The sequence below is a fragment of the Diceros bicornis genome, chromosome 8 (assembly GCF_020826845.1).
Source record: "Diceros bicornis minor isolate mBicDic1 chromosome 8, mDicBic1.mat.cur, whole genome shotgun sequence".
NCBI lineage: Eukaryota > Metazoa > Chordata > Mammalia > Perissodactyla > Rhinocerotidae > Diceros > Diceros bicornis.
In genome coordinates, this window is record NC_080747.1 from 56,318,773 (window position 1) to 56,390,861 (window position 72,089).

Consider the following 72,089-nt stretch of genomic DNA (forward strand, 5'->3'; position numbering starts at 1 on the left):
AGAGTGCCTGAACATGGGCTATTGTGATTCTCTCTCTTAAGTTTATATTAAATTGTTAAGCTTTAGTTTCCAGGGCTTCAGGAAAACAACTGGTTTCAGTTCTCAATGATTCCAAATGAAAAGGATGGAATAAAATTGAAAATGTTAATTTGGAGTTTTGTGTAGACAGATATTTGAGAAAGCCAGAAGAATTCAGGATTCAGTCAAGCTTATAGGTAGGAAACAAAAACGTCCAAGAGAACAGAACTTGAATCTAAAATCCACAAGTGTGTATTATAGTTTCTACTGAAACAGTTTTACTCTCTAAAATCACCCTCATTTTTACCAAAGATAGCCAAATTAAGACTAACTGGTTTGCAAATAAGTCTATTTTCAGTAAACTTGACCCATTTATTTACATAAGTACAGCAAGAAGAGCAACTGATCATATAGGCTCTTTTAAATCTGCCTTGCTGGAACTTTTCATAAAGAATGAAAGATTGAACTTTAAAGCCCTCTTGAGGCCAGTAAAGCCAAACCAAGGACTTGCCACCAGACTCTATCTGCAGTACATATACTTTGGGGTGAATTACTCTCGTCTTGAGGTTCCCCAAAATATCTTGAGGTTCTTGTACCTGCCAGGAAGTGATCTTCTTTACTCAGCTGGTAAAATTGCTGGGAACTCTTGAGCAAGTTACCAGGCCCATATTTCCATGGGCTTTATTTGTTCCATAAAGTCAACCTTTGTTCTTTAAAGCTGTCTGATCATATCTGAGTCTATGTATGTCTCACTCAAATATGACATTCAAGTCAAAGCCTTGGTAATATAACCAGTGTTTCCAACTCTGTCCTGTTATAAGTAGAACAAATTCTTATTGAATTTATGCCAATTAATATGTTGTTATGAAAATAAGAATACTCACTCATCTTTTTTAAATAAATACTAATTGTGAAACATTAATTCATTAAAAAAACATGTATTTATTGGTCACAGTCAGTCTAAATAGACTAATCTGACTTACTAGAATTGTTTTAATTTAAAATATTTGGATTTCAAATGTATTAAGCCTTTTTTGTTGGTTGTTAAAATATGTTAAATATTCTCACTAACGAACAATTAACAATAAATGATATCACATGACTCTTCGTTTAATATCAATTTTTGCGCTGATGTGGAGTTCTTAGAATATTGCTTTGTATTAAACAAAAGGTAAAAGGCAAAGGGAGGTATAAGAGACCTTATTGAAGTGGTTATGTGTTAGAGTGACAATAGGAGTGTGCATGTGTAAAAAGTAAAATAGCTTAAATCTTGTTTCAAAACCCTTTAGGAAGTAATACATTTCCAGAAATTTGAAGATCACATTACTGTAATGGTTCTCTGATTTAATGATAGAAAAGATTGCACATGTATTGTGGTGAAAAATATGCCATGTACTAGTCAAAATATTTTTGAAAAAGGAAATAAAGCAGTCCTCAATGGAAAATGCATTCATATAGCCTCTATACAATACATTGTCTTTGACAATCTCAAGAAGTATACAAAATTAGACTTGTGAAAACTGTATCTTTGCCTAGATCTGATTTTCATATTCCCCCACACAGATTTTTTTAAGAACTCAAACTAGCAGTGGACCATGCAAGAATATTCCTGGGAAATAAATAGAAATACCGAGAAAGTGAAAGACTAATAGCCTTTAAAATTATTTTTAGCCTTATAAACCTAAAATTGGTATAGCAGACTACCTCAACACAATTTTAAATGTGAAAAATAATCCTGCGAATTCATGATAGGAAATTTGGACCTAAGAATTCCCCAATATTTCCTCTTTTATGGCAAAAACATCCATACTAGAATTTTCCATTTCCCATTCTTTAATTTTTCAATTGTTGCATTTAGTTTTATACAAGATATGGGCACTTTAAACACAAAGTTGATAAATCACTTACCAGGTGCTGGTCTTGAGGAACTGGAGGTCTAGATTTTGTTTCCACAGTAATTGATTAGTGGAAGTCCCACTCTCTATGTTGTTTCAGTCAGCCAAGATAAAGTGTCTTAATGTTAGGAAGGCAAAAATGAAGTCTATAGAGCTGTATGAGGGTGATGATTTAGCCAGACAAAGTCTGTTGCTGTTTTAAGCATTAACGGCTTAAGAGAAGACTTTTTGTTGTCACTTTTGGTGGTAGACAAATAAAAAAAAAGGCCCGTGAAATCTACTGCCATTGAACACAAACACAGGTTCATTCACTTGCCCCACAATAGGGGGCCAGAAAAATAACTAGAATGCCAAGTTCGTTGCAAGCAAAGGGGTTTTATTTCAGGTGACATCAGCCAGGAAAGAAGAGTCACTAACATTCATCTCTCCAAAAGACAGGAAGCAAGGGGTTTTAAAGGTTGTGACTACACGTAGAGAGAGGAGTGATGATGGTGCGATAAGGAAATCTGCAGGTGAGCGTCCTTGGTTGTCTGCTTCCTTGATGAATGGTGGATTCTAGTGTTAGGAAGACAGAGTTGGGGTCTGGGAAACTTCAATTTCTTGATATTCTCTAGACATCAGTTTTCCTGCAATAAACTTCAAGGACCCGTAGTTAGCCAAGACTTCAAGATGAGGCCACCTGAGCTGTAACAATTTGTAACTGCCTTTTGTGTTGTGCAAGGGGGAGGTCAGTGTTCTAATCTCAACATTAGTTTCTTGCACATGTGAAGCTCAGGGATACAAAGATTAAAGAAACTGACATTTACATGTAAATGTAACTGAAGAAGCAGGGGAAGGGGATGAGTGCTTTTGGTTTTAACCCCATATATGCTGGGTTTAGTGTACAGGACACAACATCAGGGCTGGTATCAAAAAAAAAACATCTTCAAGGGGAACCGATTTGGAAACAACTTATATAAGGCAAAAGAGGTTGGGGAAGGGAGTGCCAAGTGTTGGATGATCGCAGATCGCTGGGTGTCTCTCCATAGATAAAAGTTTCAGATCTGCTGAATGCAACATTCCTGAGGAATCAAAAGAACATTAGTTTTTTTCTTATCAGGGAGAGAAGAAATAGTTGGGGCAGAGGGCTTAAATCTTCTGTTAACAAGTCATTCTCTCTACTGGTTACTGTCTACTGATCAGCTTGCCTACATGCAGATCTAAGCATTTCTCCAAGCACACTGTGAGAGTAAGATGGGGGCAGATTAGACATGGAGTCTCTCATGCTAACTCCATCTTATGACTAAACGTAGCATCTGGAATTAGTACCAACAAATTATCACCTATAGTAAATGAAGGCCCTTTACTAATGCTTCTGATTTCCACTGTAAAAGCTAAGCATAACACAGATGCTGTTTCAAGGCTCCTATTAGAAACCCTCACTAACAGATGATTTATCTGCACCTCTAGAACTGCATGAGTAAGGTAGACAGGCAAGAATATGTTCCCTGTGTAGGAGCAAAAGGAAAAGGAAATGCAGCCAAAAGAAGTTGGAGTCTATTCCGCATCTTAAATCATGCCTGTACCATCCAGAGGCAGGTCTGTATACCACCTTTCTTAGTCACCTGGTAATAGTAGTGACTGTAGCAAAAACATCTCTTTCAAAATAGAAAATACTTGTTTGAGATCTTCTCATTTTTTTTGTGACTGTAGTAAAAACATCTCTTTCAAAATAGAAAATACTTGTTTGGGATCTTCTCATTTTTCCATATGGTCAAAATATTTTCTATGATGTGGTCCCTTTTTGTCTCTAGGTCCTGAAATTATGATGCTGGCTAAGTGCAAAGTTTTTTAAATAAGGGAGTTTATGTATTTGTACAATAATGGAATTCAAAGTGAAAATCTCTCATTCAACAAATAGGAGATGTAAATATTTTATCTTATTATCCTGTGTAAACTCCCCAAACAAATATTCTCTTTGAATGCAATGGGAAAATCTAGATTAAGATTTTTTCTTGAAGTCTGCTTCAGGGAAGAAACCGAGAAACAACCTGAACGTCACGCTGCTATAGAGTTACAGGAAGGCAAAACAATTGGAGGCAGCTAGATACTTTTACAGATTATTCTGAAAAACAAGGGAAAACTATTCCTAGTTTTTTCCCCAGATGCCTTGCAGCCAGGATATGATCCTCAGGCTCTTAGCATGCCTCTATCTTACCCTTGCAGGAGACTGAGATTTATGTCCTGGAAAAATTGCAATATAGGGATTCAGGCTTTGGGGTCTCTAGATATTGCCAAGGAATATGTGTCATAATGAAAACAAGGAAATTAAGTGATAAGATCCTACCAGTTAATTTGATTGAAGGATGTAGCCCACTTAACGCTGACCACATGGGAAAGAGCCAGGGAAATAATCAACTTGACTTCACTCTCCTCCCTCCCTCAGATCTCCTCCCAAATAGAAACTGGAGGGCCCAGAATCCTATTGATATAATCCATACACATCAGCCTCCCCAGGTACAGAACAGGATGGAAAAACGTGGAGAGTAAATCTGGAGGGCAAACTAAAGATATCTAGCACAGTAAACTTGTCCCGTTTCTTAGAGGGCACACACTAACCAAACCCTGATTATTATTTTCCTAAAAAGCATTGCCAATTTGGTTATTGAAAGAATATTTTAAATATTTTTCATAGGGATACATTTTATTTTTTTATTTTATTTTATTATTTTATTTTTTTGTGAGGAAGATCAGCCCTGCTCTAACATCCGTGCTAATCCTCCTCTTTTTGCTAAGGAAGACCGGCTCTGAGCTAACATCTATTGCCAATCCTCCTCCTTTTTTTTTCCCCAAAGCCTCAGTAGATAGTTGTATGTCATAGTTGCACATCCTTCTAGTTGCTGTATGTGGGACATGGCCTCAGCATGGCCGGAGAAGGTGTGCGTCGGTGCGCGCCCAGGATCCGAATCCGGGCCGCCAGTAGCTGAGCGCGCGCACTTAACCACTAAGCCACGGGGCCATCCAGGGATATGTTTTAAAAATAAATATTCTCTAGAAATAAATTTTACAAATTTGCAGAAACTATGTGTGTGTATGCATATACTTATATATTCATCAGTGTGACCATCCACACAGCAAAAATAGATGTAAATCAAGATTGAAATAAATGGAAAGTCATGCTTTAGTCTAAAGATGGATTATACATAGCATAAGACTACGAGTTTTTGAGGGAAATCCACATCAGTGGATTTCATCAACACTACTCTGACTCTGACAAGACAGAACCTAAGGGCAAGTTGTCTCAAAGGACAGATCTCTAGTTTCTCATAACTACACTAGCTTTGGCATATGGATGGTGGGTAATCTTTAAGGCGTGAATCAATTTGATGTTTTTTCCGTAGTCCGGGAATCTTAAATGATTCTGACACTTTGGGCCAAACCTTAGGAATCTTAGAGGCCTTAATGTGAGTACTATGTGATGACTTCAACATTTTCATAACAAAAGAATGAATAACTGACTGAGTTTTAGGGGTGGCAAGGGGTTAAGAGTGAAACTGGGAAGCGCTTGAACCCTTGATAATGCAATTCTTCCTGCAGGAGATCAGATAGAGGCTAACAGTTCTGATTAGGAAAGTCTATAAAAAGGTGATAGAAGACAGCGGGAGTTAACATTAATGTTGGCAAATATTCACTGACTTTTGCCAGTGAAAGGAGTATGCTTTCCTGCCCAATGAACTTGGACTTGGTTATGATATCTTTGGCCGACTAAATGTGAGCAGAAGCGAGAACACACCCATGATGCTGTAAGAGACACTACATTTTACAATGGATTTATTGTTCTTTTTGTGTATACCTTGAAAATGAACATGTCCCACAAAGGGGCTACTCCTTCAGCCTGGGTCCCAGAATGAAAAACACATCTATCAGAGTCTCAGCCTGTCCAAAGCCTGGAACTGCATGGCAGTCTAAAAGTAACACAAACAAAGAATAACCCTTTGTTGTTGTAGGTAATAAGAGATTTCAGATTGTTTTGTTTTTTAGTAAAGCTGATTAACATGATTGCTTTTCACAGAACTTCCTTAAGATAGCCACTAAATTGGAGACTGGTTTAATGTTTTTCCTATAAGTAGCTGTTATAAAACATGTACAATAAGTCTGTTGCTACACACAACTTTAGTCTTGATATTCAGAGATTTGGTCAAAAATAGTGGATAATTCATTAAAATTAATGTTCAGCGGTTTTAAGAGTTGATATAAATGAAAGAAACAACATTTTTTTGGTAAATGAGTAAGGCATATTTTTTAAACTCTTGCTAATAACAGAGAAGTACATATGTACCTGAGAAGACATTCATTCATTCGTTTATCAAATATTCATGAGTACTTACTCGTACAAAATCTCTCTACTATGCTTTTTGTATTGATCAGTGAATGAAATGAATTCCCTGCCTTCATGCGTTTAATTTTATTTGGATTGGAGAGAGACAAATTAAATGTTACCCTTGGTTGGTTGGTCAAGCTGGAGTCTGATACGTTTGTACATCTTAATGTCACCAGTTTTCTCTTTGTAATTGACTCGTACTCTCTGTAAAGATACACTTAGTATCCGCAATATCCAGTTCCAAATTGGATTAATTATATAATATAAAGTAACAAATTACACTAAAATGTAGTAGCTTAAAGCAACAAATATTTATATTCTCACGCAGTTTCTGAAGGTTAGGAATGTGGGAATGACTTAGCAGTGTAGTTCTGGCTTAGCATCTCTCACAAGGTTACAGTCAAATTGCTCACTGAGGTTTCAATCATCTGACGGTTTGAATTAGGAGTGGAGAAGTAAATTCCAAGATCTTTGATTTGCATGGCTGTTGGCAGGCAGTCTTAGTTTCATTCTAGCCATTGACAGATGACTTCATTTCTTTGCCATAAAGATATGTCCAGAGGGCTGCTGAGTGTACTCATGACATGGCAGCTTTGTTTCCTCCTTTACTATCTCTGTGCCTTTTGTTTCTTTTCCTTACTTTATTGCGGTGGCCAGAATTTCTACTACGAGATTTAGTAAGTGTGATAAGAACAGGCATTCTTGACTTGTTCCTGGTTTTAAGGTGAAAGGATTCAGTCTTTCACGTTTAGGATGCTAGTATAGACTTTTTACAGATGTTCTGTGTCAAGTTGATGTAGTAACCCTCTATTCCCAAATTGCTGAGAGCTTTTATCTTCAGTGGGTGTTGAATTGTACCAAATGATTTTCCTGCATCGATTGATAGGATCATATGATAATTCTTCTTTAGCTTATTAATATGGTGAACTATACTGATTGATTTTCAAATGTTGAAACAGACTTACACAACTGAAATAATTTCCAATTGGTCATAGTGTTTAATTCTTTTCACATATTGTTGGATTCAGTTTGATAATACTTTAGTTGAGTGTTTTTGTGTCTAAGTTCATGAGAGATATTGGTTTATGGTTTTCTTTTTTTTGTATTATCTTTGTCTGGTTTTAGTATCAGGGTAATTTTGATTTTATAACATGAGTTGGAAAATATTCTCTCCTCTTTCATATCCTGAAAGAGACGGTGTAAAATTGGTCTTAACTCTTTTTTAAATGTTTGATAAAATTCAACAATGAAGCCATCTAGGAATGGGCATTTCTTTTTCAAGAGTATTTTAAGGAAAAATTCTATTTTTGGATAGTTACAGGACTGTTCAGGTTATCTATTTCATCTTCTATGAGTTTTGATTGTTTATGATTTTCAACTAATTGTTTTTTTTCTAATTTGTCAAATTTGTGAGCATGAAGTTGTGTATAGAATTTCCTTATTATCCTTTTATTGGCTATACGAACTGCAGTGATGTCTCCTGTTTTTATTCCTGATATTGGTGATTTATATCTTGTGTGTTTTCATCCTTGTCATTTTTGCTGGAGAATTATCAATTTTATTAATTTTATTGATTATTTTTAAGAACTAGCTTTTTGTTTCATTAATTTTCTCTCTTATTTTCATGTATTCAATTCATTTCTTTCTTTTTTTTTTTATTTTTGGAGAAAAGAATTTATTTTTTTAAATCCTATAAGTATCCAGGGGAAAATATGATGTTGGCTTCAGACTTGTACCCTACAATACTAAATGGCAGAAAACACTGTAGCATCATTTACCAAGCACTTAAGTGAAAAGTTGTGAACAAAGGATTCTGTATCCAGCCAAGTTGTCATTTGGGGAGAAATCTCCAGAAAGATTTTTTCCAAATGTGCAAAGACGTATCTTGAATAAAATACCTGAAAACCTGTGCCAGAAAAATGAAAGAACAATCAGAAGTAAATACTCAAGAATGATGAAATAGTAGTTAACAGGGATGTGTTTTATCCCCTGAATCCACTTAAACATAATAGAGATAATACTTCTAAAATATTGCTTTAGTATGGATACAGTATTGATTGTCCCCCAAGTTTTTTTTAAATTATTTTAGGGAGGTCACCTTTGTCTATAACATTAGGCAAGTTTCAGGTGTACATTATTATATTTCAGCTTCTGTACAGACTACATCGTGTCCACTACCAAAGTCTGGTTTCCCTCTGTCACCATATATCTGTGTTCCTTTACCCCTTTTCCACTGTCCCCACCCCCTTCCCCTCTGGTAGCCACCAATCCATTCTCCCTATCTATGTGTTTTTGTTTATCTTCCACATATGAGTGAAATCATAGGGTATTTGTCCTCTGTTTGACTTATTTTGCTTAGCATATTATCTTCAAGGTCCATCCATTTGTTGCAAATGGCACGATTTCATCTTTTTTATGGTTGAGTAGTATTCCAGTGTATACATATACCACATCTTCTTTATCCATTCATCTATTGATGGGCCCTTGGGTTGCTTCCAAGTCTTCGCTATTGTGAACAATGCTGCAATGAACACAAGGGTGTATATATCTTTTTGAATTGGTGTTTTCATGCTCTGTGGATAAAAACCCAGAAGTGGAATAGGTGGATCAGATGGTGCTTCTATTTTTAATTTTTGAGAAATCTCCATACTGTTTTCCATAGTGGCTGCACCAGTTTGCATTCCCACCAACAGTGTACAAGGGTTCCCTTTTCTCCATGTCCTTTCCAACACTTGTTATTTCTTGTCTTTTTAATAATAGCTATTCTGAGAGGCATGATGTGATATCTCATTGTAGTTTTGAATTGCACTTCCCTAATAATTAGTGATGTTGAACATCTTTTCATGCGCCTATTGGCCATCTGTATATCTTCTTCGGAAAAATACTTGTCGATATCCTCTGCCCATTTTTAGATCAGGTTCCCTTTTTTTGTTGTTGAGTTGTATGAGTTCTTTATATATTTTGGAAATTAATCCCTTATTGGATATATGATTTGTAAATATTTTCTCCAAGTTGGTGTGTTGTCTTTTCATTTTGTTGATGGTTTCCTTTTCTGTGTAGAAGCTTTTTAGTTTTAAGTGGTACCATGTTTTTATTTTTTTTTTTATTTCCCTTGCCTGAGGAGACATGATATTCAAAAAGATACTGCTAAGACCTTTGTCAAAAAGTGTACTGCTTGTGTTTTCTTCTAGGAGTTTTATGGTTTCAGGTCATACATTCAAGTTTTTAATCCGTTTTGAGTTGATTTTTGTGTATGGTGTAAGATAGGGTCTACTTTCATTCTTTTGCATGTAGCTGTCCAGTTTTCTCAGCACCATTTATTGAAGAGACTTTCCTTTCTCCATTGTATGTTCTTGGCTCCTTTTAAGGATTAGCTGTCCATAGATGTGTGGTTTTATTTCTGGACTTTCAATTCTGTTCCATTGATCTGTTTGTTATTCTGTCCAGCCTGTGCCATTTTGATTACTATAGCTTTGTAGTATATTTTGAAATCAGGGAATGTGATACCTCCAGCTTTTTTCTTTTTTCTCAGGATTGCTTTGGCTATTCAAGATCTTCTCTTCCGTGTAAATTTTAGGATTCCTTGTTCTATTTCTGTGAAAAATGTCATTGGCATTCTGAATGGGATTGCATTGAATCTGTAAATTGCTTTAGGTAATTTGGACATTTTAATTATGTTTATTCTTCTGATTCACGAGCACAGAATATCTATTTCTTTATATCTTCTTCAATTTCTTTCAATAATGTCCTGTAGTTTTCAGTGTATGCATCCTTCACCTCTTTGGTTAAATTTATTCCTGGTTATTTTATTCTTTTCATTGCGATTGTAAATGGGATTGTATTCTTGATTTCTCTTTCTGTTAATTCATTATTAGTGTATAGAAATGCAACTGATTTTTGTATGTTGAGTTTGTGCCCTGAAAATTCGCATATTTTAAAATTATTTCTAATAGATATTTTGTGGATTCTTTAGGGTTTTCTATATATAGAATCATGTCATCCACAAATAGTGACAGTTTTACTTCTTCCTTTCCAATTTGGGTGACATTTATTTATTTATTATTTTTGCCTAGTTTCTCTGGCTAGGACTTCAAATACTATGTTGAATAAGAGTGGCAAGAGTGGGCATCCTTGTCTTGCTCCTATTCTTAGAGGAATAGCTTTCAGTTTTTCACCGTGGACTATGACATTGGCTGTCAGTTTCTCCCACATTGCCTTTATTATATTGGGGTACTTCCTTCTATACCCATTTTATTGGGAGTTTCTATTATAAATGGGTGTTAGATCTTGTCAAATGCTTTCTGTGTGTCTATTGAGATGATCATGTGATTTTTATTCTTCGTTTTGTTAACGTGGTGTATTACATTGATTGAATTGTAGATGTTGAACCATCCTTGCATCCCTGGAATAAAGCCCACTTGGTCATGGTGTATGATCCTTTTAATGTATTGTTGTATTTGATTTGCTAATATTTTGTTGAGGATATTTGCATCTCTGTTCATCACAATATTGGCTTGTAATTTTCCTTTTTTGTGTTGTCCTTGTCTGATTTTGTCTGAGGTAATGTTAGGAAGCATCAGTCCTCTCAAATTTTTTGGAAGAATTTGAGAAGGATTGGTATTAAACCTTCTTTGAATGTTTAGTAGAATTCACTAGAGAAGCCGTCTGGTCATGGACTTTTGTTTTTGGGAGGTTTTGATTACTATTTCAATCTCTTTACTTGTGAGTGGTCTATTCAGATTCTCTATTTCTTCTTGATTCAGTGTTGGGAAGTTGCATGATTCTAAGAATATATGCATTTCTTCTAGATTATCCCATTTGTTAGCATACAGATTTTCATCATATTCTCTTATAATCTTTTGTATTTCTGTGGTATTCATTGTAATTTCTCCTCTTTTTTTCCCAGTTTTATTTATTTGAACCTTCTCTCTTTTTTTCTTTATGAATATGGCTAAGGGTTGCTCAATTTTGTTTATATTTTTCAAAAAACCAGCTCTTAGTTTCATTGACCCTTTCTATTGATTTTTTAGTCTCTATTTTTTTATTTCTGCTCTGATTTTTATTATTTCCTTCCTTCTACTGACTCTGAGCTTTGTTTGTTCTTCTTTTTCTAGTTCTTTTAGGTATAGTTTTAGATTATTTATTTGAGATTTTTCTTGTTACTTGAGGTAAGCTTGTATTACTATAAACTTCCTTCTTAGTACCACTTTTGCTGCATCCCATAAGTTTTGGTATTTTATGTTTTCATGTTCATTTGTCTCTAGGTATTTTTTCATTTCTCTTTTGATTTCTGCATTGATCAAATAGTTGTTCAGTAGCATATTGTTTAGTCACCATGTATTTGTGAGTTGTCCAGCTTTCTTCTTGTAATTGATTTCTGGTTTCATACCATTGTGGTGAGAAAAGATGCTTGACATGATTTCAATCTTCTTAAATTTATTGAGCCTTGTTTTGTTTCTCAACATATCATTTATATGTGAGAATGTTCCATGTGCACTTGAGAAGAATGTGTATTCTGCTGCTTTTGGGTGGAATGATCTATCTATATGCATATGTATTAAGTCCATCTGGTCTAGTGTTTCACTTAAGGCCACTGTTTCCTTGTTGACTTTCTGTCTGAATGATATGTCCATTGATGTAAGTGGGGTGTTAAAGGCCCCTAGTAGTATTGTGTTGCTGTTGTTTTCTCCCTTTATGTCTGTTAATAGTTGCTTTATATACTTTGGTGTTCCTATATTAGGTGCATGTGTATTAATAAGTGTTATGTCTTCTTAGTGGAATGTACCTTTAATCATATAAAGTTCATCTTTTTCTCTCTTTTTTGTCTTGAAGTCTGTTTTGTTTCATATAAGTATAACTATATCCACTTTCTTTTTGGTTGCCATTTGCTTGGAGTATCATCTTCCATCCCTTCACTATGAGCCTGTTTTTCTTTAAAGCTCAAATGTGTCTTTTGGAGGCAGTAAATATTGGTGTGTCTTTTTTTAATCCATCCAGCCACTATGTGTCTTTTGATTGGTGAATTCAATCCATACACATTTAGAGTTATTATTGACATATGAGGTCATAAAACTGCCATTTTATCTTTTGTTTTCTGGTTTTTCTAAATTTCCATTGTTTCTTTTTACTTGTATTTCTGTCTGCAATTTCAGTTTGGTGGTTTTCTGTGATGTTTTCCTCAGTTTTCTTTTTATTTATGATTTGCGATTCTGCTTTGATTTTTTTTTTTTTTTTTTTTTGGTTACCATGAGGTTTTTATAAAAGATCTCATTGACGAGATAGTCCTTTTGCTGCAGATAGTGTCTTATCTCCATTAGCCTAAGCGGGTTCAATCCTTTTCCTCTTCCCTTTCTATATTTTCTTTGTCACAAATTATTATTTTTGTTGTTAGTTTGTGATGAAATTGAAGTGGTCATAGTTATTTTTGACATTTGCTTTACTTTTAGCCTTCATGTTATAATTAAGTGTTTACTAATCTAGTCTGATACAGAGTTGCAATTTTCTGATTCTGTCTACTTATCACTTTGCTCAAATATTTGTAAACCTTTACCTTTTTATTTCAGGTAGAAAGCCTCTTTCAACATTTCTCATAAGGCAGATCTAGTGGCAATGAACTCCCTCAGCTTTTTTTTGTTTGGGAAAGTTTTTATTTCTCCTTCATATCTGAAAGATAACTTTGCTGGACAAAGTATTCTTGGCTGACAGTTTTTGTCTTTCAATATTTTGAATATATTATTCTACTCTTTCCTAGCCTGTAGAGTTTCTGTTGAGAAATCTGCTGAAAACCTGATGCGGGTTCTTTGCAGGTTATTTTCTTTTCTCTGGCTTCCCTTAATTTTCCTTCTTTGTCATTGTGCTTTTATAATTTTAATATTATATGCCTTGGAGAAAGTCTTTTCCCCTTGAGAAAATTAGAAGTTCTATTAGCTTCATGTTCTTGTACATCCAGTTCCTTCCCCAGGTTTCAGAATTTCTTTGCTATTATTTCTTTGAATAAGCTCTCTGCTTCTTTCTCCCTCTCTTCTCCTTCTGGGATACCTATTATTCTCATATTACTTTTCCTAAATGAGTCAGATATTTCTCATAGAATTTCTTCATTTTTTAAAAAATCTTTCTGTTTCATCTTCCACCTGAATTAATTCTAGGTTCCAATCCTTGAGTTCACTAATTTTCTCTTCCACACAGTCTACTCTATTTTTAGTGTTTTCCACTTTATTTTTAATCTCATTAATTGTGTTCTTCATCTCCAGTATTTCTGTTTTGTTTTGTTTTGTTTTAGAGTTTCAATCTCTTTAGTGAATTACTCCTTCTGTTCATTAATTTTATTTGTGAATTCATTGAATTGTCTTTCTGAGTTTTCTCGTAACTCATTGAGCTTCTTCCTGACAACTTTTTTGAATTATCTTCAATTGGATTGCAATCTTCTGTGACTTCAAGTTTGGTTTTGGAGAGTCATTTTTTTTTTCTGTTCTATCATGTTACTGTAGTTTTTCATGGTATTTGATTAGTTGATCCTCTGCCATCACGTTTGTGGTAGAAACCACCATTCTTATTTGGGTAAGCCTTTGATTACTTTGTTTCTGAGCTGCTTCCGGTAGTATCTGAGAGCCTGCACTTTCCACCCTCCACTGCCTCTACTAGAAGCATCATCAGTGCCCTCTTTATGATGCTTGTGCCTCTAAAGTTGCTGATGCCTTGTTTCTTATGATGTTGCTGTAGTCTCAGATGTAGCAACCAGGGTTATCAGGCTGTGAGCACTTCTGCTATTTCTGAGGTCACCTGGACCTCATGTCCCACTATTGGCTCTTTGTGGACTTTCCACAGGCTCAGATGCTACTGCCTGTGCACCACCTGTGCTGCTGCTCCCAGGTTGTCTGGAGTTGCTGGCAGCACTACTGCCAGGGGCACTTGGTTCATGGGTGCCACTGTCACTGCTGGTGGCCTGAGGACTCAGGTACTTGTATGCAGCCTCCACAGCTTGTAGAGCCCAGTGACAGAGATGCCACCACTGGGGACTGGGTCATGGGTTCTGCTGTGGTTATTGAAGCTTCAGGTCACAAGTTCTACTGGTCACTGCTGAAGGGGTAGAGGTTAAGCAGGGAATGAGTGTCATTGCTGCTTGCTTGTGCAGCCTCTGGTCACTGTTGTGAGCTGATGCAATTTAAAAACTCAGGTCAGGGCACCCTGCCCGATCTGGGAAAATCCATATTTTGATTAAAGTCCTCACTGTTGGAAATACCGGGCCACTGCCAGGGGAAAGGGAAGGGGCTGGGTCACCAACTCTATTCAGTGTCCTGAATCCTTTGGACATGTGCACCACCTTCCACCTCTGGGGGAGACAGGGGCTAGGCAGGAGTGCCATGTCTACCCCTGCTGCCTCTGTTCACAAGTGCCTGAGCAGGTGTCAGCATCCTCATTATGGATCACCACTTCCAGGGGAGGAAGAAGAGGCTGTTTCCCCCTTTCCACTTCCTCTCAGAGGTCTAGTCTGCACACCTTCAGATGTATAGATGCATGGATCTCTTAAGTGCTGTGTAGAGAGTCCTTTTTTGGTCAACGGGTATTCGATTGGTTGTAACTTAGAGAGGAGACACAAAGGGAATAACCCACTCTGCCATGATGCTGATGTGACCTATAAATTTCCAATTTCATTTATTTCTGATTTTAATTTTTATCACTTTTTTCATTTTGCTTATTTAGGCTTATTGTACATCGGTGAACTAATGAGAGAATTATAAAGTACTAGTCTAAAGTCCAGAAGAAACAGAAATCTAGAGAACTGAACCCTGCTATACTCATGAATATATTTTCTGATTTCTTGAAAGGTGGCTGAGAAGCTGAGCAGAGCTTTTGAGAGCCCTGTGTTTAGAAAGATAAAAGTTGGATTCCAGGTCCCAGAAAAAGATGTGATGGGGGAGGGAAGGGTTTATAGAACTCCTGTATTTTTGTGGGGTTTTTTTTGTTTTTGCTGAAGAAGATTTGCCCTGAGCTAACATCTGTTGCCATTCTTCCTCTTTTTGCTTGAGGAAGATTTGTCCTGAGGCAACACTTGTGTCAATCTTCCTCTATTTCGTATATGGGAAGCCACCACAGCCTGGCTAATGAGTAGTGTATGTCCATGCCCAGGAACTGAACCCACAAACCCAGGCCGCTGAAGGGCACCAAACTTAACCACTAGGCCACAGGGCCAGCCCCTAACCCCTGTGTTTTTAATTGAACTTAGAAGCAAGTGCAAATTCCTCTTCTTCTTCCTTTCCCTTTCTTTCCCTTGGAAATGGTAGCATTACTAAGGGCTAAAGAGTTATGGAGTCTAGTAGGCAGTAACATGCCTCAGGGATGAGAAAGCGACAATGAGAGCAGGGGTCGAGTAGGTGGCAAGGCAGAGCAGGTAGCAGCATGATCATGAGATTGATTACATGTGGAGGGGGAGGCAGAATTAAGGAAACAATAAGTATATTATGGCTAAAGGAAGCTAATTTAAAAATTTGGAAAATGAGAAGTTTAGATAATATCCTTGAGGTTTTGGATTGGAATTTGTAGGTATTGATGTAAACCTGTATTTTTATAGTATGAATACTTATAGACTCAGAAATTATATATATATCTATAGATAGAGATTTATCTATAGATCTATCTATATCTATATCTATCTATCCATATCTATTTACCTATCTATCCATTTATCTATCATATATTATCTATCTATCTATCTATCTATCTATCTATCTATCTATCTATCTATCTATAGAGAGATTGAGAAACAGAGTGGGATAGCTGTGCGCTAAGATGGCTGGAATCAGCGATGACAGCCTACTAACAATGAGCACACAAAGTACCCAGGTCTTTATTTCTAAATGTTATCTTCCACTAAAAGAACTCAAAAGTCTTGGAAAAATAGCTGGTTCTAGGGCTGAGGCAAGGAAAATACATGATAAGTCAGAAAGTGAGGAAGTTCTCAAAAGGTGATAAGGGAATGTCAAAAAAACACAGAGTCAATTTGAGGAGACTCCCACTGGCCAGATCTGGGATAATTTGAGTATCAAAATAAATTATGATATGCTATATTACAGTTTTTGAATTAAATAGAAAGCCATGAGTTCATATTGATATGAATGAATAAATGAGAGGGGAAAAGAATTCTTTCTTATAATATAATGCCATTTAATAAATTAAGAATGATAGAAATAGAACATATTGATAGAATTTGCAACCATTTCAGTGGTGAAAGATTCAGGCTAAATGATCAATGGATGCTAAATGCAAGGGAGTGGATTATATTCTCAGATCATGTCCCAAAAATACTAATTATTTACAAAGATAGAAAGGTAACACTGTGATAGAGAAATGGAGCAGGCACCGATTTGACCAAATGATCAAGTTTGACAACACCCATCAGAGGTGGAACAAGAAAATATTGCATGCCATCTGATATGATGCCCTGAAAGACTCACAACATCTTTTCTGTCCTGTTCCTGCCTAGAATGTATGTCCTGACTGTTGAGATGATCAGGGTTGAGAGACATTTTGTGAAATTAAAAGTCTATACTCTAAAACTGAAGAGGTCACAAGACACAGAAAATACTGAGTAACTGTTAAGATTGAAGGAAACAAAAGCAATATGACTATTAAACGGAACATGTAATCTCTGACTAGATCTTGGATGAGAAAGAAAAAACAAAATGCCTTTGATGAAATAGTTGGGATGGATATGAATGTAGTAGGTAAATTGAATAGCAGTATTACCTCAATGTTGATTTTCAGATTTGAATAGTTGTGGCTATGTAACATGGTACCCTTATTTGGGGGAAATACACTCTGGTATATTTAAGAATGATTATATCTACAGCTTGATCTCAAGTGGCTCAGAAAAAGAATAATGATAATGAATGATTGTGAATATATGTATGTATATGCATGTTTGTGTGTATATATATATATATATATATATACACACACACAGAGAGAACAAATATGGAGAAATGGTAACAATTGGGAAATATGGGTGAAGCAGATACAGGATATTTTGTGTGGCTATCATAACTTCTCTAAGTTTGAGATTATTTTATAATAAATTATTATTTAAAAAGAAGTTAGGGTAAATTGGAAACATCGTTTTTTAAATGTTTGAATCATCTTAATCCTTAAAAATTGATTAAGTGGTTCTAACTATTAGTAGTTTCCTTAGGTATATGGCAGAAATAAATGAGTATTTTTCTCTGGAGGAAGAAAACATTATCACAGCCTTTAAATTATGTCTATAAACAAATTTTCAAATGCAATCTCCAATGTATAATAAAGGATAACCAAACATAAGACAAGACAAAATGAATTGACTATAATCTTGTTACCAAATATTCCCTGCCTCATCTTATGAAAGATTACACTTCCCCATCCTTTTGACGTCAGACTTGGATATATGACTAGCTCAGGCTAATAAAATGTGAATAAAATGATAAACGTCACTTCTGTACCAAAGATTTAAGAGCTCGTGGTCCTGCCATCTCATTTACCTTTGCCATGAGACCAGTGATGTCTTATGTATAATTTGCTGCTTCAACCTCTGTTCTGGAGTAAGCCATTACTAATTAGGGGAATTTAAAGTAAAATCATCACCATGAGATGCAATGTTATTCCAAAGAGACAGCAAATATTAAAAATATGAGAATAATAGGTGTTAGCATCTATGTGGGAAAAAAATGCAATATCAAGAACATTGAAAATGCACAGACCTAACAATCCAGTAATTTGATTTGTATGTAGAGAAACTCTTGGGAATTTTCTTCAGAATACATGTACGTGAGCATTCCTAATATCATTGCTTATAAAAGAAAATTATTTGCTACTCAACTATCTATCAACATTAAAATGAATAAACAAATATAGTCTTATACACATAGTGCAACCAAATGTTCTATAGCTTCAAATATCAATATAAGTAAATTTTAGTAACATAACTTTGAGCCAAGATAAAAGCAAGTCACAAAAGAACATATTGGGTATTATTATCTTTATATGTGATTAAGACATGCCAATCAGAGCAATAAACTGTATGCGTAAATGTGTAAGGGTGTTAAGCTATAAAAGAAATCCAGGGAATAATAAATACAAAATTCAGGACAGTGATTATGTTACTTGTGGGCATGATATGTAAAGGGAAAGGCATGAGAAGAAGTACAGAAGAACTTCACTGTTATGGATAATGCTCCATTTCTTAGAGTGATGGTGATACAGTGGTGCTCCTTCTGTTCTTGTTCTTTATATCATGTATGTATACACATATATATTTTTGTGTGTGTGAGGAGGACGAGCCCTGAGCTAACATTCAATGACAATCCTCCCCTTTTTTCTTGAGGAAGAGTGGCCCTGAGCTAACATCCGCACCCATCTTCCTCTGCTTTATATGGGACACCACTACAGCATGGCTTACCAAGCGGTGCATCAGTGCGCACCCGGGATCCAAACCTGCGGACCCCGGGCCACTGAAGTGGGGAGTGCGCACTTAACCACTTTCACCACCGGGCCAGCCCACCTGTATACACATACTTTTGTGTGTATGAATATATATGTTCTTGTGTTTATAAATATTTAATGACATAATTTATTAAAACTAATTCAGGAAAGGGTACAGTAGGAGAAGAGTAAAGTGAAAAACCAGATACAGTGAGTATAGACAAGTCTTGAATGATTTCTGACGTACAGAGGAACAGAGAAAATTTAGGAATATCTGGAGGAGATTTGACACAAAGATTTTTTTGTTTTGTTTAGTTTTAAGTTGTGAGATATCACAACATATATGCTGATGGGAATTGATCACACAGGAAGAAAAAATGATGAGGATACAGAAGAGAAGTATCAACGGCTGGAGTGGACGACAGTAGAAGAATTCAGCGCACATGTAGAGAGGTTGGCATTACACAGATAACCAAAGATGTTCATCCATGGTAAGAGAAAATTCAGAATTGAAGGAAAGAGATACACATTTGGTGGTGGTGGTGAAGGAGTTATTTTTCTTTTATTTGTGGTTAAAAGGGATAGCAAATCCCTGTAGTACCCATTCTAACTCTAGTACTTGTATTAAAAAGTGTGATGTTTCATTTCAGGTACAGATTAACCCTAGGTGAAGATTTTGACTTCCAACGCTTGTATCCTATAGAAGACACTTGGTATAAGCTATAAGACACTTGCTTCTAGCAATGTGGCTGTCTAGATATTCTGAAAGACAACCAACAAAGAATAATTAAGTTCTGGATAAAATATACCTTTTGGAGCATTCTTAGCCTTTCTAAAAATGGAAGACAACTCTACATTTCTAAAAACTGGGAGAAAGAAATATTAGTATCTAGAGGAGGGGCTGGCAAACTACAACCCTCAGGCCAAATCTGCATTTCCATTTGTTTTTATAAATAAAATTTTACTTTAACAAAGTAACACACTCATTAATTTATGTATTATTTTCTGTGGCTGCTTTCAAGCTACAATGACAGAGTAGAATAGTTGCAACAGTGACCGTATCATCTGCAAAGTTAGAAATATTTACTCTAGCCCTTTACAGAAAAAAAATCATTGCAAGAATATTACAAAGAGTTTCTGTATGTTTAGCATCCATTTTCCCCTATTTTTAACATCTTACACTCCCATGGTACATTTGTTACATACTAGCGAACCAGTGTTGACACATTATTATTAATTAAAGTCCATACTTTATTAGAATTCTATGAGTTTTTACCTAGTTCCTCTTTCTGTCCAAAGATCACATCCAGGGTGTCACATGACACTGAGGAGTCACGTCTCTTTAGACCCCTCTTGACAGTGACAGTTTCTCAGATTTTCCCTATTTTTGAAGGGAAAAGTTTTTGATTTTTGATAAAACTGAGGAGCATTGGTCAGGTATTTTGTAGATTGTCCTTCCATTGGGTTTATTTGATGTTTTTTCCATGGTTATGCAATGGTTACTGGTTTGGGGAAGAAAGCCTGAGAGGTCAAGAGCCATTTTCATCGATACCAAGGGCATTTTCTATCAACATGTCTCATCACTGAAGATGTTAACGTGATCACCTGGTTAAGATAGTGTTTGCCAAGTTTCTCCACTGTAAAGTCAGTCTTCCCTCCTCACCCTACTTGTCACCCTTTCTATACTCTTTAGATGGAAGGCACTATGTGAATCCCACACTTAAGGGATGGAATGAGGAGCTATACATAGTTACTTGGATTTCTTCTGTATAGGATATTTATATATTCTTCCCACTTCATAATTTATTCAAGCATTAATTTTCATCAGCCTGGATTCATGGATATTTATTTTATACAATAGGTTTATAGTCCAATACTATTTATTTATTTTGTTGCCCAAATTGATTTCTCAGGTATTTTAGTCATATAAAGAAACTCTATTGCATGGTTCAAAGTCTGTGCAATTACAACCCTCATAAATAAATGCTTACTGAGCACTTCCTAGTCTTAACATGGTATTCATTAATCAGTAAGTAAATAAGCCTTTATTAAGGGGTACTAAGTATCTATCAGTTGGCCTAAAGGCGTTGTTCTAGAGAACTAATTATTGGCAAACCTTAAACACTAAGGTAAGCAGAAATCTTTAGCTTTCCTGGAAGCACAGAATCAAAGCTATGGTGGCTACCCCTGCGTACCCCACCACATGATGCTGTCCAAGGCCCTCATTGCCTCCAGCCCACACAGACTTAAGCCCAGCTCGGAAAGATGCCAAAGAATCACAGAGGGTTTGAAATTGTATTTGAATTTTAAGCCAGATCACAGCCCCCTTCTTTCTCCAAGGAAGTTACAGAAATATCTGGAAAAGCTGTGGGGAAAAGTGAATGGTCCGAATTTCAATCAGGCCAACTTTGAAAATGATGGTTTACTAAGAACTAAAGTCAGAAAGATACATGAGTTTATTCTTGTTTAGTTATATGTGAGCAACATCAACGATGAATTTTACAAAGTATAAAATTAAAAAGCTATTTTTACACGCTATAATGTTAAATGAAAAAATCATGGCAAATGGGTGTTTAAAAGATAAGTAACAACTGTTACCTTCAGAGACTGAGATTCTACTTCCCAGCCCACCCCAAGAAAATCTCCACTGTTTTCAAGACTCTCCAATTTTTGTATAATGCTTAACTACGTAACACTTTTTTTAAAACAATAGCTTTGATTCTGAAAAATTATAATTATTGAACAGGGTGCTGAGAAATCCCTAGACTTTTCTCCAAAGAGTATGAAAACAAATCACATCAATTTCTCCCTAGATTTGACCTTTTAGTTTAGGAATTAAAGACGTAATACTCTACTAAGACTGTAGTGAACATTTCATGATCCTGTGTGTCTTCTGATTTAGAGAAAGGAAGCATTGACTGTTACAGTAAACATAGTGTACAAGGAAAACCAAAAATAGAATACAGAAAAATTGAAGACATAAGCTAAAACAACATTGTGTAAATAAAAAATAATAATTCTTCTTTTACTTTTGTTTTTGTTTTTTACTGGCAAATATTATATTCTAAAAACTTTAGTTTACAGAGCTTACATTCATTACATTGTATATAGGAAAGAAAGAACTCTAAAGCATAAATACTTCAAATTTGCCAGACATTCAAGCATAAATTACACTCATTATTTATAGGCATTATATAATGTAAAGTAATCTATATAGAGATTATTTATAGACATCTGGAAATCAGTTCTTTTATGCTCAAAATTTACATTAGACTAAGGTAAATTCCAATATAGCCACTTTGCAGAAAGTGAAAGAAAATAAGGAAGGAAATCATAGGTATAGTTATACCACCAAATTTATTTATTCTTTAGTTCTTTCTCCCAAGTTTTTCTAAGTCCATATACAGTTATTTATAAACATATTTATTCATATGTGTATACAGAGGTATATGCATATATTAGATGTACTAATAAATGGAAAAAAGTAACCACAATAATAAAGAATATGAAATGCTTGGTTATTTTTAATGAAACTCAAACAACTTGAACTATCTGTGTGTTTCTACATCATTATAGATTCGTGCAATATTTGTTTTTTTGTGTGTGTGTGTGAGAGGAAGACTGGCTCTGAGCTAACATCCCTTGCCAATCCTCTTCTTTTTGCTGAGGAAGATTAGCTCTGAGCTAACATCTGTGCCCATCTTCCTCTATTTGTTGTAGATAGGATGCCACTACAGCATGGCTTGATAAGTGGTGCGTCGGTCCGCGCCTGGGATCCAAACTTGCAAACCCCAGGCCGCCGAAGCAGAGTGCACGAACTTAACCACTACACTGTGGGGCCGGCCCCCAATTCATGTAATATTTGGAAAAAAAAAAGAAAAAGAAAGAAACAAAAGAAAAAAGATAATAGCAGGAATATATTCTTGTTTTTTTATATGAACACCTCAAAAACCACGTGAACTTGACCATAATTCTTCACATGACTTCTTCTCTACCAATCTTAAATTTTAAAAACGTGAGGAATGTGAGAAGAAAGCTTTAATCTCAGATATGTTAAGAAGTCTCTTTTTATATCTCTGTTTGTAATTTCAGTGTAGATCCCTTCATTTCCTCCTCATAGTGCATGTCAAATTTCTCATTCAGGGCTACTGTAAAGTGATTCTTCCAGTCTCCTACAATCCCTGTAACAGAAGAGAAAAAACAGTACGTATTATGTCTTCCAACCAGAATCATGAAGTTTTCTAATATTTGTCACTTTCATTAACCTAATTAAATTGTATTCTTGTACTCCTCAATTATAGAAATAAAATTCTTACCATAAATAATATATGTTTGAGCTCACAAAGAAGGATTTGTCCTGATAAAGAAAAAAGAAAACAAAACAACTACAAATTCCTTTCTCTAACTCTTCCCTCTTATGATACTTCACTTATTTTTTTTCTCCAATTTCCTCTGAATTGTTGGGGCTCTTAAGATGAGATGCATGTTTTACCCACTTCCAAGACATTAAATATCATCTTCATGCTGATAACACTTAAATCCAGACTTATGCCTGCATATCCAACTGCCTACATGACATTGCCACCTGAATTCCATCCAAGTATCTCGAATTCAACTAGTTCAAAAATAAATTTGTTTTCTTTCCCACCAAATTGTGTTTTCTTTGTGAACTTTTCCGTAACCTGGCTATGCAACACTGGGTATCCGAGGCATAAACTCGGAGGTTATTCCTCAACTACAACATGTAATTCTTTATACATACTCAGACTTCCTTCAAATCCATTGCCTCCTTCCATTTCTGCTGCCCCTGACAGAGAAGCTCCTCAGTGTTTCCCGCCTGTGCTAATAGGATAGTCTAGCAGGCCCTTCTCTTTTGCTTTCCATCGCATTCAACCCTCCCCTCGTCAGAAGGTGGTCACCCTGTATTTTAAATTAGTCAGTAGTTCACTTGCGTTCCTTAGTTCAAGGAGCTCTAAACTTTCCCGATGAAAAAGCCCAAAATGCAAAAGATAGAAAATGTATGTGCTGAGGATCAGATAGAGTCTGAGGATATAGCAGTAAGCAGCCCTTTACAAGCATAATTATTTCAAGTTCTTGATTTTATCTTAAAAATACATGTGGACATTATGGAAAAGGAGACTGAGGTACTCTGAGGAGTAAAGAAGTAAAATATAATCTGCATGTTAACTCTCTTTTCAGCGGCTCCCTGTTTTTGCCCAGTGTCAGGTTTGTTACTATTATTTTAAAAATCCCTGACCCTCTCACTGACAATTTGGTTCAAAGAAAGTTTCTTTGTTCTATCTCTGCTTCACATATCAGTAAGCCTGGATGTCCCAATACTCTGCATATGCTCCATGCCTTTGGATTTATAAACTAACTAAAGCTTATCAGACGATGCCTCCTCCTAATAGAACATCACCTCATTGTACTTTGATATTTTTGCTAAACAGACCTGTATTTGCCACTAAGGGCTTTGAAACTTAGTCTTTTTTTTAACAGTTTTATTGAGATATAATTGATATACAAACTACTGTGCATATTTAATGCGCACAATTTGATGAGTTTAAACATTTGTCACTTAGTTTTGAAAAATGTCTGCCATTTGGTCAAGAAAAAGCTAATTGTTCTAAGCTCGTTTCCTCATCTCAAAATGAGGTAATAATAGGAACTTTCTCCTGATTCTCTGATAAGAATTTAAATAGAATTTAAAAATTATGTATTTTTATAGAATGTACATGGTGCAGCACCAAGGCACGGAGGCTTAGTAAATGGTAGCTAGTAGAGTGTGGTATTAGTGCTGGTGCTGAGGTTGGGGTGGCTGCTGGTCATTCTTAATATAATGTGCCGCATATATTAAATAATCAACAAATAATAGCAATTTACTATTAGCATTAGTAGTGGTACTAATGTTCTATGCCTTTGCAGAACTGTAATTTAATAAAGAGAGTGCCCAAATGTGAAACAGCTCTGAAGAAAACAAGCTGGGTCCACAGGCATGAATAGATCTCAAAAGATTTTTCCCTATAACTGTAACAATAAAGGCAAATAGCATGACTATCTCACCCTTTCTCATGAAGGGAGATATTTTTTGGTTCATGACTTCATCTGGTAGAATTGTGTAATTGGTTGATGGATTGTTCTTCATCTCCTGGAATGAAATATGTTGTACAATCTTGTCCACAAGCTCCTCTGATGGCTTCCTTCCCAGAAACTGCATCAATTTTATCACCTCTTTTCTGATATCCTAGGGAGAAAAACATTTTGAAAACTCAGTTAGTAAAATTGAATATATTAGTACTGGGATGTAAAAAAAAGAGAGAGAGAGAAAACCTTTCTTTTTTTCCCACTGATATTGGAATTAGGCTTCTAATGAGGAAAAACACCTCTTAGGGAAGTGGTATTTTTTTTAACCTCTCCAAGCATAATTTTCCTCATCCATTAAATGGACATAAAAGATACTTCAGGGCCAGTCCCAGTGGCCTAGTATTTAAGTTTGGCATGCTCTGCTTCAGCAGCCCAGGTTCAGTTCCCAGATGCGGACCTATACCACTTGTCTGTCACTGGCCATCCTGTGACAGTGGCTCACATACAAAAGGAGGAAGATTGGCAATGTATGTTAGCCCAGGACAAATCTTCCTCAGCAAAAAAAAAAAAAATACTTCAGTGATTGTTAGAACACTAAACGAGGTGATGTTTACAAAATACTAATTGTAGCCCTTGATGCATACTACACGTTCAATAACATAATCTACGAATATAAATATACACTTTCAAAGACTACAGTATCCTGTGACAGATCAAGTTTTGGGTTGAAAATATGCAGAAGCTTTCATTTTTCTCCTAATCTAGTGGTGTAACTAGTGAGAAGCAAAGGAATCAGAAAGATTAAGAAAAGGTGAGAAAAAGGAAATACTCAACATGGAACATCAGATGTATAAGAACCATAGCTACAAACATCTTCATCTCTATGTCACTTTAATAGCGTACCCTATTATCCAGCTAAATCATTCAATGCAACCATTTGCCAAACCGAATAAAATGCTTATTCTGATGTTTTGTTCCCTCTACATAAAACGCTGTTCTCAAATTCTCTAGCCAACAAATTATAGCTTGTCTTTCAGACTTCAGCTTAAGTATTACCCTTTTTGGGATGATTTCCTTGACTATTCTAATTTGAGTTAGATGACCCTATATTTGTTCCCTTAAATTTCCGTATAAATATACTGTACCATTATTCTCATAATGTTTTTAATTTACTTGTCTGTCATCCACAAAAAATGAGCATGTGTCTACATATAATTTTTTATTGAGATAATATTATAACATTACATAAATTTCAAGGTACATCATTAAATTTCACCTTCTGTATAGACTACATTGTATTCCCTATCAAAAGTCTAGTTGCCATCCGTCACTGTATACATATGCCCCTTTACCCCTTTGGCCCTCCCCCCCACCTCCCCTTCCCCCTGTCAACCACCAATCTGATTTCTGTAATATGTGTTTAATTTTTGTTTATCTTTCACATATGAGTGAAGTCACGTGGTATATGTCTTTTTCTGTCTGACTTATTTTTGTTAGCATAATACCCTCAGGGTCAATCCATGTTGTCATGTTGTCTTAAATGACAAGATTCATCTTTCTTACGGCTGAGTAGTATTCTATCACTTCATCGTTGTCCACTTCCGTCAATGGGTACTTATGTTGTTTCCAAGTCTTGGCTATTGTGAATAATGCTGCAACGAACAACGGGGTGCATATATCTTTTTAAACTAGTGTTTTCATGTTCTTTGAATAAATATCCAAAAGTGGAATAGCAGGATCATATGGTATTTCTATTTTTAATTTTTTGAGGAATCTCCATACCATTTTCCATAGTGGCTGCACCAATTCATATTCCCATCAGCAGTGTACAAGGATTCCTTTTTCTCCACATCCTCTCCAACACTTGCTATTTCTTGTCTTTTTAACAATAGCCATTCTGCCAGGTGTGAGATGATATCTCATTGTGGTTTTGATTTGCATTTCCCTGGTAATTAGTGATGTTGAGCCTCTTTTCATGTGCCTGTTGGCCATCTGTATGTCTTCTTTGGAAAACATCTGTTCAGATCCTATGCCTATTTTTTAATTGGGTTGTTTGTTTTTTGTTGTTGAATTCTTTATATATTTTGAATATTAACTTCTTATTGGAAATATGATTTGCAAATATCTTCTCTCAATCGGTAGGTTGTCTCTTTGTTTTGTTGATGGTTTCCTTTGCTGTGTAGAAGCTTTTGAGTTTGAATTAATCTCATTTGTTTCTTTTTCTCTTTTATCCCTTGCCTGAGGAGATATATTTAAAAAATACTTCTAAGACCAATGTTAAAGTGCATGCTACCTATGTTTTCTTCTACAAGTTTTAGGGTTCAGGTCTTATGTTCAAGTCTTTAACCCATTTTTAATTAATTTTTGTGTATGTTGTAAGATAGTGGTCTAATTTCATTTATTTGCATGTGCCTGTCCAGTTTTCCCAGCACCATTTGTTGAGAATTTCCTTTCTCCATTGCATATTCTTGGCTCCTTTGTCAAAAACTACCTGCCAGAAAATGTGAGGGTTTATTTCTGGGCTCTCAATTTTCTTCATTTGATATGTGTGTCTGTTTTTTCTGCCAGCACCATGATATTTTGTTTACTATAGCTGTGTAGTATATTTTGAAATCCGAGAGTATGATACCTCAATTTTGTTCTTTTTTTCTTTGAATTTCTTTCGTTATTCGGGGTCTTTTGTGGTTCCTATAAGTATTAGGATCTTTGTTCTTTTCCATGAAAACTGTCATTGGGACTTTCATAGAGATTGAAGTGAATCTCCAGATTGCTTTAAGTAATATGAAGATTTTCACTATGTTAATTCTTCCAGTATATAAGCATGGAATACCTTTTCATTTGTTTGTGACTGCTTTGATTTCTTTCAACAATGTCTTATAGTTTTCAGTATACAAGTCTTTCATCTCCTTAGCCAGATAACTTTTGTAGAATTTCTACATGCTTTTAAAAACCTTAGCTCTCTCTCCTCTTCTACCTATATCATTTCTATGTTTCTGTCTTCAAACTCACTAATTCTCTCTTCCAAATGATCTGCTCTATTTCCAATGCTTTCTAATGCATTCTTCATCTCATTTATTGAGTTCTACAGCTCAAGAATTTGTTTCTTTTTGAAAATTTCAATCTCTTAGGTAAAGTATTTGTTTTGTTCATTAATTTTATTCCTGAGCTCATTGAACTGCCTCTCTGAGTTTTCTTGTAGCTTATTGAGTTTCTTTATGACAGCTATTTTGAATTCTTTATCAGTTAGATTATAATCTTCCATGACCTTATGCTTGGTCTCTGGAGCATGTTTTATTTCTATAATGCCATGGTTTTGTGGCATTTTGTGGTGCTTGCTGAGTTATTCCTCTGTGGGCGTATTTGCTGTTGCAAACATGTCTTCTATTTAGGTATAGTTTTTTTTATTCAAACTTTTCAACTGCTTGGAGATTAGAAGCCTTTCTTTCGTTTTTCAGTGGGTGGTACTATTGTGATAGTTTTTGGTTTCTCTTACCTGAGCTGCCTCTGGCTATATCTGAGGATTTGCATATTCCACCCTGCACAGCCTCTATTTGGGGTGTAGCCAGTACTCTCCTCCTGGGCACCTGGGCTTCTGGGGGTCACTGATGCCTTGCTGTTGCTGGTGTTGCTGCAGTTGCTGGCTTTGCTGCTGGGGCTCAGGGATGGCTAATGCTTCAGCAGTATCTGGGATCATCTGGTTCAGAAGCTCCACAGCCCTGGTGGGGGCAGGGAGTGGTGGGGAGGGAGCCTCCTAGGCAGGGCACCATCTCAGCTTTTGCTCGTTAGCTTGTGGTCACTAGGTGCTAGCTGAGGTTGGGATGTAGGAGTCCTGTGTGCACCCCACTGTTGCTACCAGGCTTCTAGCGAAGGGTAGGGTCTTTGTTCATAGGGCTCTGCCCCCTCTGTTGTTCTGCTTCCCACTGTTCTGAAGCTGGCTGGCTGGAGTCACACACATGCCTCTGCTGCTCCCCACCAAGTTATCCAGGGCTAGGAGTAGCTGGCTCAGTCACTACTGCCAGTGATCCAAGATCTTGGGCTCTGCATCTGCTTTTTCCCCATTTAGCTTCCTCTATGTTCTCCAATTCACCTGCCTTTGTATGTATCAATGTTTGGATCTTTCTGGTATCCTAGTGTGTTATGCAATGTAGCCTTTGATGGGTTATGGATGTTTTATTACAGATTGAAGGATAGAGACAAAAGGATCCTCTCATACCACCATGGTGATGACATCCTCCTGCATACAATATTAATATCTTATTCTCTTTCTACTTGATACATTGTAGAAACAAGAAAAAATTAATTTATTCATGCTTAGGGTTCTTATTGATTCAAATATAGAGGTAACTTGAACATGGCCATTATTGACCAAAATAAGGAAGAAATGGCCATGGAAATCTGGGGGTCTGAATTGGTTAAATTAACTAATAAATTTTGTTTTTGTACCTTTTAAATTTACTGTCTTAAGTATTCTAGTTACAGAACACAATGTTAGATAATATAATAAACTACAGATCATGACTGCTAATCTTTCAAATTTCTTCTAGTGTTAAATTTTATAAAGAAAATATAATTTAATTTCTAAAATATTATTAATACATTTATTTTAAATATGTCCTCATCAAAATAACTTTAGAATTACTGCAACATGGATTTTTATAATTCTGCAAAAATGTGAACAAGACACGGATATTGATTGCTTTCTTGGTGCTAATAAAGAATAAGAATAGAGAGGACATTTCTCATCTCTTGGTGAAGAGAACCAGTATTTTGGCTACCTGTTAAAAATATTATTTGATATGTGTAAATATGTGCTTTAAAGAATAAAATGAGCACAGCACCAATTACCTACTATCTACCTTATGGAATAGAACATTCAAAATTTGTTGATTTCTCCCACTGGCAAGTTTCCAACTGCATTTCTTTCACTGTCCATTCCCATTCCCCTAGACAACAACAACAGCAATATCAAAACCCTGCTATCCCGAAATTGATCTAATCAATCATGTGCTTTACTTTATAGTTTTCAAACTTATGCATGTATCCCTAGAAAATATATGGTTTGGTTTTATCCAATTGATGTGCATATTTGAACTTTAATCCTTTTCATTACCGTATTATATTTGTGTAACAATAATATACATCATATATTGATTCTTGAGTCTATGTATATTTGGGTTGTTTCCAATTTTTATGGTTATAGATAATGCTGTTATGAAGACTGTTGTACATATAATATAATGTACACAAGCCAGAGTTTCTCAAGAGTGTATACCTACTAGTGGAATTTCTGGGTCTTAAGTTATATGCATGTTTGCCTTTCCTAGATAATGGCAAGTTGTTTCCATAGTATTTGTATTTTTACTCTCCTGTCAGCATTGTGTTACTTCTCCCTGATGCCTATCCAGACTAACATTTATTATATTCAGACTTACATTGTTGTCAGTCTGCTGAGTATGAAATGACATCTCATAGTGATTTTTATTTTGGATTACTGATAATTAATGAAACCAGAGAAAAACTAGATCATAAGGAAATTTTGAGGCCATTATACTTTTACATATTGCTATTGCAGCATTATCTTTACTCTTTCCTTCTGGAAGTTTGAGTTGATATATGTGGGACTTTTTCACTTTATCCTACATATCCATTACTCTCTTTTCAAATGGTCTATTTATTTCACATGGTACATTGTATGGAATTTCCTCAGCTCCATCTTATACATCACTAATTCACTATTTAACCATGTCTTGCGTGTTATGTAACCATCTCTTGATTTTCTAATTTTAATTTACTCATTATTTTAGAAATTCTATTTTGCTAATTTTTTCAAATCTGCCTTGACAACTTTAGTAAGATCTTGTTTCTTTGTAAAATTTTTAAATTTTTCTTTGTTTCTTTAAACAGATTAAGCATAGTTATTTTATAGACTTTATCAGATAATTTCAACATCTATAAATTTGGAGTCCAGTTGACTCTTCTTGCCCTTTGTGATTCCTTGTGTGTATGTGTCTATGTGTGTGTGTGTGTTTGTTGTGGATGATTTATTTATTTGTTTTATGAACTCAAGTTCCCTCAAATTTTATCTTTGGTAATTTTTTGAGACTTGGGTTTAAATGTATTCATTCACCTGAGATTATTTTCATTTACTATCTCCAAATCTGTGCTAAAGTATCTGGATTGTTGTAACTTTTGGATGTGGCTGCATCATTTCTTTAAAGAAAGATTTTTGGATCTAGAATGTTGGCAAATGCTAACATTTTAGAAATTACTACATTGCCCACACATTTTCAGTTTCTTACCTCCTGCATGTCTTCATAGAAAAGAAATAGCACATGTGGATTCTTTCTCTTTTCCCACCAAGATTTTACATGATTATACCAGGAACCATAAGGAACTAAAATTGGAGATGAAAACAATGTAAGGCATAGTATCATCCTTCTACAGCTTTAAGATGAGTCTTCACACAACAGTAGCAACAAATAAATATAAATAAATTATCACAGAATGAAAACTAGAGATCAGACACGTATTTTAAGCAAATTTTTCTGCACCAAGAGAGGCAAAGTATGTTGACTAATCCATGTACTTTCGTCATCATGACATGGTTTATGACACAGAGAAAAAGTAAAGGAAGTTCCCTTTCCATCAATTTCATTTAGAGTTATGATAGCATTTTTGAAACTGGTGTGTGTGTGTGTGTGTGTAAAATCAAGTTGTTTGTGAAAGGAGTTGAGTTAGTGGAGCTATCAACATTCTTATCATCAGAATTCATTTCAGTCCAGGTCTCAAATTTACCATTTACAAACTAGCTTTGGCAACTGAAGCTAGTAACTATATAATTTTTTATTATGCTATTTGCAGTTTAGATGGTAAGGGGTATTCTCTTAGGGATCTCTTAGGGATTTTAGTGTCATTCTGACTCTAAAAAATTAGATTTTGGTGATGGTATGATATGACCAAATGCTGTCTCTTCCTTTCTCTTCTTTTATCTTTTCTTACGTATATCCAAGTGTTTTACCCAATAAAAAGCTGACAGAATAACATAATAATATATGAGTAAAAGTATTCTACTTTGTATTAAATCACTGCAATCTCTTCTGTTCTTTGACCTTATTGACAATTACCTTTACAGAAAAGGCATACAATGATATTTATGTGATCTTACTTATCCATTTTGTAGAGGTGCAACATTATCTTTCCCTGCCTTACAATGCAAGTTTTGATGATATTAAGGCATTATTTATTCGAGATGTTTTAGCATAAATTTTTCCAACATGTAGCAACAAACATAAAGTACATACATCCTACTTTTATTGAGTTAACATTATCTTCTATAGATATAGAAAAGGCATTATTATCATTTTTCCTTACAATTATTACTACAGGATCAGAATGGCCTTCTTTAGTTAAGAGTAGACTCTCTTGAAACCTTTCTTCCTCAAATCTAAATACTCAGTTGCTTTAGTCTGGAGTTAAATAAAAAGGCAAAATTTCCCAGAATTTCTGCTCAAGTAACTCTATACTGTTCTGAAAAATCTAGTTGAATCATTTAGGCTGTACACTGGGTAGAATGTGTAAGAACTTTGTAGATGTTCAGAATTCTCTGTGAATTCTGGTCTCACGTAGCACCTGAAAATTTTTGTGGAAACAAATGGGCATTCTCTCTCCTCTATTCTCTTTCCTGTTTGTTCACTGGAGTTTAATAACATGTTGTGAAATACTTTTCTAATAAAAAGAGACAAGAGAGAGAATGTGACCCTGAGTTTCTGTCTTAGAGAAGAAAGTTTTTACTTTCAACCCCCAAGCACACTTCTATATGTTTATTTTTAGGCATTGAGCTAGAGTGTCCAGGTTTTGCCATTTGCCATCCACATCTGGAAACCCTATAATTGCTCTAAAGGTCAAGGGCTTCTAGAACTTCTGTGTTTTAATTAAGGATAAGGGATGAAAATATACTAGGACAGACAACAAAAATTTTTGCTCAGAGATGCCATTTGTCTTGTATTACTTACCATGAAAGAATTACAGAAGAGAAACTGTTCTTACCTTGCCCATCCATGAATTTCTCTACAAACTCTTGAAAAGATCCAGGATGTGGATGCCCAGCTACCATTAGAAAGAAATAATATAAAGAAACAACCACGTCCTTGGCATTCCGGCAAAGATAGATCATCTAAGAGAATGAAATCATACATTAAATCACCTAATTTTTTTCAAACATAATCTTGTCAAGATTTAAAAAGAGACCATTCATGTTTTCAACCATAAATATAATACATATTCATTGTAAAAAGTGTATAAAATATATAAATAAGAAAAGTTCTTTAATAAAGTGACAGCATCTTTTGTAGTGTTCTTCAGTGTCAGTTCTGACTTTTCATTTTCAGGCCATTTTTACATATAATACCTCATCTGAGTGTCACAAATTCCTTTGATATAGATTGGACCAGATCATTATTATCCCCAATTTATAAATGAAGAAACTAAATTGAAGCTGAGTCAGATTACATCATTGACAAAATCAATGAGAGTAAATGATTTGGTAAATTATTCAGTCAACAATAAAGTCCTCTGGTCTTCATTCTATATCACCATCCTGCATACTAAAGAAAAAAAAAAGTCCTGTTGTTTCTTCACTTGCAATCTTGGAGAAAAATACATGTTTACAAGGGTCTATTTAAATGCACAGTGATCTCAGTGAAAATATAACTTCACCAACACCTTGCTGAGGTTCCGTTTTACATATAGAGGAAACATCAATAAATTAGCAATCAGGAAGACATGGTTTTAGTTGTGAGTTCTGACACTAAGAAATTCTATCATCTTGTGAAAGCACCAATCTTTTTGGACCTATATTTTATATGCGTTAAACAAGTCAGTTGGGTCAGATCTCTATGGTCTCTTCCAGGTCTGGTACTCAATGCTGCAGGAAAAGATCTGCAAATGTAATCTCCAGTAGCCTGGTGGTCTTCCACATCTGCTCTTAGGTACCTGAGCAATGCTATCAGAAAAGGCTGCTCTTGGTCTCCACTGTCTACTGAACATAACTAAGCTCACTAAGTTGTCTTACTCAAGTCTCTACATTTTCAAACAGTTTTAAAGAAATCTTCCAGTTTATTCTAAGAAGTATGGCTCTCATTTTTAAGATCTCGCTATTAAAACTTCTAATTATTACAGAAAAAAAGTGAACTTTCTGTTCGTATCAAAGCTATCATTAGCCATATTGAATTTTTCCAATCTTATGTACAACTCTTCCTAGTTCTTTTTGCCTTATAGCTGAATGGAACTTTGCTAATATATTCATGAATTTACTTCAGAATTTTCACTCCTTGCCTTTCTTTATGTTATTCTCTTTTTGTCTTAAATATTCTCTGCATCTCAAAATACTATCCATATTTAAAGTTTGACTCCAGGTCCTCCAGGAAGATTTTTATTCTCCCCATTCATGGGGGGGAAGCAAAAGCAATCCCTCTTCCCCTAAACTCCCATTAGTTTATCTTATCTCTATTTTGGCAGATCCTGTTCTATATTCCAAACTTCTTACGACACATGCTCTTCCTGCCTTGGAGGAAAATCTAGGTCTTTCCTGAAGATATGACTTTCCCTGCAACTCTCTCAAAGTCAAAGCTGCTACTTTACTCATAATTCACTTGGAATCATAATCCATGTTAAAAATTGAACACTTGAAAGACTGCTGTTCCTGTGATAGTCAATCCATACCTCCCCCAGATGAATTTCTAAGCTTGTGGTCATTCACTTGCTTTAACTGAAGATTTGAAGACTATCTCTTGGTATTACACTCCATTCCAAATCCTGTCATCATCTTGTGTAATTATAGTATTTGTTTGCATGCTCCATCTGATTCTCTGGGTTCTTGTACTCATTGATCCTTACTACTATTTTACGTAAGCCAAACACTTTTATAATCAAATTGAAAATCTTGTCAGTACCCTAAATGTTTCACTTCTGAAGCCTTATCCTGGAGCATCGTGTTTTCTTCCAAGAAGGAGCTGCTCCTCTCTTCTTCCTTATCAATTATTCCTAATAGACCTCTCCTGCAACTACTCCAAGACCTCAAATCTATGGGCTTTGATTATTTCTCTTATCAATTAGCCTATTCTTTTTTTTCTTCACTTTCTTCCTTTTTATCACTTATAGTTTAAGTTCCACCACTCCAAACACACTTTTACTAATAGTCTTAATCCATCTATCTTCTTGTCCCTTGGTGAATCATCTTGGAAATACTCAAATCATGAATCCATCCAACTCTTTTCCTATTCTTTGATGATCTCTGATGCTAACCAGTTTTGTGAAGACTGAGAATATGTAAATGTATAGTATCTATCTTCATTTGAGAAGTAAAAGGGTAACATCAAGGCTACAACCCATTCTCCAAAGGAAATAAAGTGATTTGGTTCAATCTCTTGAAAAAGAGTAATGACACATCTCCTAGAAAATACATAAATGGTACTTACTATGAGTAAATGGTATTTATTTTGTGTATGGAATGATTTCATCAGGATATATGTGGTCTATCTAGCATTATTTATGATAAAAGCAGACAAACAAATAAGAAACATTGGAATCTTCAGAATTTAGGACCATGGATCTCCAGAAAACATCAAATACACCGTGTAACATCAGAGTACAAAGTGAAAATGTTTAATAACTGTGATAAATCCCCTTTTTAGTTAATAATGGTGGCACATAGTACTTTAATATCTCACAGATGTAGTATGGGTCATTGTGTGTCCTAAAAATGCTAGAAAGGTCTGGAGAACAGCATCTGTGGTCCAAGACATAATGTTTTGCCTTTTCTTTGGGATTATATCTATCATTCTCTCTGAAAAGCAAAACTGATCATGTGAATTATCTGCTTAATATGTCTTTAATTCCTCATTATCATCAAAATGAGTCCAAACTTCTTAACTTGGCTTCAGTGTCTATTGTAATCAAACCGAGCTTCTCTCGTTTCACTCATCCAGCCAATGTGTATACTCAACCTCCCAGCTAAATTGAACTGGTTTCATATTCTCTCCTCGGGTTGCATCTGAGATGGTATAGACAAACTCTTATGCACTCTTCAAAAATCAGCTAAGATGTTACTTGCTCCTGGATGCCTTCCTTGCCCTCATTGTCTGGGCTGGAATTCTTCTCTTAATTGACCTATGGCACCTCCTGCAGTGGACCTCCGTTTCCCCAATGGACCATGTGTCCATAAGACAAGGATTGCATGTGTCTTGTTAATTGTTACATTGTTGGCACATGATAGGCAATCAGTAAATAACTATTATATGATATTTGTCTGGTTGATCCTTGTCTAGTTCATTTGCATTCTTCACAATGCCAAGCACAATAGTTTGCAAAAGGAGTACATTCAATACAATCAGTAATAACAACAAATACAAATGTAGCTACCGTTTATTGACTGTTTACAATATGCTAGGCATTATGTTAAGCATGTTACAACTATTATATCATTTAATCCTTTTAACAAGATGAGGAAGATGCTAATATTATCCTTCTTTTACAGATGAGGAAACTGCAACTTAGAGAGTTTACCTTTTTTTTCAGAATTACCTCTAGAGTTGGAATTGAAATCTAGACTCTCTGACTATGCTATAATCTACATTTATTAGATGTCTATAGATTCAATGAAAGAAATGAACAAGTGTGAATAAGACACAGGTTGTTATCTGACTTGATCATTCTAAAATTCTTTGAGTTGGATGATGTTCTGAGAATACTTGACTCTGGTTACCTTACAGTTCTTTTCCCAAAATGAGGCTGGAAGAAGCTCAGGTGACAGATGAGTCTTCACTATTCTAGGAGATGCCATCTGTTTTAGTTGTTCTACTCCTGATTTTTTAAAAATTCAAGGTTAGACAACTTCAAAAATTATAAGTATTTATATGGAATCTACAGATATTTTAAAAATAACAGTAATTTTAATATTTTCTACTGTATTCATAATAATAATTCGTACTCACTATGACAGAAGTTTAGATAGAGAAAATTATACAGAAAAAATAAGATCAAATAAAATTTCACCACTTTGGAAAAATCATTAATAACATTTTGGGAAGCAGTCTTCTATATAAATACATCTATGTGCCCAGATTCACATCCATCCAAATACCACATACAGCTGGAATTTTTAACATCTTTTAATTGCCTTTTTTCTTAATATATTATACTTAAATTGCAATGCCAAGAAAAATACGACATTCTAAAATTTTTAATGATTTATAGTGTTATTATATCACTTTTAACTATTCTTCTGTTGCTTAACATTTATATCGTTTCTATTTTTTCACAATATTAAAAAAATCTGTGACAAATATCCATTTGCACATATCCTTGAAAAATTTCTGGGTATTTTCCTAGTGTTTAAAGTGTTATCACATTCAGCTTGTAGAGAAATAAGTGGTCACATATTATTGGACTCTGTTGAAGGCATATAAGCACTATCCTTATTCACTGCATTCCAGACACAAGCTATACCATAAACTCTGTCAAGATTTAAATTTAAATTTACATACTTTCCTGTGTAGAAGACATAATACTAATTGCCACTCTTGCTTACAGTCTTTTTCCTTGCACCATCTACATCCACACCTTAAAATATACGTATATAGGTTTTTTAATCAACTTAAACATTACCATTCATTATTCCTTCTTTTCTGCATTCCAGGTAAGGTACTCGATTAAAAATGGCATCTTCTTTGCACTTTTCCACATCACCCTCTTTATAGATCATGTCTACGATTTCACTAACCCAGGTTGTACCTGTAAAAGTTAAACAAACCTGAGTCTCCTACTGACCGTACAGGGCTGATGACAAGAGTGGTGGATTTATAGCTTGATAAAGTAGGAAGAAATCAATAAAATATTATTTGAAAGATGTCAGAATAACCAAAGGACTCAAGAAATATTCCCTCCAATATTTAATCTTATAGGACCCCAAAATAGCCTTGATAAATAAGGATGAATATGGTAGTAAGACACACCTGTGGTAGGAGTCCACATTTGTCCATGATGAATTGTGACATTGCGCAAGTTAACAGTTTGGGATCTAAATTTTTACATCTAAATTTTTACATCTAAAGTAAGGGGCCTTGAATAATAGATGATACATTCAAGCATGCTTTCAACTACAAACTTTACTAACAGCTCCTTATGCCTCAATTTGAGTCCTAGTTCAGAGGATATAGAAAAGAATAAATCTGGTCCTTGCCCTATGCTGGTCAAAGGCCCTTTGAAGAGTCATAAAAAATGCTCAATAATTACAATCCTTCTTATTTCCTAAGAGTTTGTAATACAAGTAGGCACAGGGATCTAAAGGACTGCAAAGGAGGAATATTTAACTCAGTGTGCTGCTGCTGCTGTGATGTTTCAAAAAGAAGTGCCGTCAAGAGAACATAATTGAGCTCAGCCTTTACAAATTACTAGTATAAGTTCTCCAGCTTTGTGAGGTAGAGAAGGATTCTACCAGGCAGAAGAAATTCTTTTTTCCCCCAAAGGTCAGATACTTAAGAATAGTATAGTGGTGAGGAAAAGAATTGGAAATAGATTATAAAGCCTAAATCAAAGAGTCTACCTGAAGAGATGGATGGGGATGAGGCTACAGAGGCAAGCAGAGGGCAAGCCTAAAATGCCTTGTAGTCCATACTAAAGAGTTTGAGTTGTGTCCCAAATGTTTGGAAAGGCATCAACATACGTCAAGCAAGAGAGCATTATCAGGGTACGTTTTGGAGGAATTCTTCTAGTGGAAGAGTAAATAAAACAGTGGAGTGAGGGGTCAATAAGAAGGGAAACAGGAGACTGTCAGATACTGATTGTGAGATATATCTGAGACTAAATAGGCAAAACATTTTGATTGATTGAATATGGGAAACGAAGAAGCAAGAGACCCTGAATCTGGAAGAGCTCTCAGGTTTCCTCTTCAGATGACTGGTATTGTGCTGACGTTGACGCACAAAGGGAAGAGAAGTGGAGGAACAGCTTCGGAGTCAGAATAGCCAAAGACAGTTAGTATTTGACAAGTTTAAGCACTAAATGGAACAACCAGATAGAGAAATCTGGATTGGACCCATCTAATTTCTAAAGTTCTATGAATGTAAGATGCCAGAACTTTGATAAACAGTTGAGCTAATCTCAGGAAAAAAGATTTTGCTTAAAAATGGCGTTTGGGGGATTGACTTAAAGAAGTGGAGCTGAAAAGAGTATTTTAAAATCCGTGAAAGTTGCTTATAATTTGTCTGTACAATGACAATAGTGACATAAGGTAAACAGATTTAGTAGTTCCAAATTTTAGTTATGGTTCTATATTCATCCATCCATACTACATAATTTTCTAAAGTGGCCAACAATACCCATTTGTCAATGTGCTGCTCAAGTTATAGGCACAGACGTGGTCTTAGAATAGAGCTATACTATGCCACTTTTTCTATGTCTGTATTAAAACTACTACATCTGTCCTTATTTAATATGGAGAATGAGTGTGGAAGAAATAAATAGCTTAATATTTACCATTCAAGGTGGGTTTGTCATTTATTGGTGATAAGGGAACAACTTTGACATAACAAGGAGACTTACCAGATTTGGGATAGGTGACAATGACAATGTCATCTGGTCTTGCCTCAAATGCCTCCACCTCATCCCAAAATTCAATAAAATCTTTATACATTAGAATTCCATGGATTCTGCCAAAGTATGCAGAATAGTCAAATTTGGAAGGATCCATCATAGAGTGGCACACTGAAAGAAAAAAACTATGTTTTCTATGTCGTATGCACTTTGAAATGTTTTAACATTAATAATAGCTCTGTATATTGAGGTTCTCTTGAGAGTCTAGTGTTTCTCAGCTTTTGAGCATATAGGATAAAAAGATATTAAAGAAGTATGTAACATATTCTTGCTGCTTAACAGTTTCTATTCCTGTTAAGGAAATAAGTCTAACACAAAAGAATAAGAAAGTGCAAGGCACTATAAAGTAAAATGTTTAAAACTGTGTACAAAAGGTGTGATACATTTATATTATCACGTTTATACATCATAAATTCTGTGATGGATTAAAACAATAAAGCCTTCAATTTCTCTGTCAGAATTGATGAAGCATATCAAAATACTAAGAGGTTCAGAAATATAACAATATTTTGGCAAAGAATCACTTTCATTAATTACGTATACATTAAATAGCAATAAAAATTGATGGTCACATTTGACAGCTATTGCCAGATCTCAAAGTCAGAGCTTCTTTACATCCTGACTATATTTCGTTTACTGAAAAAATTCAAATGCGTGGTGAGTGTATTCTAAAAGAGAGGATGAAATTAATGACATCGTAGTGGATGTATCCAAGACACGGATTCTTGAGCACAGAAGGTTGTTCTGTGACCTCTGACATTTCCTTTACCTCTCTCTCTCACTGAATCAGTAAAGTAGTGGACACTTCCATTGAGTGACTTGTCTGAAAATTATATGGTTAAACAAGATGGTTATCATTTGATAATTCAGCTCCCAATCCCATGATAACCCATTTCATGTTCAGCAATTTTTAATTAAGCAAGCTTTCCTTCATTGGCTTTCAACTTCTTTCACTATCTTTTTTTCCCAAACTTACCCCATTCTGAGTTTGTAATAAAGCATCTCAACAAATTTTGTCCTTTTTTGATATTAGCTTTTCTAGATTTCCCTTTTATTTACCCTTGCCCAAAACGCTGCCTGGTAAGTTGTGATACTTTCATGGATTTGTGACTGCTGTGCTTTTATTGACTTCTTCAGAGAGGTTGTATTATAACAAGAGCATCTTGGAGGCAATAGTTCTTTTAGCCACCTAATGTGTTTCCTTTAATACAGACAGTACTAATCCCTGAGAGATGCTCTGAAGAGAGGAAATGAATTTAGCAGATACTGTAGCAAATTAGTGGAATTAAATTAGATTCAATTCAATTGAAACTAATTGAATTGAATCTAATGAATTAAATTAGAATTAGTAGAATAAAATTAGTGGATACTGTAACCCAAAGGAAGAAATATCTGAAGGTAAAATTTTAGGAAGACAGTGTCCTACAAATCAAGCCAAATCATTAGACCATTGACTTATACTGAAGGCTTCTTCTGGTAGTGTCTTCCCCACTGCATTTTAGGTGGCACATTACAGATGAAAACTTTCGGATGTTGCCTCCTAACTCCCCCTCAGCAACATGTGACCCTAAATCCCATTGATTCCTTCTCCATTATTTTCCTCTCTTTTCTATCATTATGGTCACTGACCTAGTTCAGAACCTCTCCAACCGTTGATTGAACATGCAAATAGCCTTCCAATTGGCCTTCCTGTAAAAAAGTGCATTTCTCCTTTTTCTACAACCATCAGAAGAAGAAAAATGGATGTTATTTACTAGGTACTTACTTTGTGCCAGACTTGAATAGTTTTATTTTTAAATCTTATTTATATGTAATAAAATTCTGTGAAAAGCACACACATCATTATCAATTAGATTAACTTTGTCCTGCCCTAGACTCCTTGAGGATAGAAACCATATTTATCTCACTCAAGAAAGGATAAATATGCACACATGTAAACACATAAATATAAGCATCCTTATTTTTGACAGATAATTGTTGAAAAAGTTAAACAATAGAGAGAAAATGAAAGTGCTTTCTTTATTCTACTCTGGAGAGATAGTCACTCCTAACAGTCTTGTATTTATGCTTCCAAATATTTAAATGTATATAAAATCTATATACTTATGTATATAATTTCATTTGTTTCATATTTTACATTCATTTTTCCTCTATTTTCTCACTGAACTATATAATGTGAACATACTTTGGTGTTGATACATAAATTCTGTTTTTATTCTTATAAATGACACACGGCAATCTATAGTATGGATGGAACATAGATGATACAATTCTTAATTGATGGAAATTCTTGTTTTCCCCAATTTTTTTCCATATAAGTAGTACTGCAATGACTGTCTTTGAACATATGTCTTTTCACACTTATCTTTGCATGATAAAGGAATTGCCAAAATAAAAGATATGCACATACAAGATATTGATAAATATATTTTTAACAAATCAATGAAGATTGTAGCGATTTGCACAGTATATGAAATTGCCTGTATTCTCACATCCTCACCAGGACTGGAAATTATTTATTGTAATATTTTATAATTAAAAAAATATATTTTTAGGGGCTGCCCGGTGGCTCACGTGGTTAAGCGCATGCGCTCCATTGCGGCGGCCCGCGGTTCACCGATTGGGATCCCGGGCACGCACTGAGGCACCGCTTGTCAGGCCATGCTGTGGCGGCATCCCATATAAAGTGGAGGAAGATGGGCATGGATGTTAGCCCAGGGCCAGTCTTCCTCAGCAAAAAGAGGAGGATTGGCAGATGTTAGCTCAGGGCTGATCTTCCTCACAAAAAAAAAAAGAAAAAATATATATATATTTTTTAAATCTGTATTTCATAGATATTTTGTAATTTTTCCTGTTTTCATAATTTGTAAGTTTATTGGTTATTTTAGTCCTTTTGATCCATTTTTGCCCATCAAGAGTGTTGCTTTTTCCTAATTGATTTATTGTTAGTAATTTATTCTTGATTTATATATTGAAGGTATCTGTACTTCTTCTGTGTTATATTGCCAGTTATCTTTTAACTTGTTTAGTGGTGTTGTATAGAAGTTTATTGTTCATGTAATCAAACGTGTCAAAATTTTGCCTTTTGGTTGGTACAGGTTACATAAATATTTAAATGTGTTCATATAATGAGAAATACATATGTGTTAAAACTTTATACATTTAGATGATTAATGTGTACATAGCAGAGAATACAGTTATTAAGAGCATGGGCTTTACAGTAGCCCACCTTAGTTTAAATCCTAGCTTTGCTATTTGAAGTTGTATGATCTTGGCAAATTACCTTAGTTCAGCTGTGTCCATTTTCTCATCTACAAATTGAGGATGCGAATAAGTATAATTCTTACAAAAAACAGTTATTGGGGTGTAAATGAAAGGATAAGCCTGGTAATTATAAATGATTAATAAGTATAAGCTTATATTGCTATTATGCCAAGTCTATATGGTAACGTAGAGGAGCCAGACATTTTGGACTGTCGCAATATCTCTATTCAAAACAGGATCAATATTTGTTCTCAAAAATTCCCAAAGATGAATTTCATAAATATAAAATTGTCTGGAGTACTTATGGTCAGTAATCTGTTTTCTCACTGGAGAGTGTAAAATGTATATATGTCCCATGTGACTTTCGCTCCTGTTTGTTTGTTTCTCTAACGTTCTCTGGGAAAATCCAGCATGACATTCATTTCATTTTGGCGTCAGATTGCACACCAGAAGGGAGGCACAATGAGGGAGTTTTTCATTTGTTTGTTTTTAATCAAAGCATGGCTTAACACGTGTTTTGGAAACCACAGACCAACACCAGTCATGCATGTTCATACCAAAAGAGAAAAGAATCCCAGTCCCTAAGGACAAACCCACCTCTTTCCAAACCTCTCTTTCAAGTATGTCAGGTGTAATATCACCAAAATTATGAGATTTTGATTAGAAATCAGTCTTGTTAAGAAATCAGCTTGTTCCCCAAACCTTCTCCTTGTTCTCAAAAAATAGATCTTTCATCAGAAACAACGTGTATGAAAGGCATCACTTGCCCTGACTACTGATTTGTTTATTCATGTTCTGCCAGGTTTGTAAGAATTGGCTTATAGTCAATTAGAAGTAGCTGACTTATCATTAAACAATTAGCTGACTTCTGGCTGCCCCGTCATCATCAATTTTGGTCTCAGAGTTAAACAAGGTGGCATATAATAAAATCTCTTTTTTTGTTTAACTTCTTTTGGTAAATTATCTCATATAACAATGTATAGATTCACTCTCTAGCTGCTCTCTTCTTTCTCAAAAGACATATTGCAGTTAAAAATTGTTAATTTTTTTTTCTGAATATGTAGGTTACTGTCGTCTAGAAACACCAACAAAAAATTCTTAAAACTGTGATTCATAAATTCAAATGAATTAAGAAATCGTTTTTTCTTCTTTCCTTTCTCTTTACTTCTTCTTTCCTTCCTCTTTTTCATCCTCCTTTTCTCCATCCTCCCCTCTCCACCCCTTGATCTGCCTTTCATCCAGCAAATACTCTCTAGGTGAGTGCCTCCCTTGTTCCCAGGCACAGTGTTAAGTGCCGGGATACCATGTGAGTACAGATGCATAGGGCTCATTTAGTCCTCACTGTCTTGGACTTACCTGGATTTGGGTAAAGCTGCTGAAAGCAGAGAATATCCTTTTGTGCTTCATTCTATGCCAGGCCTCAGCACTGTGTCACTCAGTAGATGCTCACAAATACTCATCAAATTTAATTGTTTGATCAAATCCCTCTGGGATCTCTAGTTTCTACTAAGGACTCCAAGATAAAATAGATAGTATCTGTCAGTGATCTCCCTGTCAATGATTTACCAAGGACTTGGATTTCTGTTCTTATTTATCTGATGTCTCCCACTTAAAATTAACAGTAATACTTGCAAAGCCCCTGGTAGTAATAGACTGCTTCTGACATATTTCACAAAAGTGAACACCAGCCTAGAAGCCAGTCTCCCCTCTGTTTCTACCCTGCTTGCTTCATTTTCCTCATCAGTAAAATGGAGAACATGTCCAGCATGCAGGACTTACAAGGTAGCTATCATACTGTCGTTTTATGTTAAAACTCTTTAAACAGCAAAGCACTAAATAAATGCAAGATATTAATTTTAACGACAAGAGTGATTTAAAAAGACTTTAAATACTTTACATTATTAAGTAACTAAAGTATTGATAAAGATTTTATTCTCTCTATATTTCCTTTTTTAACAGCTTTGTGATATATAATTTGTGTTCTATATTTCCTATATCTATAATATAAATATTAATATCAACAATAATGATAAAAGTACAACCTGTGGAGATGGTCCTGTGAAAGAAACTGGGTGATCCAGTTTAGTTTTCTCCAAATTCCCACTCAGGTTGTAAGCTGCAAAAAAACATTAGAACCACTTGTGCATTTGGAATGTTTCTGGTGAGCTTTTATTCTGAATTCAGAGAAGGAGGTGGAGATTAATCTGAGGGGCATGGCTTTCTGTAACACTGTGATGGAATGGAGTAAAACAAATATGGATACATACCTGCAGATATATTTAGCCACACAGAGTCATGCTTATTCATACAGAGATGTCGAAAGCCTCTGCTGTTATTTTTCATTATTGGCTCCTAATCAAATTCCTAAATTTGCCAACAGCTATCAGTGTGTTGAGGAGAGACAGGGAGAGGAAGCTCAGGGGACAATGAGGGAGAAGAGATTTGAGGCAAAATATAGAGAGCTTAGAAAGGGAGAGTCCCTTACTCATTCACTGATGAATAATAAAATGGGTGAGGTTACTTTCAAGAGAATAAACTTGCTAAAGGAGTGAGAGGAGAGAAGAAAATGACAGGGAAGAAACAAGAGGGCAGCGAGGACCCAGGATCAGGAGACCTGGCTCAGTTTACTGAGACCTGTCCAAGAAGGCTTTGCCGCACGTGGTTGTGTCCTAACAAGTCAAGTAGAAAACACCTTCTATTTAACATCTTTGCTTTTAAGTCTTAAGCGTCCCTGAAAATCAAGAAGAGATGACAGCTGAGGAAAGAATGCAAACACCACTTACTTTTGGATTATGATTTTAAACATCTCACATCTCTCTGCCCCCAATCACATTCTTCATGGTATAGTGCGGAATTTCCAGGTAAAGTTAGCCGTTGGCACCTTTAGAATTCAGAGAAGAGAATGAGAAAAATAAAAGGCCGAGGATTTGTGGAACCCATGAATCTTCCACCTTTCTTCTTTTCATGTCTCTACACCTACTCTTTCTCGAGTTGAGAAAATTTTCCCTTGCTCTCACCCCACCATCACTATCAACAACTTCAACCCAGTTGGTTGCAAACCTGATTAGTTCTCATTTATCTCTCAATTCTAATTAGATTGCACTTCCTTTGAAAAGTCTTCCCTGACTCTTGCAAGATTGAATATCCCTTTGAGTGACTTCAAACCCTGCATTTCTCCTAGTTAGCGTGTATTCCTCCACTGCACTGTAATTAAAATTTTCTTCTTCAGCTTCCTTATTGTACTGTATGTAGCCTAAAAACAAGGCCTTACTCTGTGATTAGCACACTGCGTGGCATCTAGCAGGCTGGGCATTGGATACATATTAACTGACTGAAAATGGCTGATGTGTTCAAGAAAGATGAGAAGCTAAGAGATCTATCATTGTTCCTGAAGGCGTTAATATCCAGCCCTATCCAAAGTGAAAGAAAATAGTTAAGTGGTTTCTGAGAAATGGGGCTTTTCGTGATAGAAAATCAGGGTAGAGCAAAAGCAACCAGGAGCTCAAATTTAGATTTTATGTTATTTGGTTTTATGCAATCAGTCATTTTATTTTTTATATTTACTGGAGTTAAATAAAATGTGTGTTAAAAACAGTTAGTCGTTAAATATACAAATTTAATAAGGAGTGTAATTTTTAACACTGTTGCTTAGCTTACCTTAATCTTTTTATTATTTTTTTATTTATTTTTCAATAATAAGATTCTGTGAAGCTTCATTTATTGTTTACAAAAAATATTTCATCTAGAAGTTAGAATATGACCATGTTGTTGCAAAATAACTGATAAGCATTGAATAGATAAGAGAGATAAGGTAAATTTTACTTGAGCCAAATTGAGGATTATAATCTGGGAAGGCAGTTTCTACAAAGGAAGAAAATGTTCTGGGGAAGTGTGCTTTTCAGTACAGTTTTATACCTTTTTAGAACAAAGAACATACACTAAACACAGCAAAGTTACATATTCATCAAAGTTTCAAAGAGGTATTCAATTGCAAAACAGCAGGTCAACATGACCCTGATGTCCAGGAAAAGAAACTTATCTTCAGGAGTACAAGTATGGGCATAACCTATACTGGTGTCATAGGAGGGGAAGTATGCATTCTTAAGAGAGTGCATTCTTTTACTTTGAGGTAATGTTTAATGCATTCTTTACTTTAATGGTTAAAGCAGCTGTACAATGTAGGTTTGATTGATCACAAATCAGACTTCTTTAGTTCAAGCTGAAACAGCTTTGAACCGGAATAGCTACCCCATATACCTCAATATGTGACAATCTCTTGTCAAGCTCAAACCCATCTGAACAGTTTTAACCTTTGGGCCATCTCTCTTGTCTTTCACTTGTAAGCAATTAGCTGCAGGGATGTTACAAATGCTTCTAAATCATGTCATGCTGGCAACCAGCAAAGTTCAAAACATTTAACATCAGAAAATCTTCCAAATGGTGAGGATTCATATGCTGATAAAAATAGAAACAACACGCAAAATGGCCACCTCGACCTTCCTTCTTCTCCATGAACATCCTTCTCCGTCGTACAAAGGAAGTTATAAAATGTTTGAGTCTTTTGCCTGACCTTTCCTCTTTGTCCACTCAATCTAGAAAAAGATCCCAGATAAGCTCCTATTTTTAAAATGTTTCCCTTGACTTAGAATTTGGGCAGATCTGGTATCATATCTCTATCATACTACGAAACCCTGAAAAAAAAATGAGACTGGCTTGTCCTTGTGACAAATGTTCCCAAGACAATGGCTGCTCCCTATTTGTGACCAGTGAGCTTTTTCTTTTCCTTCTGTATCACACACTTACTCCTTTCAGGTCGAGTTTGAGGATCCTAGAATCTGTTTTATAAACGACAAGATTTAAATATTAATAGTGAAAAAATAAGTGGCAGCATGACTGTGTTTTTTTTTAATTAATAGACTTTATTTCTAGAACAATTTTGGGTTTACAAAAAAAAAATTGAGTAGATAGTACAGAGAGGTCTGATATATCTATTCTCCCCTGTACAATTCCCACTCTTTATTAACATCTTGCATTAGTGTGGCACATTTGTTAGAACTGAAGAACCAATATTGATACCTTAGTATTAAATAAAGTCCATAGGTTACATTAAGGTCCACTTTTTGTAATGTTCAGTTTGTGGGTGTTGACAAATGCATAATATCACACATCCACCATTATGGTATTATATAGAATAGTTTCACTCCCCTAAGAATCTCTTGTGCTCCATCTATTCATCCTGCCTCCCCTCCCCTGAACTCCTGACAACCACTGATGTTTTTCTTGTCTCTATAGTTTTGCTTTTTCCAGAATATCAGATTCCAGAATATGTAGCATGTTCAGATTGGTTTCTTTGACTTAGCAACGTACATTCAGAGTTCTACTCCATCTTTTTGTCCTGATAACTCATTTCTTTTTATTGCTGAATAATAACCCATCATCTGAATGTACCAGAAGTCATTTATCCATTCAGATGTTGACAGATTTCTTTATTCCTTCCAATTTTTGCAGTTACAAATAAAGCTGCTATTAACATTCACGTGCAGGTTTCTGTGTGGATATAAATTTTCACCTCATTTCAGTAAATACTTAGGAGTGGAATTCCTGGATAACATGGTAAGACTGTGTTTAGCTTTGTGAGAAACCGCCTCAGTGTCTGTACCATTTTGCATTCCTACCAGCAATGAATGAGAATTACTATTGCTCCACATCCCGGCCAGCATTTGGTAGTCAGTTTTGGATATTACCTGACTAAAAATTAGGCTGTCTTTAACATTTGCTGTAGTTGTAGTGTTACGGACTTCCATTTCCTCTAGTTCCCTTGTTTTGTCTCCTCTGTTGCCCCCCACTCCCCACCCACACACACACCTTTGATGAGACAAGAAGGCCAGAGGGGTCTATAGTTGGGTATTTCCCTTCCCCAGGTCAGATACGTTTCTGGTAAGGTCTTTTTCCGCAGTGAGTAGGACTTTACTGTGGATAACACTCTAAGTTTATTTTTAAATGGTTATTTTTCACTTTCCCGCTGCCTGAAACACAAGAGAATTTTTCTCCATTCATGGTAATCTTGTGAGATTCCTGGGTGTAAAATGCAACAAAAGCATAAGTCTCTCTAAGACTGGGTCCCCAGGACTTCTTACCTCTTGAGCTAATGCGTACTCAGCCTCCAGCCTTTCATCAGTTACCATTCAATTGTCCTAACTCTTCCTGGCGCCAGTGGCTTCTACTCTCATTGGCTCATTCTAGGTATTCTCCTGTCTCCAGTTTTGGGGGTTGCACTTTGCCCTATGACTTCATTTCTCAGTCTTTGCCTAAGAAGATCTAAGAAGAATTGTTGATTTCCAGTTCAATTTTTTCTTGTTGTGAGGATGGGAGTGACTATTTACACGCTTTTTATATGTCAGGGCTGAAACCAGGAGTCTGACTGCACTAATGCATCTACGTAGCTTTATTTTTTAATATACTATAATCCTAAAAAACTAAAAGTCACTATAGTCTTCTCTCACACATGAAAATGCATGGGAGTCTTATCAGAAAAGAAAGAAACAACCAGTAAATTTTTAGTAGAATTTATTTGAGCACATAGTTACATTGAAATGCCAGATGTTTTGAATGTCAAGAATTTTAAAATGATTTCAAAACTCAGATATTTGTTTCAACTTAGTAAAAGTAAATCTTCGTGATTTCAGATTTTTGTCAATGTCAAATTTAGTAGTTGATCTTTTCATTGTCATTTCTATGAGATATGTTCCTGCTATCCAATTGTTAGAGTTAGCTTTAAAGCTCAAAACAGTAGTTCTTGGCCTATAAATTGTACTGTTAATTCCAAATTAGCCTTCTCCAATTATTTTAACAAACTCATATATTTGAAAGTAATAAATGGCATGTAAAATACATAAGTTAAATATAAATTTATATTATAAATATAATATTTAATTATATTTATCCATTATTAAGTAAAATATTTAATCATATTATACCAAATAATATAATATTAAAAGTAAATTAAATTAAAATATTAAATTGAAAATATTTAATTATATTATAAATTAAATATACATATGAAATGTAAAATAATTCATATTCTTTTACTACATACGTCATCACGTAATTAATGTAGTATTGCTATACTTTAAAAATGGCACTGATAATTTTGTAAATACTTTTGAAAATCCTCACATTATGATCCTATTTTTTCTGATTTTATTTACTTTGTGGGGATTTTTTTTCCCTTGAATTCAGCAGGCAGGAAGATTGTGAAACCACATTTTTCTCTTATTGTTTCTCTGTTTCTCTCTGAGTCCTTTCCTCCTTAATGGGTCTAATGCTCAAAGATGATATCAATCTGAAGGTTCAAGTTTCCTCATTTTACCTCTTCCTGAAGTCTCTATTCCCAATCCTTGGCAAATTAAAAATTATTTTGAAAAAATATTAATAGTACACATTTTGTAGTAAGTCAGCCTTGTTACAGTTAACACGTTAACCTATAGCTGGTAACTGGACTCTTTCTTTACTCATGCATCTGCAGCAACAACAATGACAATAGGAAAACAAAGTGAAAATTTCAGAATGCCTACTATATGCCACCCAGTTTACGTATAGTTGTCTGTGATCTCCACATTTATAATTTGGAGATATAGAGGAGCAGAATTTGGCACCCCAAAATGTGTCTCTTTGCCTTGATTATTTTTAAGAACAAAAGACTCAGGAAGAAACTTTGATCTTCCCCTTAACTGCCTAGAAGAATTTAAGATAGAAGGCCTGTTTTATTAAGGAGCTATCACCATAGATAACAGTATAATATGAACTAGGTGTGGTAGACAGTGGGGAATCTAACATTTGTTTATCAAACATTTGCTTTTCTGCCTTTCTCCCCTTGAGGTCCCAAACCACTACCACCAATATCCTCCTTTGTCTTTAGCTGAAGATAATATATAAAGTGGTAGCTTTGGGGCCGGCCCAGTCATGTAGTGGTTAAGTTCATGCGCTCCACTTTGGTGACCCAGAGTTTGCAGGTTTGGATCCCAGACACGGACCTGTGTACCGCTCATCAAGCCATGCTGTGGTGGCGTCCCATATACAAAATAGAGGAAGATGGGCACAGATGGCAGCTCAGGGCTAATCTTCTTCAGCAAAAAAAAAAAAAAAGGGGGCCGGCCCTGTGGCACAGTGGTTAAGTGTGTTTGCTGCACTGTTGGTGGCCCAGGTTCAGATCCCCGATGCGCACCGATGCACCTCTTGTCAGGCCATGCTGTGGCGCCATCCCATATAAGGTAGAGGAAGATAGGCACAGATGTTAGCCCAGGGCCAATCTTCCTCGGCAAAACAAAAGAGGATGATGGGCGTAGATGTTAGCTCAGGGCTGATCTTCCTCACCAAAAAAAAAAAAAAAACCTAAAGTTGTGGCTTTGGCCATTTTGGTGAGTTACTCAGTTGTACTGGGTTTCTCCCACGTATACATGTTATTAAACTTGTTTTTCTTTTCTCCTGTTATTTGGTCTCATGTCAATTTAATTCTTAGACTGGCCAGAAGAACTTCAAAGAGTAGAGGAAAATTTCTACTTCCCCTACTGTACAAACTTCCAGCTATAAGAAGAACAGGTTTTGAGAATCTAATGTACAGCATAGTGACTATAGTTAATGATACTGTATTGTATACTTGAAATTTGCTAAGAGAGTAGATCTTCAGTGTTCTCAGCACAAAAAGACAAAAGTAGCTGTGAGGTGATAGACGTGTTAATTACCTTGATTGTGGTAATCATTTCACAACGTATACTTATATCAAACCATCACGTTGTAGACCTTAAATATGTACTATTTTTATTTGTCAGTTATACCACAATAGCACCGGGCTTGAGGAGAGGAGTTAGGCAAAAGGGTTTTTCTTTCATACAACGAAATCAACAAGGCTAGAAAGAATTATATGGGGAGAAGCGCAATGAAGGGGGTGGTGTGACGGAAGAGAAGATCAGAGACTGTTTCACCCTGAGGCTAGCCTCTTCTCAGGATGTGCTATTAAAGGGGCTTTGGCTATTGACTTAGGAAGACAGTAAGACAAAGTTCAGAGTCCTGGGGGAAGGAGAGAATCTTAATCAAAGTTTAATAAACAAGCATTTTGTTCCCATTAGTTGATGGGACAGGCAGTTCAGCTCATTTTCAAGGCAAAGAATGGGAATTTGGAGGGTTTGTGTCTGGTCTTGTCACAGATAAACAGCGGGACATCCATGAGTCTTATGTAAGTCGTATAGGGAAGAGTGTTTCTTTATAGCAAGCCCTTTTCCAGTAGACAAAATGTGAAGGAATTCCTTTAACCTTTGTTGTTTTCTATGGACACAGGGCTCAGATAAAGTTCAACATTGTCAGCAACATCACAAAATTGTAAATACACCGAAAGGAGGAATCAAAGTTAGTTATCTGTTCCCCTTGAAGGTCTCGCTGCCCTCCACAGAGTACCAAACAGCACAGGATAGTGAATGAGAATAGATCTGATAGTGAGGCTGCTGATCTGCGTATTATAAACTGAGCCATGCAGGGTAATTTTTTTAACTACCGTTGCTTGATATAAAAAATAATAACACTTATTTCCTCTTACTATGTGGAACAGGGCAAATATTAAAATTTTTGTAAACTGCAAAACACCACACATATTGTTTTAATACATGTGAAATGAACATTGAGTGAAGAAGTGACTGAGTGCAGAAGTGCGAGGGGACAGAACAAGGTCTGTGTTCTCTCTTTGCTAGTTTGTTAGAACATACTGCTTCTTCTGCCGCAAGCTTGCCTCCACATCTTCTTCAAATAGGAAAAAACAAATTAACCTGCCAGAGATAGTAACTTTGAAATCTCTGCTGTCTGCTACTTATCAAAGGCCAGGTTATGATAAGCAATATTTATGGGGAAATGTTTGAAGGGAGTCAATTGTATCTGTTCCAGTGGATATTTGAAACGTTACTCTTGGATTAAGGTAGGGCATCAAACAGCTATGTACTTAGACAATTATTTTATCTCACTGTAGAGTACTTTCCACTGAGCCAAGCCTCATACAGCAGTATGATGAAATGGTTTAGAGCTCTGACTCTAGACTTTGGGCCGAGCAGAATTTAAATTCCAGTTCTGTTACTTAATCATTGTTAATTTAAACAATTTATTTAACCTTCTTGAGTTTTATCTCTAAATAGGGTTCATGTAGTAACTTCATGAAAGAGTTTCTGGAATATTATATGAAATTATATATTCAAAAAGATTATCATAACATTTGGAGGTAATAAACCTCTTTTAGGATATGTTTTCAGCTAAAAATAATGTTCTGAACTCTCCAGGCTTAGAATCTCAGCAGTCAATATTGTCAAAGTGACCCTTTCCCTTTGGTCACAGATGATCAAGGAGGAAGTAGACATTCCCCCAGGTAGAGTGAATCAAATTATGAGTGGGAAATCTGAACGTAGATGTTCTAGATCATTTTGGGTTGGTCTCTTGAACATGCAATTCAATTAGAGGACCAGAGTAGCCAAATTCCATGTGCACCGCAAATTGAGTAGTAGAGGAAGCCACACAGGGAGAGAAGAAAAGAGTAGATATGATAAATTCCTGGCAGCTTTTCTCTTTGGTCTCCAGTGCCATCTGAAGGCTGCACTCCTGCCCTTAGGATCCAAGAGTACCTTCATGGGAAAACTCTGTGTCTAGTTCAGAAGTTGTATATTTCTATAACTTAAATTTCTTCAATTATTTATTCTTTTTATTTTTAGAAAGGAACATTGAAAATTAAATCAGAATGAAATGAAAGGTAAAGGAGAGATTATACATATGATTCATGCATCCATGCAAGGAGTATATTTTATTGATGAAACCAGATTAATTTACATCCTGTGCTACTTTAGTAATTTATTCCCTTAAGTGGAAATCAATACCTACTCACTTATTACTAAATTTAAATATTTTCTCAATAGCTTGATTTGTTCTCATCCAGCATAAACTCGTCAACACAAGCCTAACTCTCAACTGAAAAATCACTAATTGCAAAAGTCAATTTATTATTACTCAAAAAACTGGATTGTAGGCAAGCATGAATATAATTCCACACAAGAGGATTTGACTGAAGATAGTTTAATGAAGAGATGATTTCCAAAGATGCAGGCAAGATTAAGGAAACTGATAAGGAATAATGTGGCACACAGAGACTGGCTTCAGTGGAAGTAATTACCACTCCTGGCCTGAAAGGGCAAGAAGAAAGGGTGTTGCTAGAACCAGTGATAGCTGGAGAAGGGGCCACCTCACAGCAGCTTAAGCCTGCTATTTTTGTTGACTTTTCTATATGACTTTCCTTAGAATCATATAGGTCATGACCTTCCTTGTTAAAATATAAAACAAGCCCTGCATTTTTATTGTTTTTGTTTTATTAACTAACAGGAAAAATTGTTCAATGTATGAGTTTGTGTCCACGTAAAATCATAGAATCCTTCAATTACTCAAGTCTCAGTTTCTGTCCTTCTGTAGGTTTCGTGATTTTTTTTCATGTAAGTCTGACATGAATCCAGCTCTATGGGGAGGGTGTTTCATCTTTGTTGCTGCTAGTTTTGTCCCTGTTATTGCTGTTGCTTTTGTGAATAGTTTTCTCCATTATCTCTTCTAACAGGTGATTCCTTGATTAATTGCAATCTCTTGCACTGATAGCTGCATTTCACAGTAAGCCTTTCAACCTCAGAAGGTAGAACATCTATGGTGGTTACTAAGTGGTCACCAGTGAATACTCTTTCTGCCCTTCTTCTCCTCTCTTCTTTACTGTCAGATTTTCCCAATAGCAACTCAAGCAAACAAGTTGGCATCATATGTCTTTATTATTCTCCCCACAATTACATTTTAATGAAAAAAGACATGCATAGTCGTTGTACAAAAAAAACCATACCAACCAAAAATATTGTAATAGATGAAACGAAAAGTAAGCATCCTTTACATTTCCTAGAAATAATCATTCATTAATTAATTTTTGTTCTTTTGTGGTCTATATATATATTTTCAAATAGCCTCAAATATACTGTAGAAAAAGAAAGTATATGAATAAATAAATATAAGTCCTTTCAAACTTTGGATATTTAACGTTCTTATATAAGTCTCACTATCTGGGAAGGGTTTGAACAAAATGGATATAATAAATTCAATACAAAAAGAAAAGATCCCTTTTTAATTATATAAATATCAGCTCTTTGAGTGTGAAAAATATGTCTTTTAATTATTTAAATTATTGTTTATCTATATAGTACATTTCTATATAAAGAAGTGGAGTAATTCACTGTTAAGACTTTGTACCACCTGATCAATCCAAGAATTTTCTGAGGCTTTAGACCCTACTAGTGTTATAGAAAAAATTATTCTTGACACTTGTTTAAGACAGTAAAGCAGATTGTATTCAGGACTATCACAATGTGTATAAGGATGACCGCAATGGAATTTTGCAGTAGGGGAGAGAGATTGTGCTGAGCTTCAAATACAGCAAGGAAAGTCTGGGCTTTACGGTCAAGGAGTAGGTTGGGATGTCGAGGATGTGTCAATGGATGGAAAATTACTAAGAAGGTAGGGTGTAGTTCTTTGTGAAACTGACCTAACCAGATTCTTGCTGAAGGTAGGCCAAAGTGATCTCCTACCATTCCTCTGTCTGGGGAATGGTAGGAGATAAGGAATTTGGTCGGGTATTGAGGGTGATCAGATAGTGAGTATGGGGGATTCTGGCTACACTGAATTAGCAGGATTCTTGCCAAATAGGACCCTACAAGCACTGATAGGAAGCCTAAGGTCAGTCCTAATCCAGCAGAGGACTCAGAAGAGCCTGACTAAAGGCTGGTCAAAGTCAGAATCTTTGTCACTGGCAGTGCAGGATCATGCTGCTCTCTGCTGGCACATATCAATATCTGTTGCTACATTGACTAGGAAACATTATTTCATTTTTGGATTTCTGGCTGGGAGCATAATACAAATCAAAGATGATCAGAGTTGAAAGATAGTCGGTGCTATCAATTTTCTGCTGTTTTCTTAAATTCTGTAAGAGTGAATGAATTTGTCCTATTTTTAATGCAAATATCAAATAATTAATATTTAAAAATTAATTTGAGAAGAAATTTCTTAGCATCAACTAAGTGCCAGACATTATGTTAGTCATCAAACACACATAGTTAGATCAGAAGTAGATCTTATCTTCAAGGAGCTCACGCCATAATAACACTACCAGAAAGTGTCATTAAACAGAATAGTCAAGTACAAAGGAAGTGCAGACAAAAAGAGTAAATGTCTGCACTCTCCCTACCCTTGCTCAATTTCAGATAAAAGACTTTCATCTATAACGTCATTTCCACCAGCTCTTGAACCAAACCTAATAGAGCTATAGAGAAGAGAGTTTTAAATTATTTTTCTCGTTGTGAGATATTCTTCACGAAAGTCTTCTTTATTCACAGTGCTATTACAGCTTCTTCCATTAAATTCATAAGTGTGCTAATCGACATGAAACCATCAGTTGTAGATTTTAGATAGACTAAATATTTATACAAATTTATAAATGTACACCATGTTTCAAATACTAAATAGAGTTTAATGTCAAAAAAATATGGAGTTTTTTTTATATTTGTGCCTCCTAAGCAGATCCATAATTTAAGCGAATTTTAAAGTTTATGTTACTGAAATTGTGGGGACTGACTGTTCCATATAAAACATGGCTTTTGGTGTTTCTGGCAAATGGCATTAAGTTTAATTAATTTTTGATATTCTGAAATTTTAGTAAATTATTGTTAACGTGTTTTGTTTCCATTTTGTTCTTATAAACTGGGCTGTAAAAAAATTGCTTTGTTCCTAAAACGTTTTAAGTTTGTTTTTGAGTTTTCCCATTGTAAGTTAATAAATTTTCTTAGCATCTGCTTCACTTGTTAAAAAGGAAATTAGTAACTTTTGTTTGGTCAAACAAGCATGCGTTAGTTTATTCTTTGAGTTGAATTCTGTGAAAGACTCTTAATTTGTGTAGAAGTGAAATCAACTTTGGGCTACAAAATATGATTACGAATAGAGTTGTAGTTAAATTGATTTATACTATTGCTGCTACTGTTTTAAAGTCAGTTTTTACAAGTTTTCTGAGAATACAGTAAGGAAAGGAAATGGAAAGGGAAGCTGAAAGGGGAATCTATTTGAAATAAAAAATTATGAGAAAAAATGAAGAATACGAAGAGTAATGACTGTAAAAACTTCTCCCTCTTAGGTTTAAATATGATTTTCCAATTCTGTCAAATATTTCATTATAAACTTTATTGTATCCAATCATAAAATGAAATTACTAATCTCAATATCATGTCTATTCCTAAACAATAATTTTTTTTTTTTGTGTGAGGAAGATCAGCCCTGAGCTAACATCCGTGCTAATCCTCCTCTTTTTGCTGAAGAAGACTGGCTCTGAGCTAATATCTATTGCCAATTCTCCTCCTTTTTTTTTTTCCCCCCGAAGCCTCAGTAGATAGTTGTATGTCATAGTTGCACATCCTTCTAGTTGCTGTATGTGGGACGTGGCCTCAGCATGGCCGGGGAAGCAGTGCATCGATGCACGCCTGGGATCCGAACCCGGGCCCGCCAGTAGCGGAGCGTGCACACTTAACCGCTAAGCCACGTGGCAGGCCCCCCAAAAGAATAATTTTTAAGGACTGATCTTTCTGTCCATTTGTATATTCTTCTTAAAAATATTAAGATAACTAGAAAAACAGATGTTTGTGGAGGTAAAGTTAAATAAAACTTATATAAAGATAACATAAATTTGGAAATTGCACATTTACTGATTTTCTCTATCAGTTAAAAAAAAAAAAGACCTATACGTATATGTGTCAAAATTCAATGTTCAATATTTTTATCAAAACAAGTTTTCTCTAAGTGAAAGATAATAGGTAAAATCACTAGTCTTTGAAAAATATTAATAAAGCCAGTCTAATTTTTTCTTGATCAGTCTCACCATAGGTTTCTCAATTTTATTATTCTTTACATATATTTAAATTATGATTTAATTGATCCTACTTTATTAATTTCTGTTCTTATTTCATTGTTTTCATTATTATTTATAAACAGCGAAAAATCCGCAACTTTGATCACCTCTAAAAATATTACAGAAAGTCTTAAAACTCCTTAACTTTTCCAATATAAGAATTATGGGCGCTTTGCATCAAATAAATGTAGATTTGGAAAGCCACATATTTAAGATCATGGAAATAGATATAAAGAAATAAAATTATCCTGAATGAAAGGAGAAGGTTTCACAAATATTTGTTTTCCTGAAACATCCGTGAGCTCTGCGTTTAGTGATGTATTGAAGTACATTTTTATCTTTTAGATTTTTAGATCACATAAATGTTCATTCCATTACTCATACATGCACCATACCTATATGTGCTGTATTGTAGGATTTCTTCCATTTTAAAATCTGTTAGTTTTGTGCTTCATTACTATATATTTCATTGTTAATTCTCTCCATTTAATGAAATATATAATCTCTAATATTAAAGTAATTTAAAATATTTATAATTTAGCACAGTTTTCTTTAGTTTAATCTTGTTATTTAAAATTGTTGTCTTGCTTTAATCATGAATTTACGGGCCAACTGATCTATTTCAAGGCATTTTCAGGGATTTTCAAACTTTATTATACATGTGAATCATTGCGGATTTTATTAAAAAACAGATTCTATTTAATTTAGCAGATCTGGAGTGGGGCTTGAGATTCTGCATCTAACAAGTTCTTAGGTGGCACCAATACTGCTGGACCATGGACCACACTTTGAATAACAAAGCTCTAAAGAGAAGATGCTAAATTATGTATTCAAATCTTTTAAATCCTGACTGAGCATAACCTATTTGGAAAAAAGAGTTCAAAGAATCACAGAATCTCTTCAAATAAAGGGAAGAAAGTAAGCTGTACAGTTGGCAAAAACATAGGCCTGAACATTAAGATATAAACATGGTTTTTCAAACATCCATTCAGAATTTCAGTGTGGATCTTTTCTACATAGTCCATGTCAAACCTTTCATTTTGAGCCACAGCACAGTGATTCCTTCAACCTCCTGAGATTCCTGTTAGAAATAGTAATTAAAGACACACTGAAGTAATTTGCTTATTTATTAGTTATGACTTCCTTCTCTCCTTCATTCTTAGTGAAGTCCACCTTCACTTATGCATAAGAATATCTTGCAGAGATTTTAAAAGTGCTGAATATTACTAGATTTAAGGGCTGCTTTGTGCATTAAGGTGAGTGCAAAACAATGTCGAAATTGCTTCCTAATTCCTTCTTCTACCAGTAGTTTACATGATATTAAGCAATCCTTCTTAGCACTGCTCCTTTCTCTGTGGCATGAATGTCACACATTAGAACTTACCCTTTCTCATAAATGGGAAGACTTTATGTCCAGTGCAAAGGAGTCTAGTGTTGTATAATTTGTTTGTGAATTGTCCTTCATCACCCTGAATGAAGAACTTGGATAACTGTATCTGTAATTTTGCTTGAAATGTCCTTTTCTAGGAACTGCATAAATTTTAACAATTCATGGTTTGGATCTTATAGACAAAGACGTAAAAGCCTGATTTATCAGGGAGTCGATTAACTAAAAACTACTTTGTGCCTTTCAGTAAACCACTTTTATAAGAGTTATTATTGAATTACTCAGCAGGTAGAATTCTGGATCAGTAGTTGTTTTTCACCTATACTGCCTCGCTCATCATCATGCACCAAAGAAAATTTTCCAGTATAAATTCTACATGTACCAGAATCCATCCAGCCAAAAAAAAATATGTAAAGCATTATTCTGGCTGAGGACAGTTAAAAGAAAACAGCTTCAGTCTTCGAGTCAATGCCTTGTGAAGAGGCCTATTGGTTACAGAATCTTGTGACTATATGATGAAGGAGCATAATGCAGCTGGTTTCAATTTCCTTTGGAGGATTTGGTCTGTTGGCCTGTGTCTACACAACTTGGAATCTCATAACCATCTGATTAAACTTTAATGTGTAATGTATGTTTACTCTCTAAAACCTCCTTCCTCTTGCTGCGTATTTAATTACCTTCAAACTGTCGACTCTATAAGTTGAATATTATATAATTTCCTATTTCCAGATACTTTCCAGATAATTAATTTCCAGAAAATTTCCTATTAGCTCCTAGCTTCAGTTTCCACTGTCTCATACAGTAGTGTAAATTGAATTCAGTTCCTGTTCTTACTTTTGGAAAATCCTTTGCAGGTTCCTATCTTTTTCTCTTTTAAAGTTTTAAGGATTATTCTCACCTTTTGGATAGTCTCATAAAGCAGGAAAAATATGCCAGGATTCTTCTTCTTCTCCCCACAATCTTATACATAGTCATGTCAGGCACCCTAACACCCTGAAAAGAAAAACAACTTGGATAAAGGTTTCTAGCCTGATTGCCTATTTTATTTAGAATTTTGATAAGAATACTTAAAGAATAATTTTTAAACCATTTCATATTCAACAAATAATTCATAATACATTTATTTAACTTCACTTTCCCTAGCACTATAATTTACTCCAAAATCGATGAATGAATTAATAAATGAATACATCGGCAAATTATGTAATATTTTGCTATATTAAAGAATATAAAATAAGAAGAGAAATAAAAACCAGATTCCTAGGAGTTATAGGAATAAGACAAGTAATGTGAAAGCTTTTGTGAAAAAATAAGCTGGAAATGCCCTTGAAAGATGGATAGAAACTTGACAGGCCAAGAAGAGTGGAAAAGTAATTACAGCCAAAGACAACAGGATGGACAAATGCAGAAATAAAAAGATTAAGGGCATTTTCAGAGAACAATAATCCGTACAGTATGATATACTGCAAAATACTAAATAGGAGATAGGGCTTGAGAGAGAAACGGAGGCTTATTGCTAAGGGCTTTTTTCGTCTAAGAAGATTTTAGCTAATTAGTGGATAGACATCTGTGGGAAATTATTGGAGAAGAATGAGGTTGGAAAAGTGGAGAAAATACACATTCTGAGCTTAGGACACTTCAAAAGAAAGGAAAGAAACAGAGGGATCAGGACAATTTGGGACAGTGTAAGGGTTTGAGTTATATGTAAATAGATAGGTGGATGTGAGGAAATATGGGATGACAATGCTCCATAAAGAAGAAAAAGGTTACCAAAAGAGATGAGAAGATTTCTTAGTTTTATCTCCAGCTAGCTCAGAAAATACCAAGATTCGAATTGCTCAAACCTATCTCAATACCTCCTACACATACTTCTTCTTCTCTTGCCCAGTTGGTACTCAATTTAATATCACATTATCATAAAAATCATAACCTGCTCATGAACAGTATAAGATCATAGTCTTTGATTTGCCTTTGGTTTAAAATTTGATGTCTTTTAACGTATAGCTAAGTCAAATTGTTTCCTATGTTTCCTTCCAGCCTTTGATCTCAATTTCTACCAAATTATTTTGAGCACTTCAAAAAAAAACAGCTTTGGTCCCTTTCATGTATCCTGTTTTTCCAATATGAACTGGATTTTAATGTCTCTAAAAACCTAGTGCATGACGGAAAATTTGTATCTACAGGAAATTTTCCAAAATAAATGCAATAGGAATGGTAAAATAAGAAAAATCAATATTTCTCAACACACCAGCCTAAATCAAGGCTAAGATTTTTCAGAGGATAGCAACACCATCATGTAAATGGAATAGTCTTTCATTCTTTGAACCCACAGGTCAATCAGAATCACTAACTGTGAGAGAACCAGACAATATTGGTCTTCTGATGTGATGCAACTTGAAATGCATACTAATTACTTATGAAGTACAGTTGGCGCGCTGTATCTGTGGGTTCCACATCCGCAGACCGACAAATCACGGATGAAAGGCCTACAATGGTTGCATCTGTACTAAACATGTGCTGTTCTCCAAAATGCAGGGCCCAGGATTGCATGAAGGAAATGACCCAATAACGATTGAAATCTTTCTCTATAGTACAATCCAGTTTATGGTGTTTGAGCATTATACAACGTTAACTACTACAAAGCTGGGGATCTCTGGTCATGTTCACAGATTAATAACCTGATCCACTGCAGATATGATGCCAGTTACCTGCATTTATCTTCATGCCACAGCTTAGGGTACCTAGTAGTCCAAGTGAAAGGGGAACACCCCGTACAGGAATTATTCACCATGGTGTTGCTGGAGCAACAGCACAGACAATAATCTATGCATTTGATGTAAACCGTGGGCAAATGCAATTAGAAACTGTTTTGTAGAATCTGAAGTGCCTTATCATGAAGGAAACAAATGAACTATGTCTATGGACACCGTGGAATTCCAAAAAGTTTATATCTTGGTTTATCTCCTAATTACATTTTTGTCATTCCCTCATAATTCCAGCTTTTACAACATATGAACTTATAAGGCAATTTTTTCACCATGACTAAAAACAGAATCTGCATCCCTTGGCCCCCTTTAATAGACTGTCAGAGAGAGAGTTAAGATGTTACTGTAATATTTGGATAGAACATTTGGCTGGATATTTACCAGGTCACAGGAACCACTGGTAACCTAATTCTTTCTTTTTTTCTTTCTTGCTTCTTTTTTCCTTTCTTTCTTTCTCACAAATCAAATGTACTTACTATACTTTTTTTATTTTAAAAGTTGTAGTTTAGAATATTGAAAAATCCTTAAGCTGATGCTGGATAGTTTTTTTAAAAAATAATATTAAAGTGCTATTTGGTAGTAGAACTAATTTCAATGTATTGCCATTAGCTCGATGATGTTGTTCCAAGCTTTTCATTACAGTTATGATTTTAAAAATATTCTAATGTTGTTTATTATTATAAAAATAAAAAAATTTGGTTATGTTGCAGCAGAAAGATGAAAGCTGAATTTTTAAGTTCTGTAAAACACAGCTTGAAAATCAACATTGAAGGACTATTCTTAGTTCTCTTCTCATAATTGTACTCCGCTAGAAAAAAGAACACCTTTTTTTAAAACATATTTTTAACACTTTCAACAAAAATAAATACTCTGCTTAAAAAGGTAGCCTCGTGGGGCTGGCCTGGTGGCATAGCAGTTAAGTGCACATGCTCCGCAGCAGCAGCTGGAGGTTCGCAGGTTCGGAACCCGGGCATGCACCGCCACACCATTTGTCAAGCCATGCTGTGGTGGTGTCCCGTATAAAGTAGAGTAAGACGGTCACGGATGTTAGCCCAGCGCCAATCTTCCTCAGCAAAAAGAGGAGGATTGGCAACGGATGTTAGCTCAGGGCTAATCTTCCTCACACACACACACACACACACACACACAAAAGGTAGCCTTGTGAAGAATTTTTATTCAAAACATACAAAGAACTATTAAAGCTCAAAATAAAAAAAAAATGACCCTGTAAAAAAAATGCATAAAAGATCTGAACTGTCATCTCAACAGACAAGACATACAGATGGCAAATATGCATATAAAAAGATGCTCAATATCATATGATGTTAGGGAATTAGAAATTAAAACAATAATGAGATATTACTACACACCTATTAGAGTGGCTAAAATCCAAAAGAATGGCAACATTAAATGCTGGTGAGTATGTAGAGCAATAGAAACCCTTGTTCATTGCTGGTTAGGAATGCAAAATAATGTAGTCATTTTGGAAGACAGTTTGGCAATTTCTTACAAAGCTCAACATAATCTTACCATCCAATCTAACAATTGTGTTCCTAGGTATTTATCCAAATGAGTTAAAAAGTTAAGTCCACACAAAAACCTGCACATAAGTGTTTATAGCAGCTTTATTAATAATTGGCAAAAGTTGGAAGCAACCAAGATGTCCTTCAATAAGTGAATGGTTAAACAAACTGTCCACATCCATACAATTGAATATTATTCAGCAGTAAAAAGAAATGAGCTATCAAACCATAAAAAGACATGGAGGAACCTTAAATTCATGTCGCTAATTAAATGAACCAGTCTAAAATGGATGCAGCCTGAAAGATTCCAACTATATGAGAAAAGGCAAAACTGTGGAGACAGTAAAAGATCAAGGGTTCAGGGGGACAACTGAGGGATGAAAAAGGTGCAATATAGGACACTTTAGGGCAGTGAAACTATTCTGTATGATATTGGTGGATACATGATATTATTCATTTACCAAAACCCATTGAAGTGTACAACACAAAGAGTGAACCCTAATGTAAAAAATGAACTTCAGTTAATAATAATTTATCAGTATTAGTCCATCAGTTGTAATAAATGTACCATGCTATTGCATGCTGTTAATAATAGGGGAAACTGTTGGGGGGAGGGAGAGTATATTGGAACTCTCTGTACTTTCTGCACAATTTTTCAGTAGACCTAAAAATTCTCTCTAAAAATTTGTCTATTAAACAAACAAAAAGTAGCCATGTAGAGACTCAACCACAAGTGATAAATTTTCAGGTATTACTCACATGTTATAACCAGTTACTATAGGTGATTTACATGTGTTTTTGAAAGTCAATATATTTTTCCAAAGGCAATAATAATAAACATTGAATATCTTTGCTCTCAAAAAAGAGATTAATGTTGTCCAATTTTTGTTCTTATTGTTGGAAGGTTTAGTATATACTAGATTTATTTAAACTAACTGTGAAATATCCATTAACGTAGATATAGAAATGCTAAAGAACATTTCTTATGTGTTATGCCACGATACAACTAGCTCTTTCACGTAAAGTCATTTTAATGCAATATAAACTTAAGTAGAGATGTAAAATAGGATTTGAATTATTGTCCTTTATGTTAAGAAAATGGCTTAACATGTGAGAAATCCATTGATCCTGTTCAGAGTTATCTCTATGTTTTATTATTAGCATGACAGATATGAAAAGGGAACAACGTGATTCATAGAGTTGATGTTATTTTTAAGGCATTAAAAATCTAAGTTGAAAGTGATTTTTCTCCAATTTTTATTTTTCTGTAAAATATTTCTTGCCATCATCTTAGTAAAAAGATGTGATGAACTGACTTCATCTTCAATGTTTTTATTTTAAAATAAATATGTTTCTTTGCATAATTTTTAAATACTAGTGGGTGGAAATACATGTGTTCCTAAAACTGTTTTGTTTATTTTCATTTCTAGGATACACTATAGCTAATGCTGTCAGATCATAAGAAGATTTAAATATATAAAATAAGTATCTAAGTCATGTTGTCAGTGACAGAAAACGCATGATGTTTTTAAGGAAAAATTTGTATTCTACTTAATAAAATACAGAGAGTAATTAAAAATAATTTTCCCATGTTTCAACAACAATGACACAAGTAGGTGATGTTCTTGTAGATAAAAAAGAATCAAGAGAAAAAATAATGAAATATTAAAAATGAAACTTATTTGAATCCAGATTTGAACAATAGATCAAAAAATGACCTTTTATTTTTTGTGTGTGTGTGAGGAAGATCAGCCCTGAGCTAACATCCAAGCCAATCCTCCTCTTTTTGCTGAGGAAGACTGGCCTTGGGTTAACATCTGTGTTGGTCTTCCTCCACTTTATATGGGAGGCCGCCACAGCACTGCCTGACCAGTGGTGCCTCTGTGCGCGCCTGGGATCCGAACCCCGGGCCGCCAGCAGCACAGCGCACGCGCTTAACTGCTACACCACGGAGCCGGCCCACAAAATGACCTCTTAAAGGTTATCAGGAACATTTGAATATGTACTTCATATTAAATTGTTTTAATAAAATGTTAATTTGGGGAGGTGCAAAAATGGCATTATGGTTATCTTAGTCCATTTGGGCTGTTATAACAAATTACCAAAGACCGGGTCGCTTATAAACAACAGAAATTTATTTCCTATAGTTCCGGAGGCTGGGAAGTCCAAGAGCAAGATGCTGGCAGATGCAGTGTCTGGTGAGAGCCCGCTTCCTGGTTCATAGACAGCTGTCTTGTTGTTGTGTCCTCATACGACAGAAGGAGCAAGGAAGCTCTCTGGGGTCTCTTCTTTAAAGGCACTAATCCCATTCACCAGGGCTCTACTCTCATGACCTAATCACCTCCCAAAGGCCCCAAATCCAAATACAATCACACTGGGTGTTAGAATTTCAGCACACAAATTTTAGGAGTATATAAACATTCAGTCTATAGCAGTGGTTATATTGAAAGTACTTTTTGGAGATTCGTACTCCAGTGTTTAGGGGCAAAATGCTATGATATCTGAGATTTGCTTTAAAATACTTCAAGAAAAATCAAATTGGGGATGGGCTAGGTGAAACAAGCTTTGAAAGATGTTGACGTTGAATCTGGGTGATGGGTAGATGGATTTTGTTGTATGCTCTACTTTTGAGTATGATCAAATTTTTCGTATTAAATACTTTTTAAAAATCTTTGATGGATATTTAATTCTTTCTGTAATAGGTTTCAATCTTTAACTTTACTTCCAATTCACTTTCCAAAAATCTTAGTTCCATCCAATTTGGTATATTCTTAATTTTACACATGCTTTGTGTTTTCCTTATTCTGTGCCTATGTTTGAGATTTTTATACATTCTAGAATGCTCTTTCGATCTTGTTTAGGCTTGTGTTAGAGCCTCAGGAGTAGACTGCACTGACAGTTTCCTGTTAGCAAATTTTGCTAATATTTAAGGAATAGTTGAACCTCCTTAAACATTTTTCCCAGAACTCTGCAATCAATGTGATACATAAGCTTACCCTTTCCAGTCATAAATGTCTAGAAAATTTTCTCAGATGCCTAGATCAGGGTGTCTTTGCCCTTTGGTAGAAATAATAGTATGTAAAGGTCACATTCTATGCATCAAACCACGTAGATTATCTACAAGCACGGAAAGACACTTGAGGGTACGCTACTATATTTTCAGTACTAAATGAGAGAATTTATAACCAATGGGAGACAGTTTCTCAAGATTGAGACTGAGAATGCTTTCTACATTCAATGCAATGCACTTATAATTTTTGATTTCTGAATTTGAGTTCTGAACGTAGAGACGGAAAAATATTACGAGTTTTGTTTTGTTTGGGGGGGTGAGGAACAAAGGAAAGAATCAGTTAGAATGAGAAAGAGTACAGTAAAGTATTAAAATAACATGAAATAGAAAGAAGCATGAACGTGAAAATATTTATGATGATTTGGGGTATGATGTGTAAGGGGAAAAAATCTTGTGTTTTAAAAAGGAGAAAAGGAATGTAATATTTAACCAGATAGTAATAGTGTTGTTAGTTAAATTGTGAAACAACTAACTTCTAAATTAAGATTTCTAGAGATTACTGGGAAACTAAATCCCTTTAGCAATAACATTGGGTAATTACCATTACAGCCCCATTCTTTTATACCTGCTCCAGTTGGTAAGTGGTATGCATCATGGCTCAGATCCTTTAAATAATATATTTATGCAGAATGAAAAAAACAGTCTGTGAGTCTTTGTAAGTATTATGTCCAGGATGTTAAAATATTTAAACATCTTGGAAAAAAATGAACTTTTGTTGGTTCAAGAAGGCTGATTGAAAATGTATCTTTACCTATTCATTCTCCTAAAATAATATTGAGATCATAGAAAAACTATAAGTACACACCCAAAAAATTCTGATAAGCACCAAATGACCAAATTAGGGATGACTATCTGGAATATATATATAACAGGTGACACTGGATTGTCAGTAGAATTACAATCTCATGGAGACTAGAGGGAGTCTTTGAAGATACTGAGCTATCTCAGCAGAACAGAACAACCTCAAGATCAGAGATGGCAAAGCTGGCAGAGGAGGCTCCCGTGGGGGCAGCTGTGCATTTAATTAATGAGTGGCAGAATAGCTGTTCTAACTCTCCACTTCTGACACTGAAGATTTCCCCTGGGCAAAAACTGGGAGTGAAGCTATCTAAAATGGTGATTCTGACAACAGAAATTTCTAGAACAAATATTCTAGATGGAGAAGTGCAACCCACGTAATGTAAGACCATTAGGGAAAATGGACTTTGTTGAACAGAAGCTATCACACGCACAGTTACACACAAGAAAAGCATACTACATGCATACAGTCTCCATCTGTTAATTGTGCAGTATACCTCAAGAATACTGTTAAATATACTTTAGAATCTAATGATATGGGATAGAGTGCATCATGTTCTAATATAAACAGTCAACCAAAAGCATGACCGAGAGGACTCAAGAAGCATTAACACCTGAAGAAACTGATTTATGCAGAAAACTCAAGAAAACTTTAAAAGATGAATAATTACTATGTCCACAATTATTCACTAGGATATTACACCTATTTTAAAATAGACTGCTTTGAAAAAGAATCAATCATTATTTTCAGAAATTAATCACATAATCATTGAAATAAAAAATTCTCTAAAGATTAAAATAAAATATGAAATCAGCCAACTAGGAGATGAAGTAGAGAGACTTTTTTGGCAGATCAGTGCAAAGGTCAAAAAGACATAAAATGTAAAAGAAGAGTTAAGATAAAGTAACTATATATTTTGGTATTCAAAAACCCATTTAATAAGTATCCCAGAAAGATAGACATTAGAGAATGCAATGCAAAGGAAATAATAAAATAAACAGGAACAAAATAGTTTCCTTTTGAAAGAGCCATTATAGTGACAAGCAGTAAAAAAAACAACAACAAAAACTTATCCACGTCGTGCTAAGCAAGAAATTTTCATGAATATATTTAGAAACAAACTGATTAGGTTATCCACAAAGACTTTCATCTTTCTACTTGCTGATAAGTAAGCATTTACTGCAAGCTTAACTTTTCTTTCCATATAAGACATAGATATAAAGGAGTCAGAAGGGGCAATTATAAGTCATGATGTGGACTCTGTAACACTCAAAGGCAGAGGTCTGTTAAACTGCCTTTAGTGCTAACTAGGTAGAAAGTTAATTGCTCTCTGCATAAGCACATTTAGCTTCCCCACAGAAATGTTTCCTCCACAGTGAAATAAAAATATAGCAATGTATATAGATAAATCATAAATAAACCTTGGTGTAAACATGGACACAGGTGTAGGGCATCTGAAGATGAGTAATCAAGAAAAAAAGTTAGAGCAAAGAGCCCTGTGGGCGTCAGAGTAAAGGGTAGAGCCCACTGTACAACATTATAACATCAGACTTGGCAGAGAACTTAACTAAAACTTTGCTGAATGGTGGTTGGAATTCACCTCAGACAGACTGACTACAGAGCTGCAGTGACTCAGCCCAGGACAGGTAACTAATTCTAGAATTAAATCTGCTGAAAGATTCAGGCTAGAAGATCAAGGAAATAGATTCTCCCAGCCCGACTTCAATTTTGGCATTTGAAAAAAGAAACAAAAACATTCAGCATACTCAAAGTTTCATAAATGGTCAGCTGATAAGATACACATGGTCACAGAATTGTAAATGTGGACAAACATGGATATTTCCTGAAAGAAGTCCACTTTGCAACTGTTACCTTGTGTCCTCGTTCCTTTTAGAAGAGATAGTCAGACATGTAAACAGGTAAATAAACTACAGTGTTATAGATTTAAATCAAACTATACACAAGGTTGAGTGACTTTTACCTGGTGAATTGGGAATCATGCAGGTGAAGCTTGAGCCAACTATTGGAGTCCAGGGCTCTCACCAACTAGATGTAGAATGAGGGAGAAACAGCATCCCAGGCAGTAAAGTAGTGTAAGCAAAAGAGCAGTGACGAAAACAGACCAAGGCATAAAGGGAACTTCACAGAACTTGGTTTGGTGTCATGAAAGACAAGGCTGGAGAGTCTTAAGGGAAAAGACAAAAAGCTAAGTGGTCTGTGCGTATCCTGCAGGCAGTGGGGAGATTTAGGACCAAGCTTGAAGAGTATGTGAGAAAACAGAGATGGTTAGCTGTTTACTTTGAGAAACTTATACCCATACACATATAGTCACAAGGTGTCAGGATGGTCATTTATCCTGCACTTATTCTCTCAGAGGGATATGGAAGTAATGAACAGGAAGATGAGTCTTTATAACTCTCGGATATGACATCTTATTCAAAGACTCCATACCTTAAAGGATATCCATTAATTGTTAAAGGATTGTAGAATCCTGCAGGTTTCTAATAGAGTCTTCCCACATAATTTTAGCCAAATGGTTCTCAAAATATGATATCCCTGGACCAGCAGCATCAATATCATCTACAAATTTTAGAAATGCAAATTCTTCGACTCCACCCCAAACCCACTGAATCATAAACGCTGAAAGTGGGTCCATAATCTGTGTTTAAACTAGCCCTCTAGATGGTTCCGCAGCATGTTAAATTTGAGAACCACCTGTGTAACTCATTCCAAAGATCATACCAATAGATAAATTAAGTAGAGGAACTAATTGAGACCTAATATCAATCCATTCAAGGCATTATCAAAATATATTTTTCAGCAATGTTACAACTGGAGTTATTTGTGAATGTCTGTATTGTATATTAAGCCAAATTATATGACATCACACAGCTCTGTAAAGGACAAGCTTAAGTAAAACACCATTTGGAATTTCAGGCATAATAAATACTATAAATACAACTTGGTTATAAATAGAATCTTATTTACCTTTTTTCCACGTCTTATTCTATTAACAATACAACTTTTGTTAATAATCTGGTCTATCATTTCACTAACCCTGGTTGTCCTTGGGGACAAAAAAAAGAAATCAGATTTATTCTCTTTTGGGAGTTTACTAGGAAAACCTACTGACCTAATAGGTTTTCCTTTTATTTTAATAAAAGAGTACCATCGTATTATATTAATGTTTAACATAGATTGAATATTACTGTGTGCCAAGCACTATTGTAATCCTAAGAAAGCTCTATGAAATCAACAGAATTATCATCTACATTTTGCTTATAAGAATACAGAGGCACAGAAGTGATAAAGAATGTACCCAACATCCTTCACCTAGGAGGTAAGAGAGCCAAGGTGATTGTCCCAGAACCCATACTAGTTCTTTTTCTAAATAATAATTTAAAATTCTCTTTTGTTTGCTTAATTTGTTTAAGTAGGCTTGTTGAGGCATAATGTATATAGAGTAAAAGTCATCATCTTTCATGGTCCAGGCAATGCCCCTGATTCATACTCTTGTCTTTTACAACAGTGGTTCTCAAACTGTGGTTCCCAGACCAGCAGCATCAGCATCACCTGGAAACTTGTTAGTTCACCCTGGTCTTACTGAATCAGAAACTCAGGAGGGGATGAGATCCAAAGCCCATATCATATTTACTACAGTTAATATTGAGAGTGATAAATCATGTTGATAGTATACATCCTTGATATGCTAAAATGAGAATGGCACTTTACCTCTGTGCTTTTCCTCCCAAAATTCTAGTCTAAGGATGAGAAGAACATCAGACAATTCCCAGTTGAGGGACGTTCTACAAAATACTTGACAATTACTCCTCAAAATTATCAAGACCAGGACCAGCCTGGTGGCATGGTTGTTAAGTTCATGCACTCTGCTTTGGCGACCCTGGGTTCACAGGTTCGGATCCTGGGCGCGGACAGACGCACCGCTTGTCAAGCCATGCTGTGGCGGTGCCCCATATAAAGTAGAAGAAGATGGGCATGGATGTTAGTCCAGGGCCAGTCTTCCTCAGCAAAAAGAGGAGAATTGGCAAGGGATGCAAGCTCAGGGCTAGTCTTCCTCACAAAAAAAAAGAAAATTTTCAAGACCATCAGAAACAAGAAAAACTATCATAACCAAGAGGAACCAAGAGGAGACATGAGCACTAAATGTAATATAATATCTTAGACAGGATCCTGGAACAGAAAAAGACATTAAGTAATAACTAAGAAAATCTGAATTGAGTATGATTGCTAGTTAATAATAATATATCAATACTGGATCATTCATTGTAACAAATGCACTATGCTAAAGTAAGACTTTAATAGTAGAGAAAATTGGGTGTAGGGTATGTGGGAACTCTACTATCTTTACCATTTTCCTGTAAATATAAAACTGTTCCAAAATTAAAAGCCTATTAAAATAAATAAATGAGATAATAATTCAATTTAAAAGTTGGAAAAGGGGCCGGCCTGGTGGCACAAGCGGTTAAGTGCCCGTGCTCCACTGCCGAGGGTTCGGATCCCGGGCGCGCACTGACGCACTGCTTGTCAGGTCATGCTGTGGCAGCGTCCCATATAAAGTGGAGGAAGATGGGAACGGATGTTAGCCCAGGGCCAGTCTTCCTCAGCAAAAAAGAAAGGAGGATTGGCAGATGTTAGCTCAGGGCTGATCTTCCTCACACACACAAAAAAAAGTTGGAAAAAAGAATAATGTATCAGAATAAACTCAAAGTATGCAGAACTCAATACTACAAACAAGAGTAGAAAATGGAAAAATGCTTAGAGACGAAAAGGACAAATTTTTCTTTGAAATAAAGAATAAAATTAGGA

General features: G+C 35.2%; 1 protein-coding gene across 1 annotated transcript; it reads right to left on the reverse strand.

Annotated features, from left to right (window-relative positions):
- Window positions 1-22,173: 22,173 nt before the first annotated feature.
- On the reverse strand, window positions 22,174-45,597 carry LOC131409669 (sulfotransferase 1E1-like). Its single transcript, XM_058547217.1, has 9 exons — window positions 45,504-45,597; window positions 44,763-44,836; window positions 39,406-39,567; window positions 37,471-37,596; window positions 36,569-36,666; window positions 32,854-32,980; window positions 31,107-31,201; window positions 24,787-24,967; window positions 22,174-22,904 (listed from the first exon to the last, which is right to left on the reverse strand). The coding sequence occupies exons 3-9, from the start codon at window positions 39,554-39,556 to the stop codon at window positions 22,792-22,794; spliced, it is 891 nt and encodes a 296-aa protein (XP_058403200.1). The 5' UTR covers window positions 39,557-39,567; window positions 44,763-44,836; window positions 45,504-45,597; the 3' UTR covers window positions 22,174-22,791.
- Window positions 45,598-72,089: the final 26,492 nt, after the last annotated feature.

What these genes read in the sequence shown, in the direction of transcription:
- LOC131409669 (XM_058547217.1), bottom strand. Translation starts at nt 39,556, where the DNA reads ATGATGGATCCTTCCAAATTTGACTATTCTGCATACTTTGGCAGAATC. An exon ending in AAAAGAAGGAATAATGAATG is followed by an intron (nt 36,667 to 37,470) that starts GTAATGTTTAAG and finishes TTAAAAAATCAG; the next exon opens with GAGTAGAACAACTAAAACAG. An exon ending in GAAATTCATGGATGGGCAAG is followed by an intron (nt 31,202 to 32,853) that starts GTAAGAACAGTT and finishes CTCCAATTTTAG; the next exon opens with TTCCTTATGGTTCCTGGTAT.